The 72,089-nt window shown below is 35.4% G+C and overlaps 1 pseudogene; it reads right to left on the reverse strand.

Annotated features, from left to right (window-relative positions):
* Nucleotides 1–17,628: 17,628 nt before the first annotated feature.
* Nucleotides 17,629–51,530, reverse strand: LOC115865926 (small nuclear ribonucleoprotein Sm D3 pseudogene; annotated as a pseudogene).
* Nucleotides 51,531–72,089: the final 20,559 nt, after the last annotated feature.

Consider the following 72,089-nt stretch of genomic DNA (forward strand, 5'->3'; position numbering starts at 1 on the left):
TTATGAAAAAAAAAAGTATACTATGTCATTAATCATTTTTATTATACGCTGAAAAGATAATGGATATATATTATCCATTTTGGGTATATTGGATTAAATAAAATACATTCTTAAAATTAATGTATTTGTCTTTAATTTTGGTAAGTATGGCAACTAGACAATATAAAGTTACATACACGGCTTGCATTATATTTCTATTGAGCAATGGCTTTATAAAGATCACATAGAAATGAGCCCCTTTCATGTTACAACTTGAAATGATGTTAACAGCACCTCCAGTCATGTTTGTTCATTCTTCCTATCATTTTATCCTGATGGTGCGGTTTGAAAAACAGACAGCAGCTGCAGTAGAGATGCAGGTAGCAGCAGTTATATCCTGTCCTTCCCTGTCTGCCTATCTTTCTCCTCTCCTTTGGGTTAGTCCCCAGCCCTGCCCTTGCCCTTGAGAACTGACCTGTTCTTTGTCTCTCCCCTTGGAAATGATGCTTTTGTCCTAGCTTCTGTCCTTAAATGACTCTTCTTTCTGGATGTTCTGCAAAAACTGTTTCCACAAACTTCAAGGAAAAAAAAAAAGGCTAAATTCAGTTTTATTTTCACTCTGAGCAAGATTCTAATAAAAAGACAAGAAAAATACCAGCTATTCTTAATCATAATTGCAACAAATTGATATTTAGTTTGCACATTTTTATTTGTCTAATATATCAGTGTATCAGGCTTAACTGAATTGGCAGAATATCTAGAACTCCTAATTGCAGGGATAAAATGTATGAAAGACTGAGAAGAGATTTTTTTTTCCCTAGGAAGAAGTGGTTTGCTAAGCAAATTAATAATGTAAAAGTTTTTCAGAGCTAATTACAGTCCTTTCTTACTTGATCATTAAAGCAGTTTCCCTCTGCTAGGCAATATTTTGTTAACCTAGTTTAGTTACAGTGTGAAGTAATAAAACGGAATTTTTAAAAATATGGCCTATTATTCTGTCATTGTTTTTTTATTCATAATGAAACCTGCTAAAATTATAAAACATAAATTAGACTTTAAAAAAGTTACCTGACTTTTATCAAAATACTACTTCTTAAAAAAAAAAAAAAAAACCTCAGAATAAAATTGCAAGTTGTAAGTTTTGTTGAATGCTTAACCAGAATTTGAATATCTTGTCTTGCAGTATACCCTGAGGTTTGGGCAAAATGTGACTTCAAGATATATACCTGAATAATGAAGATTTAAATGTACTTTTACCTTCAAACATAATACAAAGAAACGTAACTCTGAAATAACATGCATTTTCCTGCATCTTCTTTTCAGCTGTAATTTAGACCAATATGCAAAACACATATATAAAATGCGAAATCATCATGTTTCAATGCATACAATAATTTCTTCTCTTTCGTTATAATTGCTAATCCTGCAATAATTTTGGCAGCTGGAAAGAATCTCACTAGTCTCCCTGAACTGCTCAGAATACTGTGATTTGATAATAGAGAGTTACAGAGAAGCATAAGAAACTGATCTTAGCATGAAATTCCCTGACATGACTCAAGTCAGGCTAGTAATTTAGCACTGAAGGCTGGCCTGGAGCTTAAGGAAGAAGCTGTCACGCCAGGTGGTATATAGTAGGCAGGCTGCCACTGGGGGTATCACAGTTTCCAGTGCACTGTGTTACAAGGGCATGCAAACTTGTCAAACCAATTATTGTAGAGCTCAGAAGCAAGATGATCAAAGTCCTGTGGGTGGTGGCACGATGGGCCTGAGGCATCCGTCCATTCTGAGTTGGACAGCTGCCTATTGCAAAGGTAGAGAATAGGACTCACTCCCCAAGGAAGACTGACTGGCCAATACTGGGCAGGCAGGTTGCTTGAGTCCTGTCCAAGTTCACAATTGTCTATTCCTTACTCACTGTCTTGGCTTGACCAAATTTGAGGCAGGCCTCTCTCCTCCCCATAGGCCTCTGAACTTTGGCTCACCCCCAAACACTGGCTTTTAAGCAAGCACTAAGGAGCAAAACATGCTCATTCCAAGAACTGCCTAAGCACAGAGAGAAACATTTCCTGTTGAACTGCCCCAATCAGGCTGTCTGCTGACCCCTATCCACTTGCTCAATTTACCCTCCAAATTCCTCCCATCCCTACTTACTCTTCCTTATAAAAGAAAAGCCTTTTTTTTTTTTGAGATGTTTGCAGATGCTGAGATCAGTGTGTTCTCCCTATTGCAATAGTCTTTTGGAATAAATCCTTACTTTATCTTAGTCTGGATTTATTTGTTCTTTGACCATCTCAGTGATGGGTCTGCCTCATCTTTCCTTGCTCCCACTATTCTCTTGTCTCACTTGCCTTCTTGTCATAATCAATAGCCACCCTGATGAGTAGCAAATCCAGGAATAAAATTATTTATTTTAGGTCTGAACTATTTCTGCATATTCTTTAATTCTGCCTGGGAAAGCCCTCAAAATCATTTCTCTTTGTTTTCCTGGAAAATCCCTCCTTCACTAGGTCTCAGCTTATAACCTTTAGAAAGTGTCCTCTGATGCATGTGATTGATTAAATACCTGTTTTTTTGTTGTTCTCAAAGCATTTTATGCTTAACCCGACTGTAGTCATTCCCTCACTGCATTACAAATGCCTGTTTCCTTACATCTGCCCTCCTAATCTCCCTAAGGGCCAGGCCAGTGTCTTATTCATCATCTCTCAGCACCTAGCATAGAGCCTACCACATAGTAGTTGCTCATTAATATTTGCTCTAAAAATTACCAAATAAATGAAATAATGAATGCCCAGAAACCCTCCCCCCAATTCACTAGAAAACTAGCATGCCCAATTAACCAAAGCAGAAGACAAATTGCATAAGAAAAATCTGTACATCAATGGCCAAGGGATCTGCAAAAGTAACACTTTTAGGTCCACAGCAGCAAGACTGTGTTGCAATCAACCCTATAATGTGATTTGACTGAGGCCATGTAAGCAGTCGCTGCCCAGGTTCATCCTGACTCAGAAACTAAGCAGAACCTTAATTCTGCAGCTCAGGGTGGTGGCAGGAGATGAGCAAATCAGGGGAAGGCACAGAGACGGGAAAATCCAGTCCTCCTTATTTTCATTCGTAACTTAACATCATGTTACATGCTATCTTCACCAGCCTGAATACCACTCTAAAGCTATTTCATACCTGCTTATTTTAATTTCCTGTTTTCATCTCTCCAGTATTCCATCTACCTTTGATCCATTCAAAGATATGTGGACAATTCTCAATCTTTATTATATTTATTTTTTCCTATCTAAGTGGAATCCCCAGCCTATGCCTTTTCCTTTTTAAATTAGTGTAACAGAGAACCAGTGTTGGGAAACATTTTGTAATTTTAAACTCCTGAATAAAAACTTATAAACTTTTAATGGATTCACCACCCAAGAGACTGCTTTTATTACAGTACCAAAATAATGCAGATTGCAAAGCTACACAATGATAAGATTGGCAAAAGGTTTTGGATGAGTTCTTTAAACTGATTAAACTGGCCCACCTGTTTTTGAAGTTCACTCAGTATGTGTTTCATCTATTTAGTCAGGTAACAATTGCCTCGTTTAATTGCATTAGTGCGTGATTCTCTGAGTAGGGCAAACAAGATGTGCCTTTAAAGAGAATAATGTCTCAAAATGTTTTTTTATTGCATTTGAAGATAATACATATAAAGTTTTAATGTAATGACTACCAAAAGTTTTTTCAAAAATTAACTCTAGGCATCTGATTATTATTAGATTTAATGATCTATAATATATTGTTGAAAGTAACATTAAAATATCATAAAAAATAAATACAAACTATAGAGCAATAATGAAATTCCAAAAGGGAACATGCTTATAAAATAGAATTTTGAATATTGAGTCATAAGTTGAATTGCTCACCATGAGCTTTATTTTGTTCCAACAGGCTACATTTTTGGTTATATTTTTGTTGTTGTTGTTAACGTTATCTTGGGACAAAACAATCTCACAAAGAAATGTGATTATTTGGGTTTAGTATGAAATCTTTTTATGATCTGAGTTTACTATAATGTATCATGCAATTAATACTAATTCTTGGTATTATTAGTATTTTTTCTCTTTCTTTTTCTCCTAGTTTATGTATTAGCCTATTGGTTTGCAAACTGGACCCCTTAGAGGCAAAACTGAAGAAGGAGGCAGACCACTCCAGATTGCAGGTGGCAGGTTTAATAAGCAAGGGAATTTATACATGAAGCTTGTCTTGGGCGGCTGCAAGACCAGTAGATTGCCACACCCGCCTGCCAGAATCTTAAAGTTTATATAGAGAACTTAACTGGGTTCTGTCACATTTACCATACAAATGGTCTCAATATCACATTGCTATCTCAAGGCTGTGTCCTTGGGCATCTTCTACTGTAGGGAAAGCAAATGGAACAAACATTCCAAAGACAGAATCTGATTGTCCAGATTCTACACTAAGATCAACCGGCAATCACATCCTCTCAATTACCTCCTCCAATTCAGCCATGTGCAGATTTTACTAAATAAAAAAAAAAAAAATTCCTCCGTGATATCCACTTTGCTCTTTTGAAGATATTTCCAGGGGTGGAATAGTATGTGGTGGAATGGGGAAAGGATAAAAAAAAATACATTTCTGTCTGATTTCTTCCTCAGCTTGTGCCTGGCAGTCAAAACTAATATTCAGGCATAATCCTGGGCAAGATGATGGCAGGTAGTGTGTCAAGAGCAGTCCTACAGGAGAGGGGGAGGAAGATACTGCTAAAAAGAGATAAGCACTATTGATCGTGCTTTCTACCCTGTTGCTTGTTATTCTAGCAAGAACAAAATAGAATGAGTTGTTGATGCAGACTATGTCTCATTTATTTAATCAATATGTATTGAGTGCCAACTATAGAGGAAGCATCAGTCTAAGCTCTAGGCGTATATCAAAGAAAAAAATAGAAAAATCACTCTGTCTCATGAAGATTAGATTTCTCCATCAGCACAACTAAAGCTCTTTTAAACAGTACTTCTCCTGATCCAGCCCCAAAGCTAAACAGTGACAGAACAATAAATAAATACATAGCTTCCGTTCATGAACGATTATAAATTTGCATTGTGGTACGACACCATGATGAGCAGTTCACCCACAGCCAGTTAGCATATTTTATATATCTATAGTATAATATGAGCATTTATGCTACATATTCTCTCTTCATAAATCCAAATTATAAATCATGGTAAAATGACCTGATTTCTAGTCAGACTTCTAGCAGTTGCTGTAAGCTGCTTGACATAATTGCCCTTTAGTTCCTGAATCTGTAAAATGTGAAATGTGAATGGTAATACAGTGAATTCAATTTTTTTACTGAGTGGGTCAAGATGAAGATCATTCCATAAAAATGGATCTTCCTCAAGGGTGGTGATACACATGTGCCATTTAACTTAATGATTGTACAGGGGAGTGGGTGGGGAAAGTCAGTCCTCTATTCTACTTTACCACTGAAGGGGACAATATGTACCTGCTTTTATCTTCTCTTGTATATTTTACCTTTTGTGAGTGAATTACGATGTAAAACAACTCAATTAAAATGACAAAGGTACATAGTACTCTTAAATTTTGCTGTCTGATCATACATATTATCAAGCTGTTATTCCCATTATGAGAGTTGACAGGCATGTAAGGACCAGTTCTCCTCTTTCTCCCTTCCCTGCCTCATTTGGCATCAGTATTCTACTTTCTATTAATACTGCAGGCTCTTGAGAGACCTCAGACTTAACTGAGCCAAATTTCATGAGACACGTGTTAAAAGGTTTCTCCCTCACATCTCTCAGAACGGAAGAAAGCCCCCCAGGCCATATTCTCTTGTAATTTAACTGTGTCTGACACATGGAAAGATTTTAAAATATCAATTTTTTAAGCAATTAAGAAGCAAGTTAATTAATATATAAAGAGGCTTTTCTATAGAAGAATATTCTTCTATTAGCAGTCAAGGCTAATGTGTCTTCAGTTTTAATTGATAACCTACATAAGAAGAGGCTGTTTTTTACTGGGGCCTCTAATCAAAATTGATTTCTTAAATTTGCTAAAAGCACCAGCATTTCTGAGGAAGGCTACTCTTTTTGGATTCCTGACCTAGCATTTAATGGGAAACTGAAAAACAGGAAGAGGAAAATAGACCAGATTGCCATAAAACAGTTGACATGTTAAGATATAAAGTAGAACACCACACACACACACACACACACACACACTCTCTCTCTCTCTCTCTCTCTCTCTCAGAAATCATTATATGGAGATCAGGAAGAGAAGGTCACATTCAAAACATGCTGGTGAATATCAATAGAAAAGAAAGATAATCTATTGACAGAACATACAATTCAGGTTAAAAAAAGTGAGTGTATTTGTGACTGTTTCTTGAACTACTATGCAAGTGTCATATAATAAAATTATCTACAAATTTAGGAAGGTAAATGAAATATTGATCCTCATACCTTTTGTTAAGTACGGGGAGAGTCCCGAAGCATGCTGGAAGGTTAGAAATTCAGTGATCTTATTGCTTCTTGTGATAGTGAAGCTTGCTGCACAAACATTTGTATATGGGTAAGTGACTTGGAAATAAGGGTATTTTCATCATCCATGGGCAATGTAAACACAATAGAATTTGATTTGAAGATTCTGTTGAAATGTTGGTCTTGAAAAGGTAAAAAGTTACAGCTTGCGATATTACAATTTATTCTATTGATCTTGGTAATTATCACAATGAATATATGTGAGCAGAGGTAGGGTTAATAAGAACTTCTGTTTATTACTGTTTGATAACATTATAGATGCCACCTATAAAGCTATACTGGGTGTTCTACAAAATAGTAATATTTATTCCCCAATCATAAAGTAAGAGATTGCCTAAAGAACATTTTTTTGTCTTAATTTTTGTTTTTGGTGGTTAAATATTTGTCTAGGGCACTACTTCAGGAAAGAAGAATTTGGCCCTGACTAAACCATAATGCAAAATATTTAAATATTACCACACAAAATTGTACTAGCAGAATTTAAATGTACTTTTATCTTAGTTGCTATTAAAAATGCCAACTTAAATGTAGTCAATATTTCTGAGTTTTTAAAAATCAATTTCTTCTTATTACTATCTCTACTGTGTTTAGACAACTAAAGATAAACTGCTACTTTTGTGTTGAAAAATTTGGTTTATCAGAAAAAAATCATCCTCTTACAGAAGCAGATTTGTTTAGAATTGTTTCTTCCTGCTTCATTCACACATATGTGCGTGTTTTAGGGTATTTTTATATAAGAATATATGCACTTTTCAAGAAATAAGATTGTCTTTCTCTCTTCATGGACTTAAAGAAGGACCTAGGCCTGATCTACTTCCATTGTAAGCATTTAACCAACATAGGCTCACTTGACTTCTCAAGAAATCCTGGGCTCTTTGTCCACAACTATGGACATTATGAGAAATTGTAGTACAGTTGTAAATAAATTTTATCAAAGCAAGTCAAGGATGAGCTCTTAGGATTATACTTTAGGGGGGTATGTGGCAATCTGGTCTATTTTCCTCTTCCTATTTTTCAATTTACCATTAAACGCTAGGTCAGGAATCCAAAGTGAGCAGCCTTCCTCAATTAAAAAAACCTACTTAATTCTGTGAATACATTCATTCTTCTACAACATTAAAAAATTGAAATGTAACTTCTTGTTGTATACAAATGCATATAAATGTACGTATGTGCATAGATGTATGCACACATGTATATACATACATTATATGTATACACATACATTCATTATACATATGTAATATATAATATATATGTCTATTACAATATTACTCTTTGGTTTTAGATGCTTTCCCTTTATTTTTCATGAAGGAACCATTGCAAGCAGTCTAAAATACTCATTTTTAAAACTTCATTGAAATTCTGTTTCTTATTACTCTCATTTCTCTATGCCAAAGAACATTTTTAATTAAGGCTATATGCATCCAGGGTCATTAATTATCTGCAGATTAATTGCCACCACATGATTGTAAGATGGCTACTCCAGAAAGGTTATAAATTATGTTTAAGTTCTAAATGCTAGGCCATTCAAACTGAATAGAAAAATAGTGAGGGCTGATTAGTGGAGAAAATGGAGGGAGAGTGAGGGCAAGAAAATAAATAGTTTAAAAAGCAATGTCTTTTAAAGATGCTAGGTTGAGTATTCCATTCACCTGTTTTGGTAAACTTCCAGTTATGAAAAATTTACTAAATATAAAAGTAATGTCAACTCAGTTGACTTTAGAAATGTCTACATATGCAGATAGAGGTACTATTGTGTTGTTTTATTCTAACTTTTTCATATAACCCTATAGCTTATAAACTATGTTACCATCTTAAATTTAACCATTAATTATATAAGAAATATATGTAATTTTAGGGACTTCCCTGGTGGCACAGTGGTTAAGAATGTGCCTGCCAATGCAGGGGACACAGGTTTGATCCCTGGCCTGGGAAGATCCCACATGTTGCAGAGCAACTAAGCCCGTGCGCCACAACTACTGAGCCTGCCCTCTAGAGCCTACGAGCCAAAACTGCTGAGCCCGCATGCCACAACTACTGAAACCTGCGCACATAGAGCCCGTGCTCAGCGACAAGAGAAGCCCCCACAATGAGAAGCCCGTGCACTGCAATGAAGGGTAGCCCCACTTGCTGTAACTAGAGAAAGCCCACGCACAGCAGCAAAGATCAATAAATAAATAAATAAATAAATAATAAATTTAAAAAAATGTGCAGACAGATGAGTAGTTTTTAGTATATTCACAGAGTTGTGCAACCATCACTACTATATAATTTTAGAATATTCCAACAACTTACAAAGAAATCTTGTACATACTATCAGTCATTCCCCATTCTCATTCTTCACTCCAACTCCTCTTTCCACACACCACCAGCTCTAGGCAAACACTTATCTACTTTCTGTCTCTATGCATTTGCCTAATATGGAAATTTCACACAAATAGCATAATACATTATTTATAATTTTTGATTCGCTCATTTCACTTAGCAGAATGTTTTCAAGGTTCATCCATGACATAGCATTTATCGATACTTTATTCTTATTTATTGCCAAATAATATCCCTTTGTATGTATATACTAAATTTTGTTTATCCATTCATCAGCAGATATTTAGGTTGTCTCTAGATTTCGTCTAATTTGAATAAGGCTGTTGTGAATATCTGTGTATTCGTTTTTTGTATAGACATATGTTTTCATTTCTCTTAGGTACATACCTAGTAACTGAATGCTGGGTCATATGGTAACTGCATGTTTACCATTTAGAGGAACTGTCAAACTGTTTTGCCAAATGGCTGAACCACTTTAAATTCCTACAAAGAATTATGCCTTTTTGTTTTGTTTAAAGAAGAACTTCTATGTTTTCTATTCCTGACTATTTTCAAATTTGAGAATGTCTGTCTTTTGATTTAAATGGTAACATTTAAGGTGTAACTGTCTTGGACTTCTTTGTCGACTCTTCTGTTATCTTTTGTAATTGGAAAGAAAGAAAGAAAGAAGGAAAGCAAGAAAGCAAGAAAGAAAGAAAGAGAAAGAAAGAAAGAGGGAGAGAAGGAGGGAGGGAGGAAGGAAGGAAGGAAGGGAAAGAAAGAAAATTTGGAGAAATTGTGCATCTACCTTCCTTCTTCTTTCTTTTTTACTTATTTTTCCCTCTGGATGTCAAATTGTTTTATGTTTGGCAAAATCTTAACAATCATTTATTTTGGTGTTCAGAATTTTGCTTTGAATTTCGGAATGCAGGACAAGCTCTCTATTGTCAGCTACAGCATACCCTTCATTATATTATCAATGATGTGCTTTTGATTTTTTTTTAAACATCTTTATTGGAGTATAATTGCTTTACACGTGCTTTTGATTTTGAGGATTTGTTAAATACTTTAGGCCAATGATATATTTGTTTAGTTAGGACTGTGTATATCCTGCTTCAATATGCATTTCATGGCTTTGGATTTATAACACAACTCAATGTATAGCACTGAGGCTTTGACTTACCAGAGAGTTGTCCCAGTTATTTACTTTCCATGTTTCACCAGTTTCTTCCACAAAGCTGTTTCTTCTATTACCTAGTTAAAGGAGAGACGATGTAATGAGGATATCCATGAAGACTGCTGATTTTCAGATTTGAAGCTATTCATCAGAATTTTGTTCTCTATACCAAAGTGACTTCTAGGTATAGGGATATGATCAGGAGCCTTTCCACAGTATTTATACTGCCTCATTCATTTCTCTCCTCTCTCTCTCTCCTACCACCACTGACTGAAGTTGATGTGACCCTTCTTTGTTTAAGTACCAGTGGTGACAAACTCTGTGTGTGTGTGTGTGTGTGCACGCATGCATAGGTGTTTTAGTTCATTAAGTCTCAAATGAGTACAATTTGCTTCTGTAGTTTCATCCTTTTAAGAATATTCACACGTTATGTTAATCATCATTGGTTGTACCTTAAAGTGTTTTTCAAGTATGCACGTGTATATAATTTTTAATATGCTCGTTTGTTGATGCCAATCACATACAACTATCTTAAGAGATGTATCTGTTACACTTTATATCTTTATGTAGTATTTAATTGAGTTCAGGATGTTTTATTTTTTCTCTCAGAATAAGCTATGTTATGTTTTGGTAGCAAGCAATACCAGAATCTCGGTGACATTAGAGCCAAAGTTTATTTCTTGCTCATGCTTTGCCGTGTCAAGTTTGAGTGACTCTCCAGGACAGCTGAATTCCATTTTATGGCACAGAATTCTGGACTGATTTAACCGTATGCCAACTCTCTATCAACTACTATGATTACTGCAAAAGTGGAAGAGGGAGGGCTGTAACTTGTAGGCAGACATCATTGCTCAAAGGAAAATATTTGGCAATACTCAAGAATATGGGTATAAGTAATATCCACTTGTGCCCAGGAGGAGAGGAGGATGAGAATTAATGGTGAACAGCATTAAATAACAGAAATATAATATTATTAAATTTTAAAATATATTCATATCATTTTCATCTTATAACTGGAACAACAAAGAAAATGCAGTAGGCCTATAGCACTTTCAAATGTACATCTCTTCTCCAAAGAGAAAGAATGAGACTAGTCCAACTTCTTTCTAATACATTTCCTTTGTAAACATGGAAGCTTAAAACACAATCTGAATTTTACTACCCCTGAAAAAGGTAATGCATTTTTCTCAAAAACTGACTAGCTGCTTTATTAAAAAACTGATATTGATTGCTTTATTATTTTCTGAAATTTGCCTTGTTTAGTACAATGAAGGTCAGTAGATGTTAAGGCAGTTTCAAAAAGTTAGTCTTCTCTTAGTTAATAAATCACAAAGTAAAACATGAGGCATGATTTAGAAAGTGCTTAAGTGCTGAGCAAAAATTTAGATTAAAGGTCTATAATTTGGCTGTCTATTAATTATAAATGGAAAAACCTGACAAAATATGTCAAAATTATAAGTAAATTGAAACTAAAAAATTAACAGTGATTTTTCAAGGAGAAACGGATGCTTTATTAAAAAATCTCAGATATGTATATATGTGTCTTCTTCAGGTTTCATGACATGGCACTGAAATGTAAACTGAAGGGTTAAGCACCACACTAAGAAAGAGAATAGAAATAGAAAGCTAAGGGGAAGAGGAGGAAAAGAAGAGAAGCAAAGGTAATCCCCGGGGATGCAGTGAATGTCAGATGTCATTTTCAGTGTTGTCTTAAAATGCTCTACCTTTTTTGGTTTTCTTTGTTTTAGAAAATATCGTGTACCAGGAGCTGCAGCTTTGCTCTAGTTTCACGGCCTGTCATAGTCACAGTTGACAAACCTGGTCTTTTTACCACCAGTCTGAGTTCAACTATACTGCTGACTTCCTCAGTGAGTATGGAAAATTTATTGCAAAGCTAGGTGCACTTTATGCTTACAGCTATTGCAGCAGTGCTGGTAATAATACACTGACAGAACCCCAAGCAACTGCTATATGTGACAGAGGAGAGTAAATTCCTAAACACAATGTATCCCATATTGTATGTGAGGATACGGTTTAGTAAACAGCCCTGTACTGCTACTGTGAAGTCCTCCATTAGCAGCCATCATTTCCAATGCTTGAATTATTTAGTATTTATTATTCATTCATTTTAACAATGAAGCAAACCAAGATTTTGTGCATGTACCATTTGGAATGTATATCTAGATGTTAAAAACATGATTAGAGTAAAAAATGTCTTCCAAGGTTTAGAGCCTACACAGTAAATGGAAATATCAGGCTTCGATTTTAGGAAGAAAAGAAAGAGTTTGCTTTTATACAAAGGAGTGAAACTTCTGTTTTTAATTTTAATATTTCAGGGTTTTCATTAACAAAGACAAAAGTAGTTTAAAGTTTCTTCCACTTGCAGCAAGGATCAGGATTCAAAAGTACAGTGTTTTCAGACTCTTCACTTACTACCTGTATGAACTTCAGCCAGTTGCTCATCAGCTGGTACTAAATCTTCTAATCAGTAAAATGGAAGAAATCAAAATACCTATTCCCTAGCACTGTGGCAAGTATGAAAGGAATTAATATGCATAAGATAAGTGAATGCATGTCATGTAGTAAATGCCAAGTAAGCTTAGCTATTGTTACCAGAAGAGTTTATCTTATCTCTTCCTTGAATGCCCTGTAAAGTCTGACCCTATATTTCCTATTCAAAGACATTTGAGTCAAAGTCCATCATTCTGGCACTTAATACCTTCTGTGACTTGACACTATTAATTCTTGAACATTAAAGGATTGAATCACTTTGGGGAAATCTGAGGTCAGTCCCAAACATATCTTCTACCTTGTATCCCACGTCATTAAGAAAAGGAAAGCACCATCTTCCCTTACTTCAGTTCAGTATCTTTATCTCACCACCTGACTGCCCAGATTTATTCAGCCCTGGTTCATTGACCATTAATGCTCACTCCTATCCCTTTTTGCTGTGCCCTCTGGAAACCTCAGCAGTTTTGTAGAAGGCTTTCTCCACTTTATGGATGTATCTGAAACCTAATCACCTTAGAACAGACTACTCAGATACCCCTCTTCTATATTGACTCCTCTTTCTCTAGCAGTTCCTAAACTAAATGTACTCTTTGGTTTGGCACACGGTATCAGTGGTATGCTTCCTTTCTTCCTCTCCAGCCTGATCCCTGCCAGAATCTGCCCAGCAAATTATATCTTCTCATCAGAACATGGCTTCAAGTTCTTTGCATATGCTGTCACCTCATTGATTTATTCACTCATCCATGCAGGACTTCGTTCATCACACAGTAATTGAGTATCCTCTGTGGAAGATGTCAGCTATTTAGCTCTGAACAGAGGCAGAATTTTACCCTGTACTCATGTTTTTCCTAAGGTATGCTGTCCCAAACTTTCATTCCTTTACTTATGCTTTCTTCTGTCACCTAAAAAAATAATAAGCATCTTTTAAAAATTAGGTAAGGAATTATCCAATCAGGGCACTTTTTCTTACACTTTTCTACCCCTAATCTGAGATAGATACCCCTACTCTTCATGTAAAGACCATGTTCCCCTATATGTCTACTGTTATGTTTATCAAATTATTTTGAATTATTTGTTCCCAGGTTAAAGGATTTCATCAGGAAGGGATTATATTCATATGTCCAGCTCCTAGAACCGTGGCTGATATAATATCTCCAGCTCCTAGCACCGTGGCTGATATATACTAGAAACTCGGTAATTGATTGGGTACAAATGATATATTAACTAAAGGGAGAGACCCAATGCTCCTTTTATCATAGGAACTCATTAGACTGAAGCATTTCATATTTGACTCCCTTCTACATCTATCACAACATATAATCCTGTAGTTCAATACTTAATATGTCTCGGATAAGTAAACATTAGCCATTTTTTGAGCACAGTTGAAAGCTTGTAGGAAAAGATCAGTATAAGGTAGAGATTTGTCATTATTTAATATCCCTTAATGTCCTGTATCAGTGCTGGGAACATAATAGGTACTCGGTGAATATTTGATATCTCTCTGTGAAAAAATATAAGATGCCAGGCCTTACACTGGTGCTTTGCAAATTTCAGATTAAAAATACTTCAAGGTAATTTTATTAAAGATGACTATTTACAGCCAAAGGTGAAACTGAGGCATTATGACTAATGTAAAATACAAAGTTAGGGCTCAGAGTGCCTCATGGTTTTGTGCAATATATATTTCTGACAACAAAACAATTGTCACTTGCCATCTGGTTCTGCAAGAATGAAGTCACTAGCCACTGAAGTCACTGACCTTCAACACACCCTGAAATGTGTTCAGGGCAGAGATCACAAATGAAGGACTCGGTGCTCTGGAAAAACTGGCAGAACAGGCCTTCAGTTAGATATTTTCAGGAGAAAATATTATGAACCTAGTTTCTTGCATCTTCTCATAACTAGAAAAGCACTAAAATCATTAACAGAGATATCTTCTCCTGACTAGAAGCAACCTTCTACTGAGATGTGTGCTTGATTGCAAATACCCGCTTCACCAAAAGCACACATATACCAACCTCCCCCCTTACCTCTTTGGAGCAGTTCCTCAGAGCTATCCAATAGGCTGTCTCCCAGGCCATAGTTCTAAGTAAGTCCTCAGATAAAACTGAAACTCACAGCTCTCACATTGTATGTGGGTTTTTTTGTATTTATTTATTTACTTATTTTCAGTTGACAGTTCTGATCTAACCTTGTCTGAAATCTGAAAGTTAAAATCATGGTCTAATTTAGAGTAAAATTTTCCCAGATATGGAACAACATGCTCATTTATCTTTGAGATTCCTTTGTGAATGATATCTATATTAGGGATTTTTTCTGTAGTGTAACCATTTCTTTTAATTATAAATGTTTATTTTCAAAATTTATGAAGGCTTTAGTTTGTGTCCTTTTAGTGAAATATGTGTCTGCTGTGTTTTCTTGACAAATGGTTTTATCATGAGAGGTTTACTGTAGTGTGTCTTTATTTTTCACATCTATTCATAAACAGCCACCCAAGTAATAAAAAATAGAGGATACTGCTAGAGTTGAGGACACAGGCAGGGTGAGCAAAAGATGATCTGGAAACTTATAAAGGGAAGCTATTTTAGGAGATGGCCTCAAAATGTGGAGAGAGTTAAAATAATATAAAAATATTAAATAGTGGGACTTCCCTGGTGGTCCAGTGGTTAAGACTCCAAGCTTCATCTGCAGGGGGCACAGGTTCTATTCCTGGTGGGGGAACTAAGATCCCACATGCCATGTAGCCAAAAAAAAATAAAAATTAAATAGTACTTTGAGTATGTGATTGCATGATTATATGCATTTGTTGATTCCTTTTACCCTTCTATTTGTCTGGTTCATTAGAGAAGGAAGGTAAGGCAATGTGAAACCATGAACACTTAGTGTAATATTTAAACACACTACCAGTAGGTCTGACCAAGATAATCTTACAGTCCCCTTGGCTTGACTAAACTTCAGGCAGGCTTCTTCTTGACCTTGCTTTTCTTAGAGTTTTAGAACACTTACAATTATAGATTCTTTTTCTACCTCTTTGAGATATAAATCTTCTGCAGTCCAGAAATGTCTTTCTCAAGGACCTGGGAGCCTTCTCTTTGAAATGTAATCAAGAAAGGTTCCCTGTCTCTAGGTTCTGTGGGAGGGTAGGAGCTTAACTTCAATAAGTGACAATTAGCAAACACAGATGGCCTAAGCACATTGACTAACCTCCCATTTAATATCCTCCAGTACTCTTCCATTATCTCACTCTACCTTTTAAAAATCACTCCGCCTTCTGCTTTAGTGGCTTTGAATGTAATCTCTCTCCCTGATTGCAATAATCTTGAAAAATGTCTTCCTTGTCTGTTTAACTGATCTGATGAAATTTTTCTTTTAGAGTTCTTAGGAGGTACAAGGCCAGTTGTCCAAAGATATGCAAAATTCTGTTACTATTTATATGCTTCTTTTCACTTTATCTTACTTCGTATTTTCCTAATTTGTGATAATTAGTATTCATATTGTCGGTTTCAAGTAAAATAAATGGAGCATCTCTTTCTCTCTCTCTCTCTCTTTCCTTTTTTTTTCTTCACCATTATTTTAAACCAAGTTCTTTTTTTTTAAATTTTTTTTATCTTTAAATAAGGCCATGGGAAGTATAAGTTTATCAGGAAATACATATGAGTGCATGCCTGAAGGCAGTTTAAATGAGGAAAGCAATTTGAGTTCCTCAGACCTGACCTAAAATGTGTTGCATAAAATACAAATTAGTTAACCCACTTAGAAAAGAACTCATTCAAACACTGAGTCTAAGATTCATGAATCTGGAAGTGTATTTAAGGTGAGGCCTGGCCTTAGAGTCAGATTGGTCAGAGAGTTGCTAACCAAATCCAGGATCTGTTCTAGGTTAAACTGTGAAGTGGTAGAGGTGGTCTTCAAACTCTCTTATCTCAAGATTATTCTTTTACCTTCCTCCCTCTTTTTTTGATCCCTGATTGAAGCCTTTATTTCAAGATCTCTCACATGAGCACCTTTACTGAACTTACCCCTTCATAAACTCACTGCTCTGTATTTTTACCAAGCATCTCTACACCAGATCAAGGCTTGCCTATTCTAAATTCTATTTCTTCTGGGTTCTGCTCACTGACAAGTCAATCTGATAAGTTACGTGAACAAATTAGGTTTCCCCTTACAGGTACCATATTTGTGTTTTAATATGGACCTCTGGAGAGAGATTTAATCCTAGTGTGACTATACCTTATGCATTGATTTTCCCAGTACAGTTATTCATAATATGCTCCTTTACTCACAAAAGTGCTCCAGTTTGGACGTAAAATTAAATAGTCATCCTGTGTGTTAAAATATTAGAATGGTCACCCACTCTAATGATGGAAGTTTCAGATACAAAGGCAAATTGTTTTTAGAGAGAAGACTGCCAGATTCTGGGGCCTTAAAAATCATAACATAAGGGGACATCTTCACATGATTTATAGTCCCAGGGAATCCAACATTCTGGTGGTTAATTGCCTTAAAGTTACCAGGCCCTAGGCAGCATTGCTTCTTACCTGGGATGACTGTTCAGGCAGGAGATTTGAGAGGACTTGTCACAAATACTCAGAAATTCCAAATATGTAGGGGAGGATAACAAAACCTGGACAAGCAAATGTGTGAAATAATGATTATAATTAAAATTTTTATAATGCTTATAATTACCAGGCATTGTTCTAAATATTTTACTAGTATTAACTCATTTAATCACAGCAAGAACCCTATGAGTATGAGATTATCATTCTACCCATTTTATGGATGAGAAAACTGAGGCAAAGAGAGGTTATGTATTTACCCAAGTCACTAAGAAGTAGTCAAACTGGCAACACAGTTTTATATTAAATTTTCATGATCTAATACATAATTCTGTACTTCCTCTCAGGAAAAGAAGAGAGGGAACAAGAAGGAGAGAGAGAGAAGAAGAAAGAGAGAGAGTGATATATTCTGCTTTCATCCACAGTAGATATTAGGCCTATGCATGATCCTTTGTATCTCGTGATATCTACTCTATTTATGTGCTACACTTCTTCTCCTACCCTTGAGATCCACCAGTCTGTTCTACTCTTGAATTGCCTATTCCCGTTCCCCACTCAACCCTACTTTCCATCTTATCTTGTTCTCAGCCTCCAGGGAAGGATGTTGGACTGTCAATTCCTTCATGTTCCACTGTTGCATGGCAGTCATTGATTCCAGATCCTAAGGAGGAAGAAAGAGAGATAAAAACATCATAAGGAGATAGTATCACAGTAGACTATTATGATGAAAGTGCATGTCAATTATCACTATTTCTTTGCCTTATTTTAACAAGAATTTTGTTATCTGCTCTGCCATAAGTTGCATTTTCAAAGCCCTTTTCTGTCTATCTTGAGAATCTGGAAGCTTCTTGGACAGAGTGGTGTGTGCATGGGTAGGGGGCTGCTATGCAAGGATCTATGTGATGAGAAGCAAAGACACTCAGAGTAAGCATATGACAAATGCAAACCCTTAGAAGTCACTTCATGAACTCTGTGTTGAGCCAAAATATAACAATCTATCCGCTTCTAGAATGAGTGAGCTTGTTTCATGTAGCTCTCCCTATTTGATACTTCTATTGTATTTTCAGTATGTATTAAGAGTCCATTCTATTAATACACTATCAGGATATATCTGGATCTATATAAGATATGCAAATGCTGTACTCTATGAACAAACTGAAGTCAAGGAAACCTCAAGGTAAAATATTCCTAAGAATATACTTCTGTAAATCACACATTAGTGGCCTATATTTCTCTAATTTGACATGATTATAAAAATAGATGTGTCACCTCATTCATTGGCATCTTTGCTCTTTAGTTAATCTACCAAAGTGCAAACTGTAAAAGTAGAGAATTTTTGCCCTCTTGTACCTAATTGCAAATGACACCAGAATTTCCAGCCAAATGAATCATGACTGGTCACTGCATGTAACTGCTTCTAAAGTTGTCAGGTTCTCCAAGACACCATGAGGATGCCAGAAAAGTTTGAGGGCAATGCCTGTTAGAAGGAGGGTCACCTATTGAAGGATGGCAGTGATTAGAAGTCTCTCTAATTTTAAAAGTAGAAAAATGATGAACTCTAGAGCAATGATACTGAAATCATAAACTAGTCCAAGAAGTCCAGAAGGAAACAACATTAAGACACAAGAAAAGGAATTATCAATATATAGACCAAAAGCAAACACAAAAATCCTATTGACTTGATGACATTTTTGACGACTTTCTATATTCTCAAAATGTATTTGTGCTCAAAAACGTAGACTGTAGAAATATAATCTGATTTGATAATACTAGAGTTTTACTGATCAGTGAATAACAAATAGAAATTAATTAGAATTTGAGTTTTTCACCTTTGAATTTTAAACTCATCATAAAAAATTTGAATGGAGTCTAATGCAGAGGCAGCAACATAGGAGTTAAGAATTCAAGCTCTGAAAATGTAAAAAATTGGAGGTTGAATTCTAGTTCCATCGTTACTAGCTTGTTAAACACTAATTTTGTATTTTTAGAATAGAGTTAATAATCCTCTTTCACAGCGTCTTTGCAGGCATTAAATAACATACTACCTTCTACTGAGAGTAATATAAGTAATAGTATTTGTATTACTATAATAATGTATTTAAGTATTTTAATGAATAATTTTAAGGTATTGATAAAATAATATTGCTTTTGCTATAAAAATATTTAGGTTTGTAGAACACTGTCATTGACTCAGCCTCAAGGGAGTAATTTGTTCTTTGTGTTTCTATCAATTCTTGCGGCCCCTCTTCAATATATAACATCTTTATCTACACTGTGGTAGTTTCATATTTATTTTATATTGTTTCTCATCAAAAATTTATAAGTGATTTTTAAACTTGTCTCCCTGACCAACCCCCATGCCCATCTTTCCTCACTAACAGCTTATCCTCATTTTCCTTAAATGATAATTGCATTGCTTTTGATTAGAAAACATGTTTGGTTTACAACTGTAAATTGTGCTAGCATTTTAGTGGCACATACCCAACTTTCTGGTAGAAATTAAATATTTTATCTCTATTTCATTCTCAGAATAATCTTATAAGTTTCATAATATTACCTCCAATATTGATGATAAAATTTGCAAGTAACACCATGGCAACGAGGACCATCGAAATCTGTTCCCACCTCTGACTATTCCAGATCTTCTTATCACTGCTTCCTTCCTTCTTTATTCCCCAAAGCAAGTACTTGCTATAGCTATATGGAATATCTTGCATCTCCTAGAATTTCTTATGGTCCTCTACATTTTTTGTCTTTGAACATCAAATTTCTTCTGTTCAGAATGACCATCTCTAATTTCTGTCTTTGGAAGATTTCACCTTGTATTAGAACCAGAAGAGTTCTCAGTGCTTTTCATAATGTATTTATCTTTACTATAGCATATATACAGTGCATGTGTGTGTGTGTGTTTCTGTGTATCTGCATCTGTGTGTAATTTGTTTGTTTTTTATTTTTCCAGCCTCCTAGAGTAAAATATCTTTGAATAAGTCATATAGTCAAAGGTCCTTATTTTAATTTATTTTTAATTTTTTGGTCAGAGTTTCTAACATAGTTTCAGGCACATTATAGGTGCTCAAAAATGCCTGCTTTAATGATTGAGCAAATGAATAACACTATGATGTTGATATTTGATATCATGAAATCCACATACTATGCAAATTATCGCCACTAGAGAAGATCATTGTGTTTGCATCTAGCAATTGTTATTTGTAACCATAGTTCTGATTTGATATTTTAAATGATCTGACCTGTGACAATTAAGAAAATAATTCAGAACTGTGTTTTCTAAATTTATATTTTAAACTTGACTTTAACCACAAAAAGGTAGGAAACATTAAAATTTATTTCTTAATAGATTCCAAGTCTCTTTTTCATAACATTACATTTTTGGCAGCTGATACTTATGGAATAAAAATGATGTGAATCTAATAATAAAATGTATGCTAGATAACTCTATTTCCTGCAGAACTCTATAAAATAAATTATAATAAACCAAACTCTTCTAGACAGTAATGATGGATAATTCCAATTTATCTTATTTCATGAATAAAAATATACCTATCATAAATCCTTTCTTTTAACATAAATGACTACTGTTAAATTTCTGATGATGCTACCTCCCACAAATTATCACCGGAGAATCCTTAAAAAGAAGCTGAAATATATTATAGATGATTTCATTCTTAGGATTCATACTGATCCATACGCTGCATCTGACTTATTGAAATCATTTGCCTTTCTAAAACATATTTTACTCAATGATTGTGATACTTCATATTAATTCATCATTGTGTTGCAAATACAAACTACATCTAAATATAAAAGAGCTGCATCATCCTTAAACAATACATATCTATTGGTCTTACTAGTATAGAAAATGTATGCACAAAATATAAAGAGCAAGCAAATTTTATTTTAGTTAATACAGAATTCAATAATTATATTTCTCCTCTTTTCCTTTATTTTCCCTGTTTTAACATTTTGTATTCTGTATCCTTAACTTTCTGGTCATTTATATCATTTTCTTTGCTGTCATGAGTAGAAGTGTATAAGATAGAAGAAAGGGTAAATACATTATTTTTTTTCAGTATTTAATATGTTAAAGGCACTGCAGGTATCAATTTACATACACTGTTCCATTGGTAAGATGAATGTTATTTCCCTTATTTTTTACAGATGAGGAAACAGAGATACAATAACAAATACATAATGCCTAGTGTGCTAACCGATAGATGGTATAGTATCTCAAAGGAAAAGCTATTTTAAAAGGCTGACTTAGAGAAGGCATCATGAAAGAAGCAAAGTGATGGAAAAGATATGACATGTTGAGTTTGCATTAGGTAATACCTAATACAGAATGTGTTTAAGGGAAAAGCTGGTGATACACTTGAATTATTTATATTATGGACCATGAAGAGTATCAAATGCCAGATGGGGGTATAAAATTTATTTTATTATAAATGAGATTTTTATTTCTTACATGATGGTTTAACATGTTTTAAACTGTGTTTTAAGAAAGTTATCCAGCCAACAGTGTTTCCAATAGAAAATCTATTGGAACAAGAAGAGATGGTCAGGAAATTAATCATTTGGAAAATTTTGCAATAGTCCACAAAAGAGAGTTAATGGAGGGATTAATAAATGGCTGTGACTTTGAGAATAAGAGGAAAATATAAATAAATCTGAGATGAGAAAAATTAAAAATTATAGATTATACACAAAAGTTATCTAGAATTGGAAAGAGAAAGAGGTGGACTCAGAGATGACTTCAGGTTTCAGAAATGGAGGACTGGAAGAATGGTACCTAGGAAATGGTACCTTGCTTTCCTAGGTATATTAGAAGCAAGGTTGGTGATCCCTGTGATATCTCCACTTAATTCACTAGGATGGATCCTACAGTAGAACCACAAACCCTGGATGATACTATGCTTGCACAAACTCAATTTAGTAGCACCAATTTTATTCAGTATGCCAGATGTGATAACTTTACTAGAGAAAATTTACATGATCTCCAGGACATGGTATGTAGACACTGATTTTGTGAATGCATTCTTTTCTATCCCTACCATTAAAAAAAAAAAAAGATAAGGCACAATTTACATTCACATGGAACTGACAAGAATATATATTATGTATAATAATATTGTTCAAAGGTATTGAGAGCATCTAGACATCCTGCAGAACATTAAATGGTGCATTATAATGATGACATGCTAACTGGGTTACAGGAGAAAGAAATGCCCAGCATGTTAGAGGCCTTGGTTAATACATCCACTCTAGGGGGTGGAGGATGAACCCTATGAAAATCACTACATCACATTACCACTCCATTTACCTCTTTAGGGGTTCTGTGGTTAGGGGCATCTTGACACATGACTTATAAAATATGAGACAAATTATTACATCTTTGCCTGTAATTGTAACAGAACTATAATGCAGTGTACGACTTTTTACATTATAAAGGCAGTGTATTTGACATCTAAGTAATACTGGTCAAGGCCATGTTTACAGTGACATTGAGGCTGCCAGTTTCTAATGAGACACAGAGCAAGAAAGTCCAAGCTGTGGTGTAAGCAACCCTGCCACTTGGGACTTGTGATCTGCCAAAATTGTATTAGTGGTGGAAAAAGATGTGTGGCATTTATGGCAAAACAACAATACAAGACACCAGAGATCTGGAGTAAGGCCATATCATCTTTTAAAAAACAACCCCTGGCATATTCTGAAAGTTAGCATAGATGAAGCACACAAACACAGGGCTTCAAGTGACCATGATTTGGGAATTCTAATCATGAACAGAATTCTTTCTGCTCATTAAGTCATTAAGGTTGGGCAGGGCAAGCAATAGTCCATTATAGGATGTAACCAGTACATCTGGGGTAGCACAAGCAAGACCGGAGAGTGAAAGCATGAGCACATTGCCCTGAAACCACTATATTCCACCATATTGCACCAGCTCCTCTCTTTTCATTCACACTCATGGCTCTGTGGAACGTCAGTTAAGATCAACTAACAGAGGAACAAAAAAGCCAAGTGTTCCTTAGACACAGGTTAGCTCAGTAAGTCTGTGCAAGCTGAAAAATGGAAAGTAGGTGCATTACATGCTCACTCAGGCACAACCTTGAAAGACATTGGTGAAAGTATATTTTCCAAAATATACTTTGGTGGTGCACTTGATCACCTACTTGGTGCACAAAGGAGCAGGACAAAGGTTTGAATATATTTGGAATTAAAAAGCATTCCATAAAGGACTATAAAATTCTCAAAGGAGGGATGCCTGTGTCTGAAAATGGAGCAAGAGTCTCATTGAACTATAAGCTCTGGTGGCCAGCTGGTCACTGTAGCTGCTTTATGTACAGAGACCAGCAGGCATGAAGAAGAGTTATTGTGGGAGGAGTAGTCGGCCTGATAACAGGAGGAAATAAGTGCTGCTGTTACATGATGAAGGGCAGGAAAGTGTATGCTAACACACAAGTAACCTGCTCTGGTTTCTCTTGATACTCCCTTACCTGATGATGATGGTAAATGTTTAAGTGAAGCAACCTTAAAAATATGGTGACAAGGGACTCAGACACCTTGAGGATGACTTCAGTGGCATCCCCACAGGTAAGCTAAGACTAACAGGTGTTAGCAGACGGAGAGAGGAATCTGGAATGGATAGTGGAGGAAGGAGGTGATAAGTATAAGTTGTAGCTCAGAGATCAACTGCAGAGTTGGGACTTGTAGCCCATCCCAGTACCCTTCCTTTTCCAAGTTTCTCCCAGAAAGAAAGACTTAACAGAATTATGAAGGAGTTGCTCCTTGAACAAAGAAGTGGATCTGAGTGGCACAAAAGATGGATGGGCTAGGATACCCCCATTAGATGATGAACTTGTTGCTTCAGTTGCTGTTTGTGCTGCAGCAGACAGCTTCAGCTCTTAGCCTCTTCAGGGATGCTCCAGCATAAAAATCTGCCTCTCTCACAGTGACATCCTTCTGGATTGACCAATAGGTGGAAACAGGGATATAAAGTATCTGAACATTTTAACTCAATGGGGGGCTACTTTGAAGTGCTGTTTAACACCAGTTGACTGAGTCTTTTAAGCCTGTATCGAAACACAACTTCTCTCTCTGCCCACTTTTGCTTCCTCCCTTCTCTTCCATTGTGTCCTCCAGTAAATTTCCTGCCCAGTGCACTTAGTATGTCTCCTTCCTCGAGAATCCAAATCGCTAGAATTGCTGTCATATAAGCCATGTAAGTTATGAGAAGTATGAGCATCCTACAAAATGACCACACTCTAGAAAGCATTATTTACCTTTTCTCACAAATGTCATTATTTTGTTTAATATTTCTAAACTACAGTTTTCTTGAAGTCATTATTTGTTTAGTACTTTAAAGTAACTATCCCTCTAGTAACTGCTTCCCAACATTGCTTATAAGATTAAACTAGCGTAGTAGGTTGCTACTTTTACTGCTATCTGCCATCAAGTAAGAGATATACGGTAGATGGGTTAACCAATCTCTCTGGATTCAGTTTCGTTATCCAAGAAGTAATGAACAAAAGTTATAAAGTTACATCCAGAGAACCTTTGTTCTATCAGTACATACTGAAATATTGTGCCAAAATCAATGGTAACAGAAGATCTATAAGACTAACAAAGTGATTTTTAATTCAAGTCTGTGATTTAGATAAAGCACTAGGATAGATAGGTTGGATATCTTGGTTTTGAAGTGAGATTTCTCAAGACCAGAAATTTTTATTCACTATCCTCTAATAATGAGGCAATTCAGTCACCTACAGTGCTAGATAAAACAAAGACACTGCTATTAGCCAAAATATACGTATTTGCAAAAACAAATGAAATCTTTGCTTTATTCTTTTTAGGATATTCTTTCTTTGTTCAACTTAGTTTGAAAACCTCCATTTTTTATTGCAGCCTGCAAAGAGTGACTATAGCTTCTAAAAATTAAATGAGGTTCAGATTATATGAAGATCTTTTATGTGAAGTTTAGAAGCTTAAGATACTGTGTGTGCCCTGAAGAAATCTCATCATCAGATGCGTTTGAAAACCGTTATTTGTGTTTCACTCTGTCTTGGTATATCTTTAGTTTTTTTAATCAATGAACACAACTGCTACACACAGCCCCAAAGGCAGGAGTTGCCATAAATAGTCAACTTTCAGCGTAAGAAAAAAGCAAACTGAAAGGGTGTTCCAGCGTATCATTGACAGAAGTTTTCAATCACCCTATGGCTACCACACATTGTGAAGGGAAAATGAATCTTTTCAATAGAATCAGTGCCCTTCATATTCTCTGGTAATTACATTTTGGTGTCAATTTAAAAAAGTAAATGGTTGAAGAATTTTTTAAAATATTTGATTGGTTAGGCAAGTATGACAACAAAACTTCTAGTGAAGGAGAGTTCTTTAAAAATGATGTCAATTTGTATAGATTTTCTCTATCCACTGCTTAAATAATAAAACAAATAGCTGAATAAATTTTGAGTTTTTTTAACCTATCCAACAAAACCTAGGAAGGACAGAGGAAGAGCTTAGCATAGAAGACATAATCATAGGCTGGAGAGTAATTCTGTATGTGGCAATGAATGGTTAGCATTATAGCATCTAAGTTAAGAGTATAGCCTGTTTAATTAGGCAGTTCTGGTAATGTCTGAGTTCTACCAGTTACTAATTATGTAACTTGGTTAATGACTGAATTTTGCTAACTTCAGTTATCTCTTTTATAAAATGGGGATATTAACAGTATTCACCTCCTAGGGTTGTTTAAAGTACAAAAGGAAAATGACATAAAGGAGTTGGCGCAGTTTATATGAAATACATTTTGCACTTCTCTTCCTCCTCTTCTTCTGACTCTTTCTCCTTGGCATTAGGAGTTTATGATGGTACTAGGAATCTGAAAATCTGGCAACATTTAAAAAATCTCCCTGGACCTTGCTTCTTATCCTGATGCATCACCCTCTGAAGAAGACTTCCCATAATACCAATCTAAATTTGTCCCCAAAAGTAATTCTATCTTATTACCATATTTTATTTGTTCTAGCATTTAAAATCACTATCCTGGGCTTCCCTGGTGGCGCAGTGGTTGAGAGTCCGCCTGCCGATGTAGGGGACACGGGTTCGTGCCCCGGTCCGGGAAGATCCCACATGCCATGGAGCAGCTGGGCCCATGAGCCATGGCCACTGAGCCTGCGCGTCTGGAGCCTGTGCTCCGCAACGGAAGAGGCCACAGCAGTGAGAGGCCCGCGTACCGCAAAAAAAAAAAAAAAAAAAATCACTATCCTGATTATTTAGCTATTTACTATTTTATAGTTAATTTTCAATCCCAGTGTCTGTCTGTGAGAGGAAAAACATTGTCTTGTCATGCTCTTTTCATCCTGACATGTACTAGGCACACTATAAACAGTCCTTAAATGAAGGAATGAATGCTCTTCCTCTTCTTGCTTCTTCACCAGAAGTGTGAACTATGTACTCCAAAAAAGACCACCAGAAAGACCTGTTGATGACGCATAACTTAGACTTATAGCAGAAAGGGAGAGCATTAGCTTGACAAAGGTCTTATTAATGTCTCAAAATGGAAAATTGGGGTATAGTATAGTCAGGATTTTAAGAGCTTCAGTTGAGTGATTTTGAGGTGAGTCTTACAGGGCTGGAAAGTAGCTGGATTTCTATTACGACATTATAGTTTTTGAACTGATGTGCACAGCAAGATGAAGGACATGAAAAGAATCGTGATAAGTAAGATGTTTAGTTGTTTTGGTGTCTGACTTTCTAGGAAATGGTATTTCTTGCAGTAAGCATGTGAGTTATTTTTGCTTATTCTCAGTATTGCTTAGCAAAGAACAGGAAATTATGCTTCATTCAAGAATTGTTTAACACAGACCAGAAAGTATTACTACACCAGTTATTATTTAACACAGGGACAGAGAATTATTTGGTTTCAGTTATTAAAGCTTTATTTTGCCTTTGACCCATGGATTCCTGTCTTATTTTTTCACTGTCTTTACTTTTGTATATTAGCTTGACTCAATTTTGATTTGTTTTCATTTGTGTTTTTGCATCACGTTATTCTAGAGCTCCTCTTGCAGTTTTTTCTATTTGCTTTACAGAATAAACTTACATGGTTCCCACATGTTCAATGCACATCCAGATTCAGGCCTAGGCTTCCTTGAAATTTTTAATTTGCCCTTATTTTTCAGCTGTACCATCCATGGTCACATCTTCAAACGTAATCTGTTTGCAGTTGACTTCTAAATATTAAAGTTTTATTATGAACTTTCTCCTAAATTTCAATCCACTCTTGCATATAAACTAGTCCACACTTATAAGGTATTGTTCCGTCTTTACAGCTTTGTCCGTATATCTAAATATCAATCAGTGGGAATTCTTTTGTAGTATTTTTTTAAAAAGTTCCATCAGAGATTCTATTATTCGGGTGGACTTGATGCTTTGGAAATAAATTTAACTTTGTTCAATCACTGACTCCTCACCCTCATCCTATTATAATTTTTAGTTTGTATTAGTAAAAATAATTGCCATCTCTCCCATAATAACCTTTCTGTTTCATTCCATGGCCAAGAATATAGTTTAGTCTCATCAACTGAAGTGTGATTTTTAAAAAGAAACTTTCCTACGGTCTCTTAAAAACTTTCTCTTCAACCCCATATTCACATAGTAGCCAGATTAAATTTCCTAAAAATCTGCTTGACCTATTATTTAAAAATCTTCAGTGACATGGAATTTCCAATCATTTAACATCTTTATAACACCACACTAGCTTAATATTTATTGTTGCTTATAATGAGACCTTGGTCAATCTTAGATTTTAGGTAAAAAAATTTCTATATCATTGAACTAGCCATGCTGGACCACTTGCTCTGCTTTGAATATGCTGTGCATTTTCTCCATTCCTGATCACATATTCTCCCTTAGAATACTCTTTCTCTCGGTCCTATTCATCTTTTATTTCTCACTTCAAATTCCTCTTCCATGAAACATTCCCAAAGTAGTCTAATCCACAGGGTTAGTTAAATCTTAGAAGTAAATGGACTCAATGACAATGTTCCTCTGTAATGTATAATATATGTTGTCTTGACATTGACTGTCAATTCCCTGTTTTTATTTGTTTGCTTTGTATCCTCATATTCAATACACAAAATCTCATGATTAGAGAGTTCTTCATATACCCTTTTAGACACTCTGAAGACTCTGCACCTTATAGTTTAAAATTAATATCTTCGTTGTTGAGTGTCATCATTTCAGAGATTTGACATTCAGAAAGGCATGGGCATGGTACACAGAAAGCTCTCTAAGGAGCTAGGGCCATGAGGTAGAAATGCAGAGTGATTTGGTTCACTGGGAGTTAACAGAGAGGTAAATGAATAAGCAAGCTAAAGCATCAGAGAATTTTTCTGAAATGAAAAATACCTTCAGGCCTTTCAGGCAGCACAGAAAATATCCTTATTTAATAGGCTATAGTATTGTTCAGCCTTTTCTTACATAACGTATTGTCTTTGTTTCTATCCTATTATACATGTGAAATATATTGAAGTCAATTTGTTTCTAGTCTCTTCATGAAAAAAAAATATATATATATACTTTATCATCTTCTAGGACTCTTCAAAGTTTTAAAAGAGAAAGAAACTGCATTTTCAAATATTTTGCACATAAGACTGTTTCCAAAGTAAAGCCCAGAATATTTTTCTTTAGCTATCCAGTTTCCTTTAGGAAAAATATATAAACATGTTTATTGCTTTATTGCTTCAACTGTTGCTCTTTGAATAAATGCAGCTTAAAAGTAGAAAATAGCACATAGTATGTCTTCAAGAAGCCCTTATTCATGGAACGTAAAGGTATAGGGTAGTCAAATTCAGTTTTTTCTCTTCTGTATTTTTACATATTACTGCTTAGTTAACTAAATAAAAAATTTTTATCCCCAAGTATGTAATTGATTCCCTCTCTAGAAAATGAAACAGGGGATTTCTAGAAGATTCTAACTTCATTTCTTTTTTTTTTGTGGTACGCGGGCCTCTCACTGTTGTGGCCTCTCCCATTGAGGAGCACAGGCTCCGGACGCACAGGCTGAGCGGCCATGGCTCACGGGCCCAGCCGCTCCGCGGCATGTGGGATCCTCCCAGGGGACACGAACCCGTGTCCCCTGCATCGGCAGGCGGACTCTCAACCACTGCGCCACCAGAGAAGCCCCCATGGTATAATACTTTTATAAAATATTATAAGTATGTGTCATTATAAACATTAAATAAAAAAATATAAGCTCCGATTTTTATTTTTAGCTTCAACAGAGATAATATAACACTTTCACATTTCTAGAAAATGCAAAATACTTACATTCAATTTCTCTTTTTAGACTGAGCCTGGTTCACAAATCATAGTTTGATTAGCATAGTTATAGTATACATTGTTTGCCAGGATTCTAGAAGTTTCTTTAGGTTAGTTATAGAAATAATTGATAATAATATAAAATTAATAACTTTAAATGTTTTCAGTAAACTCTGTTCACTTGGGATATATCATATTCATTATTTTCCATATTAAGAGGAAAACAACCCACGGTCTAGTTGGTTCCTTACCCTTTCTCCAGCCTACTTTTCTTTAGTTTGGCTTTTCCTATACATAAATGTATTTGTGTAAAGTAACATTTTGTTGTTGCTGTTCCTGCTACAACTTATAGATTGACCTTTTTGTGTATTGCAGTTTATTAATCTTCTTTTGGTCTAATTCATTATTGGAAGATCAATGGGGTTTGGGCATAAAGGTTTAAGGATCTGACAGGAGAGGTTGGAGGATCAAGGATCAGCTAAGGTGAAGGATAAAACAGTGACTATAATAATGTCTTGAGCATCTTCTTCAAGTACTTCTGATGTTCACTTAATGATTCATCACATATTGGCTCTGTTAAAACACAGTGATACTGAACTCACTTATGTCAGAATCCTCGCTGTCTTGACACTTTGATTTGGACGGAAGAATTATCTACTTCTAGCAGCCAGTCCTTAGCCTTGGCCAGTTCCTTTGTTGTGAACCAGAGGAGTTAGAAGTTCTGCCTCAGTGCTTCCTAAATTCTCGATTGCAGCATGTGACTTGGGCTGAATTTTGGGGGAAGATTTGAAATTATTTGTCTGTCTATCATCTATCTCTCTATTATACATTATCCCTCAGGTCTCACACTAAATCGTAGTAGCTCAGGAATCTGAGGTAGAGCCAAGTTTACATCACTACAAACCCCCAATGCCATTCTGATGTGCAGCCAGTTTGGGAAACGAATTTACATGGCATAAACCTCTGGGTAGAGTAGGATTATGTGACACAGGGTACCTTCTTTTTCAATCTAGCTCTCATACTCTCTAAGAGAGTTTTGGGGGTAGGAAATTTTGAGGAGGCCGATATCTATCAAAAGTAGTGGCATTTCAGCCATTACAAGATTAAATACCTCGGTCAGTATGTAGATGATTTTCAAGGTTTGGGCAACCACATGTATGCGTGTGGTCCGTGGAGTTCTCCCAAAGAACATAGCGGTTCTAGAAATAGCTGCTAGTATTTAAAAATAAAAATCATTGCAGGGATGTGTGCCAATTATTGAATCATCTGCTTATAACTTTCAGCTCTTCTAGTTCCACATTTGTCTATCTCTAATCTACTAGCTCTAAACTACTTTTAATTAATTAAATAATTTTGCTTTTAATCTTTACCTGCTTAGCCATGTCTGCCTCTGATTTATTGAGCTATTGATGCCTTTCTTAATCAAAACTGACTTCTGGAACCTGTCACTGTGCTGACCCTGGTCTAGTCTCTACCACACACTGCCTCGCCTGCTGACTCTCAGAGTTGCTATCAGTCTACTGTAGTTCTCTTAAAGGTGTAACTATTGATATAGCAATAATGGATTCTGGGGAAAAAATTAACACTTTGTTACTACCTGGACTCACCAAGAAGACCTTAAGATTCTTCTCAGCTTGACTAAACTTTTAGAGAACCTGCTTCCTGCATCTAGACCTCTGACCTCCCTTTTCTTACAGAATTTATTTTAGAAAACTTGTAACTGCAAAGTTCTTCTCTGCCCTTTTGATATTTAAAACTTTTTAAAAGCCTTTGGGCATAAAGGAGGCAGGAATGTACAGTGGAGAAAGGACAGCCTCTTCAATAAGTGGTGCTGGGAAAACTGGACAGGTACATGTAAAAGTATGAGATTAGATCACTCCCTAACACCATACACAAAAATAAGCTCAAAATTGATTAAAGACCTAAATGTAAGTCCAGAAACTATCAAACTCTTAGAGGAAAACATAGGCAGAACACTCTATGACATAAATCACAGCAAGATCCTTTTTGACCCACCTCCTAGAGAAATGGAAATAAAAACAAAAATAAACAAATGGGACCTAATGAAACTTAAAAGCTTTTGCACAGCAAAGGAAACCATAAACAAGACCAAAAGACAACCCTCAGAATGGGAGAAAATATTTGCAAATGAAGCAACTGACAAAGGATTAATCTCCAAAATTCATAAGCAGCTCATGCAGCTCAATAACAAAAAAACAAACAACCCAATCCAAAAATGGGCAGAAGACCTAAAGAGACATTTCTCCAAAGAAGACATACAGACTGCCAACAACACATGAAAGAATGCTCAACATCATTAATCATTAGAGAAATGCAAATCAAAACTACAATGAGATATCATCTCACACCAGTCAGAATGGCCATCATCAAAAAATCTAGAAACAATAAATGCTGGAGAGGGTGTGGAGAAAAGGGAACACTCTTGCACTGCTGGTGGGAATGTGAATTGGTTCAGCCACTATGGAGAACAGTATGGAGGTTCCTTAAAAAACTACAAATAGAACTACCATATGAGCCAGCAATCCCACTACTGGGCATATACCCTGAGAAAACCATAATTCAAAACGAGTCATGTACCAAAATGTTCATTGCAGCTCTATTTACAATAGCCCGGAGATGGAAACAACCTAAGTGTCCATCATCGGATGAATGGATAAAGAAGACGTGGCACCTATATACGATGGAATATTACTCAGCCATAAAAAGAAACGAAATTGAGCTATTTGTAATGAGGTGGATGGACCTAGAGTCTGTCATACAGAGTGAAGTAAGTCAGAAAGAGAAAGACAAATACCGTATGCTAACACATATATATGGAATTTAAGAAAAAAAAATGTCATGAAGAACCTAGGGGTAAGACAGGAATAAAGACACAGACCTACTAGAGAATGGACTTGAGGATATGGGGAGGGGGAAGGGTAAGCTGTGACAAAGCGAGAGAGTGGCATGGACATACATACACTACCAAAGGTAAAATAGATAGCTAGTGGGAAGCAGCCACATAGCACAGGGAGATGAGCTCGGTGCTTTGTGACCACCTAGAGGGGTAGGATAGGGAGGGTGGGAGGGTGGGAGGGAGGGAGACGCAAGAGGGAAGAGATATGGGAACATATGTATAGGTATAACTGATACACTTTGTTATAAAGCAGAAACTAACACACCATTGTAAAGCAATTATACTCCAATAAAGATGTAAAAAAAAAAAAAAAGCCTTTGGGCAGTTTTACTACCCAGGTCTTTCTCAAGGACCTGAGCCTTCCCTTTGAAATGTAATCAAGGAAGATGGCACCCTATCTCCCTGAGTCTGAGGGAGGGTAAAAGCCTAACTGCAGTGGCTGCCTTGGTCCAAGCTGTAAAAGGACCTCCAGTCATGAAGATAAAAGAAAGTTTACTTTTCCGTTGTATAAGGCCAATTAGCAGACTCAAATGGCTTATGATCTCCTGGCCCCTCCAATACAATAGCCTTGAATAAAGTCTTCCTTGCCTGTTTTAGCTTTGTCCTGCACACTTTTTGCTTATTTATTTTTCATATGTTAATCTAAACTTTGAGACTAATAAGATATTCTACTACTAATTTAAAAATTATTAAATGACTATGAAAACCTTTTCTTTGCAATCATTGTTTATTTTACACTGCCATTACATTATTTTGTATCTGATAACATCAGGCCACTTTGCATCACTGAAATATAAACATATTCCTCATAATTTATATCAAACTGTAGAATATTATTTTAATTGTAGACTATTCTTATTTATACACATGATGAAATAGAATAAAATTTGTATGCCTATTAAGTAATAATCCAGATATTTTTCTAAACACCTATTCTGCCTTTGAAATGCTCAAATGTCTAGCTAAATAGTGCATGTCTTGAGTTTTCCCCTTTCATATTTGCTGTATTATGTTGCATTAGTTTTTACCACATGATTCATCTGAAATGATGGTCATCATCATTCCCTTATATGATGTAATTTTATAAATATATCTGGTTATTTCAATTTTTAATAATTCTGGCTCTATTTTTAAAGACATCTCTCTGAGTATCCTTTTATTATTTTAACTTGCTTTTATAATATTTTCTAAAATGAGACTTGAAGGAAACAGTCAAATATTTTAGACAGTTCTTGTTGATATTTCTTTTCTTTGTAAAAGTTTATATTTTTTATTGGGTTTATTTTTCAAAAGAGTGTTCACTGTAAAATAAAATAGAATTATAGTTTCTGGACTTTTCAATAACCACTTGGTGAATGATAAAAGCCTTTTGTAATATTCAGATTATAACTGCTTATCAGTCATCTTGACATATTCTTACTGTTTTGCCACCAGAATGCATTTAAGGACTATTTCTTACTCTGAATTCCAAATAGTAATATTTAAATGTTATATTTAAAGCATTAAGGATATATTATTTAATGTAATTTCCTGGGCTTTTTTGGTTTTTTCTTCATATTCAAAGACTAGCTGTAGTTTGATCCATGGCTATTAACTCTTGTGGATGCACCTTCACCAAGCTCATGACAAATTAAAGCCTTGGTTTAGAAAGTAGACAGGTAAGATTGGAGATGAGGATTTTTAACTGTATTTTGTCATGTAAGACAATTCAGTTGAATTTGATTTTTTAGGTTAAAGAAATAGAAGCCCTGAGAGGTTAAGTAAGTTGCCCAAAGTTACATTGTCAGTAGGTGCATTAACAAGGACCTGACTCAGGGCCTCAGGAAGTGAGTGTGTATTTTCCGTCTCTGTTCCCTCAAGCATTATGTGGCACATCTTTATGATTCAAGGTCCCATTTTCTCTATCCTTTTGATCATCTTCCACTGCTAAAATTCATTGATCTTAGGAAAATCACCCTGTGTGGTAGACAATGCTAAACTAAATGTGAAATACAACAGTTCAGTGGTCTGTAATCACTGGTCTGTAGTATTTTGATGTGCTCAGAGGTAACTGTATGCCTGGATTTTGAAGTAATGGATTTCATGTATTTTGAAAACTGTTCTTCTCTAGTCCCAGTTTCCCCTTAATTTTACATTGCTTGATGTGCTTTCTGCAGCCTTCTCGCCCCATCCCAACACAGAGCAGAGGGTAAGCATCCACTGGAGTTACTCGTATTCCCTTTCTTTAAATTAGCTGATTATGGGCTGAGATAGATGTCATTCTCTATGAGATGTGGAACTTCTTTCTCTAAAATGACCAGTCTCTACAGACCAATTAAGCAAAAGAATGCTGAGCCTGCTTCCGACAGGTAAAGCTCTCAAAACACACAGCAACTGCCAGCCTATGTACCTCTAAGCAATTTCTGTGAGAGGATTTTCTGAAAGGTTGAGCTAATGGGTTTGAGTACAGCTGTGCACAAGGTTTTGCAGAGCCAGCAAAACTAAGAAAATGTCAGTTTTTGCCAGTTTCCTAGAAGAGCAGTCCTCTGCTTGCATAAACAAGGTTTGTAGAAGTACAAAGGATTCCTTCACTCCTAAAGACCACTTTTCACTTGGGGTAAGCAGCAGGTTTGAACTCAGACCACCCTGTGGCCTTCAGTTGCTTAAACATAAAAGGGCAAGTCAAGTTTTATTGAGTAGATTTGGCTAAGCTTATACTTTCATCCTTTTCCCTAAGCTTTTATCTTCTTTGCAAGGGAAATTTCTCAGCAGCCTTTTCTGCATAATGATATCTGAAATGCTGTCAGCCCTAATCGATCTCGGACTTTTTTGAAGGAGTATCGTATATTACTTAGGAATCAAACTGCATATATTTTCTTTATTTAACATTAAATTTATTTCAGTATAGTAAACGGAATGAACCTAGGCTTCAGAATCCAATAGGCTTGGATCAGAACCCTGAGTTCAATTACCTAATAGTTGAGTGTTCCTGGATAAGTTAGTGAACCCTTTCCTACTAGCCTTATTATTCTCAATCCCCAGCTCACAGATGTGGTAGCCACATCTGCTTGCATACCTGCAATGTATTTAAAGAGTGCCTGACACAATATGTACTGTCAATGAGTATGTCTGCCTTATCCATACTCTGTATACTTCTAAGAACAAAATCAGTCTGATTTTTTTTTAAAAATTATGTTTTTAGTAGAAGACCCTGCTGAGTTTTCCAACCATGCTCCTATGTTTAACTAACATTATGATTTTCCCACTCAGGAAAGAACAGTGTTTTGGACCAATCTGATGAACGAACAATTTTTCTATGGTCCACGAGCTCAGAGTTATTTTTACATTTTTAAAGGTCAGATAAAAAAACAAAAATAATAGTTTGTGACACAGGAAGATGATATGAAATTGAAATTTTGGTGTCCATAAATAAAATTTAATTGGAACTCAAATATGCTCTTATGTTTAGATATTGTGTATGGCTGCCTTAGTGCCACAAAGGCCTGGTGAGTAATTGCAACAGAAACCAGATAGCTTGCAAAGCCTAAAATATATATTACCTGGTCCTCTATAGATAAAGTTTACAGACCTATGATCTGGAATATTGGGTATGATCATGTCAGTATACTAAGAATGACTTCATTAAGTGGATCATTGCTCAAAAAATATCAACCCAGATAGTAAAATTTAATATGGAACCAAACAAAATATTCATATTGACTTTATCGTTGCTTAGTGTTTGTTTGTTTTCTGGGATGTGAATCACAGAGATGGGGGAATAAAGTCCAGCCACATACTTTATTCCAAAGAACTCAATCTGGAGTCAGGAATTTCTAAAGCCCAAATTTTTTTAGTAAACTTTTCTTGCCATTTGTGCAACCCATTGTCCTGCCTAGGAGTCAAGTTTCCTATTTGTAATCAAATCACCACTAGGCCCAGTCATATCTAAATTTCTAAAATTTAAATTAAGTTCTAACTACTCTTTGTCCCTTATCACTCTTAGTATTTTATTTAATAAAATAAAAATTATGTTAATATTTATATAATATTTTTTGAATAGCCTACTCTTGAACTCTTTAAGTTGGCCTTAATGACTTTTAAATTCAGTTGGCCAGAGTTTGCTTTAGGAAATAATAGAAAACGCAGTGCATTAATTTTTTGACACTGTGACTTCCTGGACTATAAAATAATTGAAAAGCACATTCTTTTGTTCTTTGCACTTCAGTTTTCTTTATTATTCTAAATATTTCTAAAGATACTGTACTTTGAGAGCTCTATAAATTTAGTGCCTTTATTTAAATAATAAAATTAGAGAAATGTTGGGGAAAAAAGTAGAGGAAAGGTACACATCATCTTGTATTTTCTTGTGTCCTTGTAACCATTTCATGTTCTTTTCAATTTTTTGATCCCAAAATAAATGTGTTCATGCACCTACACATTCAAATGAAAAGATGGATGAAGGACAAAAGGATTTAGCTCCAAAGAAACAGGACAGTAAAATAAGCTGTTAAAAATTAGGGCAGCATGATAGGCAGGAAACAATTAGGGCACAGCAATTCAGAGATAGGGAGAAGTAGAGGGCAAGGAATAACATAATATGACAAGTGAAGAATGAGCTGGGTCTTTACATTATAAAGGAGGAAGATGGAGCACCTAGATAGGGAAGGAAAATCAAATGAACATCTGCTGACTCCAAATAAGGTGTCAATACTCCAAAGGTGAGATATGAAACTAAACAGGAAAAGCAGTAAAGGGCTCCAGATTGTTTATTAGAAATTAGAGATTCCATGAAAATGAAAGAGATTTATCTGTTACTGTAACCAAGTTTTTAATTGCTTTTGTAAGTTTTTAATAGATTTTAAAAATCCTAATATATTGTCCATGGTGGATTTGATTTTAAAATACCACAATTGAAATGATTCTATTTTACTTAAGTATTATTCAAAAATTCAGATGGTGTCTTATATGACTGAATACTTTAAAACTTTATATAACCCACTGATATTCTGCATCATAATTAAAAATTAAAATATTTATAATGTAATAATAAATTTTTTCATATAAGAAAGTAAAATATAAGGTCCATTTTTGTATTCTTCCAATTTCACTGCTGATTTGTTTCCTAAAACTCATATTTCAAAAATGTCTTGACATAATTAAACAAACAAGCAACAATCACTTTTCTTCCCAAAATAACAAGAACAAGAATAGGAATAAGAATTAGAACAACAACAATAAAAAGAAGGGCCAGATGCGCTAGATAACGTAGGATGTTTTTTAACTGAAATTTTTATCTAAATGATATGAGCACTACACGAGGAACAGTAGTTTGAAGGAATATATATACTCTCAGTGTGAGACAAACATCATTTACCAAAATCTCACTGACTTCATAGCTCTTGAGAAGAAAACCAATAGAAACCAGTAAATGTCATCCCATGCCTAACCTGTATCAGTACTCTGTGCCCCGAATGCTGTTACTTACTTAAAAATAATTTCTGCCTGAATCTTTGTGAGCTCCCAGATGATAACAGTAAGGTAGTGATTTTGCCACTAATTCAGCAAGGATGAAATTTATTTGCTAATATCTAGAGGCATTTTGACAGAGTTTAAATGTGAAAAACTGACTCCAAATATTTAGACTCAATTACCCATGTGTGGAGAGGCACTTTTTAAAAAGAACTAATGACAATCACAAGGATATTACGCAGCTAAGATCAAAGAATAATTTACTGTGATGTGAAAAAAAAATAACAAGATTTTGCAGTATCTCTTGTGGAAATGGAAATTCACTTCTTTTTTGTTATTCAAGGATAAGCCCAGAGGGAAATTCATCAGTTTTATATCCTCAGGTGAATCTATGAAATATATTCTGTAAGTAGTAAAAGTAGGTTTGTCTTCAAAGTTTCTTAACTACCATTTGTATTTATTGTTTAATGAAAGCCCTCCTCCCAACCCTTGCCATGATTCATCCTTTTTAATTCTGTTACGACTTCTCTTTTTGTACTAATTTCTTTGATACAATTTATTCTTAAAATACAATCTTAATTGCTTGCCAGAGGACCAAAAGTCTCAAGACAGTACCAACATTCCATAACAGTTTATAACCATCGGAGAACTATGGTGTTTGCTCTGTACTTAAAATTCCCCATAGACTTAGATGTTCAACTTATTGGAAGCTAATATAGGCAATTTTGCCATGAATCAATAAACTCATACACATATTTACAGAGAAAACAAGGAGATTATGTTGCAAGAAAATTAATTCTATTATTCTCTAGAACTTGAAATAACTGTGCTTTAAATCAAATATTTTGTTTATTATTTACGATCATTCATATTTAGATTACAGGTACCAATGTATAATTTCCTTCAAAAAATAACATAACCTGTCAAAATGATAAATAAGCACTTACATTTTTTCTTAGCTAAATCTTATGCAATCCCTCCCAAGGGTATTTATGTCTTTGCATCCCAGGAGCCCAGCTGTATTCTAAATCAAGTAACAAAGACACCTACACAAACCACCTGTGTGCTACTAAATATCCAGTCTCAACTCTACCCTCTTTTCCTTGCCAAGAAGCTATAGTCCATCTCTTGCTTTGATCAAGATTTTATATTTCTTCTCATTATCATGACCACACATTCCTTTTTGGTCCTAAAATAGGTATCAAAGAACAGATTAAGTAAAATTATGATATACTGATTTCCAATTCAGAATCACCACTTTAGGGAACAAAGACGTTCCATGCAGCTCCCAGGAATAAGGACACAGTGACATGGACCTTCAAGAAACACTATCATTGTCTTTGGTGTCTGATCCTTTAATGATTCCTGGGTTGGGATTTCAGGTCTGATGTCATTCCTTCATTCCTTCATTCAATTGCTTGTTTAAGAAAACTATTTTTAGTGTCCATTATGTGCTAAACACTGCCATGGTAGGGGGCATAATAATAATAATGGCCAACTTTATTGGATGCTTACTATAGTACTGAGTTAAAAGCTTGACACTTATTTGTCATGATATATCTTGCTAAGTTGTCTGAGGTATGTGCTAATGTTATGCCCACTCTAGAGGAGAGCACAGTGAGGGTTAAATAAATTAAACAGCTTACTTCAGCAGGGTTACACAGCTAATCAGGAGCAGAGTACAATTTGAATCCAGGCACTAGAACACCAGAGACTACACTGTTTATAACTTAAAAAAAAAAAAGGATTTCTGGTGTAAGAATTCTCATAATCTAGTGGTAGAGGTGAAGAATTAATCAGATAATGGCACCATAGTTAGACTAGCATAGAGCTATGCATATGTTGTTTTGGTAAAATATAGAAGGTGCAATAGTACATTTAGAGGGAAAATATTTTTTGGATCAGCCACCTAAATTCATTACCATATTGCTTCCAGTGCCTTTAAATAAGTTGTTATGCAAGATAATACATGGAAAAGGTTCAGTGTATCCTATAATTTATATATGTGAAATTATGTTTATTTGTTTTTTTGTCTTTTCCATATCTATCTATATTCATGACTGGCATTTTCCACTAATTAATTAATCTATTCATTTATCATTGTCAGCAAACATTCATTTTTTGTTTGCTTGTTTAAAGAACTTTTGTAGATGCAGGAGATTTAATTTTGAACAATTCAGACAAGATCCCTATTCACACAGTGTTTTTTTTCTGGAATATTTTTGCGGAGATGAATCTTCTCTGATTCTTAGGACATTTTGACGGTAACATGAAACTTCTGGCATTAGAGCATTTTAGACTCTCTGAAGGGTACGTCTAATGCAATGTTGCTATATTCTTCTTTGAGGAAAATTGTTTAAATACTGCAAATTTTAAATTGATAATTTATTATTCTACTCAAAGATACTTCCTTCCAGATATATTTTTAATGATTATGTATTTAAAAATCTATACTGCTCATGCCATATATATAAAATATCTATTGCACTCCAAATACAGGAAGTTATTCGGTCGAAATAAGATTGATAAGTAACTGATGCTTGAATTTAATATATTTCAGACGCTGTAAAGTGATATGCATAGCAACAGAAATAGGCATGGTTTTATCCTCAATGAGCATATAACACAAAATCATATTATCAGCACTGGCAGATAAAAAAGAAAGGGTTAATACCAAGAGACATGTGAAACGCAAACATGAATGGAATACTGCATAGTAGGTACACACATAATATCTGCATATGTGATTGACTGAACATGAAAGTTATACATTGAAAAGGTGAGGGACAAAGACAAACGTGCTGCTGAAATGATATTCAGCCCCAGACACTATCTCATGTGTCATCTTTTGATAGTAAAATTCTGAACATAACCAGGTTAATTAACTTAATGAATACGAGGCCCAATAGTGACTAACACGTTTAATACTCCTATGCCTTTTAGATTCAATCACTCTTAAAAACATATTTGAGTGGCTGCTACAACATACAGCATATTAATATCTGTTCTATATTATGAAGCGTAGAACCTGCTGAATTTTCATCTTTCTAATAATTAGCTACAATACTTCATGATAAATCTTACCTTTATATTATCTCTCCTACATATCTGTTGATAATTGACACATTTATATTTACTCAAAGTGAAAATAAAGCATGTTTAATGGATAAAATGAATGCCGAGAGAAGGAGGATTTAGATTTCAGGTTTCTCTTCTGAGTTAATATACCAAGGATCTTAGTCTGCTTGAGACTCCAAACTTTAGAGCAAGTTTTCTCAACCCTGATAGTACATAGAGAAACTTTAAAAAGATATCTATATACAAGCCCTACCCTTGGCGATTCTGATTCATTTGGCCTGGAAGTAGGGTTCATCATTTTCTTAATGTAAATTTTAACATCTGTGTTATTTCAAAGCTTCCCAAATGTTCTGAATGGCAACCATGTTTAGGAATCACCCATCCAAGTAAGATGTATTGGTTAAGATACTGATGGGAAATAGATGCCACTTTTAAAGAACTAATAGCAAAGATCTTTTACAGGGAAGTGGGCAGAGTTCAAACAACCAGAAGGGATGGGATCAGCAACATCAGGAAGTTGTTAGTTCTCCAAGTTCGTAGGGGCAAGAGGAGGGAGTGATTTTAATAGAACCCAGCAAGCACTATGGCCAGCAGAGAAGGGGCTTCAGGAGAGGAACCTTGGCCATGATTAAATAAAACAGCCATACCAAAAAGTAAGATCATGTGGAGAGGGAAGACTTGGGTGTATATATGACAAGGGAGTGGGATAAACAGCCATTCCCTCACTACTGCTGTTTTGCAATCTCTGGCCAGCACCTCCCTTCAGTAGAATCTGAGCGTTCAAGGACAAGAGAGCTTAAGATTCAGGCCATAGTAGTCAGGTGGATACAGAGAAAGCTCTGAGTACACTAGATGGAAAATAACCAGCACACTGAAGGACTTTCCAATTCAGTATATACATAATTTTTTTAGTTCAATCTTTCTTTTTTTAGTCATGATTCCACATCTTTATTATATCACTTTATTCTTAAGTCCTGGATTTAAATTTGCACAAAATATGCTCTTTGGCTTTATGCAATGTTTTTTAAGTATATAAAATTGAAATTTGAAACATTTATTTTAAAAAATACTGCACTGATTAGTTTAACTCAAAACTGAAAAAATTACTATTATAAATTCTGGGATAATCTCATTAGTAATAGCAATGAAGTTGTAGACACCCCATACCTTAGTCCTGAAAGATATGGTGAGGTTAAAAAATACTTTAAAATATTTTTATATTAAAAGCTTACTGTAGTCACTTAAAAATAACTTGGTAATAAGTATATTACCAAAAGGTTATAAAAGCATTTATTGCACATTATTTAATTGACCCCCCAAACAGTTTTGTCAGTTAGCTTTTAAAATCATTTGAATTCCAATTAAAAATGAGAAATCTAAAGCTAAGAATTATTACAGACACTTGAGTTGTTTTTAGACTGTTTTGTTGGCTTTAGTTTATAATATAATATTTGTGAATGATTTTGCATCCCTTTCAGATGGGTTGGACTATATTTTTCTGCAGAGCATCATATAATTGATGAGGAATTCAACCCCTCAAAAATTCCTAACAAATGATAGTTTCAATAAAATAATTTGTACTGATTGCCTGTGGGCAAGACGCATTGTTAAGTATATAAAGTGATGATATACAAAAACAAAGAACTGATGTTCCCCAGGTCAACTTTTTGAGGTAGAATAGGTTAAAATACATACCAGATAAGAGGCTAATAAATAGTTATTTCTGTGGCTCTAGCTCTGCTCTCAAAATTCAAACCTTCCAGATCTATAAAAAATCCCTTTGTATTGCTAAAAACTTAGGAGACCTGGGGATTTCTTGCAAATGGCCATTTTCTCCATATTCCCTCTGGTTTCCTGGCTTTGAGATTCTGGTTAGGCGCCATGATAGTTTTTCATCTATTTTATCATATCATCTAGTGTGATCCCCTGCTAAAAAAAAACAAAACCAAGGGCTTCCCTGGTGGTGCAGTGGTTGAGAGTCCGCCTGCCGATGCAGGGGACACGGGTTCGTGCCCCAGTCCGGGAAGATCCCACATGCCGCAGAGCGGCTGGGCCCGTGAGCCATGGCTGCTGGGCCTGCGCATCCGGAGTCTGTGCTCCGCAACGGGAGAGGCCACAACAGTGAGAGGCCCGCGTACCAAAAAAAAAAAAAAAAAAAAAAAAAAAAAATCAAAACACCAACATTGTGGGACAATCATCCTTTTCTTTTTCCTAAGTCCCTTTTAATTACTTTCCATCTTGGTGATTATTTCAGTCACAGTGACCTCTTTGAAATATGCCTGGTATACTCAAGCCTCGGGCCTTTGCACTGTGTTTTTTCTTGATTCAAAAGACCTTCACTCATAGAAACAAATGGCTCACTCTGTCATCTTCACAGATTATATCACATCGTCAGCAAGGTCTACTCTGAGTAATTACAAACCTGTCTTCTTGACCAGCAGGCTCCACCCATTCACCTTATCTATTTGTTTGTCTCATTGAAAGTACTGACTTCTAACAATGATATATTTTATTTCTTCTAGTATTTTTATTTTGTATCTCTCTCTATTACAATAGTCCCATGAGGGCAGGAATCATTGTCTCCCAGTGTTTGTTCACTGTTGTAGCCCCAGAACCTAGCCCACTGTAAGCACTATAAATGTTTGTTGAATGAAACAGACATATCCACCATGACAGCACAATATTCTCACACTCAGTATAATTTACTTGATTTAGAAATAAATGAAAGCAATTTCTGTAACTGATTTATAAATGAATGTTAAAAGAATAGCTATCACAACTTGTGGGATACAGCTGAAGCATTATGTATAGGGAGCTTTTAACGCTAAATGATCAATTTTCAGAGAAGGCAGCATCAAGATAATTAGCGAAACATATGAGCTACAAAGTTCAAATACTTAAGGCAAAATATGCTGACAGAAAGCCAAAAGAAAAAATAATAAAAATTAAGTGAAAATTCATTTATTTCATAAAAGAAATGATATAGGCAATTTTGTCTAAGTGATTAAGGGAAAAAAGAGAGAAGACAAACATACAATTTTTATAAAAAGGGATATGACAATCAATGCTACCAAAATTAAATAGAAAAGTGCATATTGTGAATAATTATAGGCAATATATTAAAAAATGTAAATAAACTAGATGGAAAATTACGATAAATTTACAACTTAACAAACTGACATACCGAGAATTGTAGAATCTGAACAAGCTTATAGTAATTAAACAAATAGAATTAGTAGTTAAAAACTTTTTACCAAGAAAATATCAGGCTCCTAGAAGGATTTACAGGCATATTTCATCAAACATTTAAGGAAATGTTAACTCCACTTGTACACAAACTCTTACAAAGGAAAGTACCACACCTTCCTAAGATAGCCTCAATGAGACTAGTACACATGGTATCAAAACCATTAAAGGACATTATGGGAAAGAAATATTTAAAATTAAATTTACTGATAATCACAGATGTCAAAATCCTTAACAAGTTATTTAACCAAATCTCACAGTTTATACACAGAAGAGAATACATCTCAGCCATATAGATTTTCTCCAAGTATGTAGTAGAATTTCAGCACTAGAAAATCTGTTATTGAAATCACTACATTATCTTTAATTTTATTATATATGGGATTAAAATGTTTTGATAAAATTCAACAACCTATCTTAATAGCAACTATGAATAAAGACTAATCAAATAAAGTACATCTAAAAAATCTCTACCTAATTACATAATAATGGGAATGTCAAAAGCACTTTCTTAAGATTTTGAAAAAGATAATGACATTATTTATGTTTTTATGTTTTTTTAGGGCTATTTATGTTTTTTCTAGGGCTATGGTTAGTACATTGTAATGGAATAAAAAATGTTAATAATTGAAAAAATATGTAAATAAACATTCATTATTTGCATTTGATAAAATTGTCTACATAGAGTGTCCATAGACAGATGAATCGATAAAGATGTGGCACATATATACAATGGAATATTACTTAGCCATAAAAAGAAATGAAACTGAGTTATTTGTAGTGAGGTGAATGGACCTAGAGTCTGTCATACAGAGTGAAGTAAGTCAGAAAGAGAAAAACAAATACCATATGCTAACACATATATATGGAATCTAAAAAACAAAAAAGGTTCTGAAGAACCTAGGAGCAGGACAAGAATAAAGATGCAGATGTAGAAAACGGACTTGAGGACACGGGGAGGGGGAAGGGTAAGCTGGGATGAAGTGAGAGAGTGGCATGGACATATATACACTACCAAACGTAAAATACATAGCTAGTGAGAAGCAGCCACATAGCACAGGGAGATCAGCTCAGTGCTTTGTGTCCACCTAGAGGGGTGGGATAGGGAGGGTGGGAGGGAGACGCAAGAGGGAGGGGATATGGGGATATATGTATCTGTATAGCTGATTCACTTTGTTATAAAGCAGAAACTAACACACCATTGTAAAGCAATTATACTCCAATAAAGATGTTAAAAAGAAAAGAAAATTAAATGTTTAAAAACTTAAAAAAACTGGAACTAATTTAAAAAATTAAAAATAAATTTTAAAAATCTGGAAATAATAAATTTGTTTAGCAATACTGCTGAATACAAAATTTATAATTAAAATTGAGTTGATTTGCAATTCTATATGCCAGCAATAAGTAGTAAGTAAAGTTTAAAGAATACCATTTGAGAGCTTCCCTGGTGGCTCAGTAGTTGAGGGTCTGCTTGCCGATGCAGGGGACACGGGTTCTTGCCCCGGTCCCGGAGGATCCCACATGCCGCGGAGCAGCTAGGCCCGTGAGCCATGGCCGCTGAGCCTGTGCGTCCGGAGCCTGTGCTCCACAGCGGGAGAGGCCACAACAGTGAGAGGCCCACGTACCGCAAAAAAAAAAAAAAAAAAAAAATTGAAAAACATATTTAGATAGATACATACCTACATACATTGTGTGTGTGTGTGTGTGTGTGTGTGTGTGTGTGTGGAGGGGTATATTTTAGGATATATATCTAAATCTAAAAAAAAAATGTCATTAAATATGTATAAAAAATTGTAATTCAATACATGCAAGACTATTATGGAGAATACGGTGATTGAAATATAAGCAAATGCAGAAATATACCATGTCTGGATTAGAAGTCTCAGTATTACTAAATGTCTGTTTTGTGAAAACAATCTTTAAATTCATTCTAATTTTGGAACATTCATCGCATTTCGTTTGTCTATTTGTCTATCCTGAGAAAAGACTATTCTTCTATATAAAATTTAGATTTAGTTTTTCTGTTTCTTTAATAATTCCTTTCTGGAGTAAGGAAGAATTGCTTCAATAAGACACACAGAACAAATGATGAAAGGAATAATTGATTTATTAAAATAAGATCTTAAGTTGATCAAAAGTCAAGCCACATACTGGGAGAAGGGGAAATATATTTGTACCTGATTAGTATACCAAATATACTATACCAAATATATAGTATACCAAATATATGTGGAAATTATTTTAAAAAATAAAATATACAATAAGAAAAAAATGACAATAATTAATATAACATTTCTCAGGAGAGAAAAAAGTGGTCCATTAATATTTAAAAATTCACTCAAGCTTATTAATAATCAGAAAATGCAAACTAAATTTACAATGAGAAATCCATTTCACACCTGTAGTCAAGTAAACAGTATAATTTCCAACAATTTCTGAACCTGTATAGGTTGTAGAGTAATCCACATTTTGGCACTAACTAGTAACTTTGAATCTTATAATCTAATAATTACATTCTTTGGTTGTTTCTTCACTGTGTAACAGGGGATAGTAAACTTATTCAGGAAAATGTGAAACAAATCCAAATGTTTATGGACAGTAAAATGGATAAACATACTGTATGCACATGTATAATAAAATATAGTGGGTAAAATAAATAAATGGTATTTATATGCATTAATATTAATGAATCTCTTTTTTTAATGAATCTCTTAAATGTGAAAAAGAGTCACAGAATACATATATGTATAATATTATGTAATACATAATATATATAGTAGTTTCCATTTACAAAAAGAGTAAAATTAAACAGTTTATATAGAATGGATTCATAAGTGATAACATCCAAACACTGAAAGGGAAAAATTAATAACATTCAGTACATTTGTCTTCTTTGGAAGGAGAAAGCACATGTAATCAAGGAGGGTCACGCAGAAGGAAAGAAGTACTGGCATTGTTCAGTACAGAGGTGTTTATTTACTATTTTTCTTTAAACATATTCTCTTTTAATATATATTTCACCATAATTATAAAAGAGATATGCTTTCCAAAGAGTGGAAGCAAAGCTCTTTCAAAATGCATGGACTTTCCCTTCATTGAAGTTTCTGGGAATCCAGCGGTCTGGGGCTTACTGTGACATCCTTCCAAAATGAAAGTAATGAAAGTTTTCTAAACTTTGAATCCAGTGTACTGGGCAAAATGTAAAAACATGTTGGGCCTTCGGGATTTTAAAAGAAATAGTTTGGCACATTTAGAAATCACTTCCCCACCCTATTTATTGTAGAAAACTGTAAGGCTGCCTGGTTTAAGCGATCTCAGAGTTGAGAAAGAGTCTCCACTGTCCTGTCTGCATAAAAAACAGCTCTATTGCTTGACATTTGAATCAACAAGTGGAAAATTCAGATTCTCTCTGGAGGAAGTAGCAAGGTTTAATTGGAGAATTACACAGAAGACCACTGTAGTTTTGGAGCACAAACATGCCCTTTTTCTCAAATAACTATTTTCTCTTTGAGGATCACAGTCTCCCTCTTTGATTGATCTCCACAGGGCCTTAAAGTCTAAGCTGCTTTTCAAAAACTGCATTTCTTTGGACGTTTCAAACAATAAAGGTATTTGTGGCTAGCAATATATCATTACCAAGTAGAACTGGCATACTAGTTACATAGAGGGAAAGGCTCCCAGAACTCCTGAATACACGAATACTTGCCTGAGCTGACAACTGATCGTTCCAGTATCTTACTTCTGCTGTATTGCCACCTTCCTTTCAGCTGACATGCACAGCTTTAAAATTTCAAACTTAGTTGGCTCTGCAAGATATACTGTCACCCACCAAAACTGCTGCAGTAGACAGCTCCCTCAGATGTAGTCTGAAGGAGAGAGAGAAAAGGATATCTTTCCAATTGCTAAAACTTTAAGTATTGTATGCCTGTTCTCTTTGCCTGGAAGGAGAGACAAGAGGTGTGGATATATGTCAGTATGTGAAGAGTGACTAATCATTTGGCTGGATGATCAGGGATTTCCATATTTAAAAAATGGAAGCTAGGTGACAAGGAGTTCTACAGATCATACTTTGTAATAGAGTATTCTAAAAAGGTCTACTACTGTGAGAATATTTTTTAGTATTTTTGTTTCCAGTTGCACGCTCATTTAAAGATTGCAGGGAAGAAGTTGGAAAATAAAATAGAAGTCATTCAGCCTCTTTCTACAACAATATTCTTGGAAAAAAACAAAAGCAGCCATGAAATCACAGAGGGGTTTATTCTGGGGTATCTCACCAAGGCTGAATTGGCTAAGTGATGCATAAACCTTTAGAATTCACTTAAATGCTTTCAGGAAAGCAAGCAATGGAAAGAAGGCTGGAAGGAATGAAGGGAGGGAGGAAGAGAGAGAGAGAAAGAAGGAAGAAAAGAAGAAAGTAAGGAAAGAGGAAGGAAGGAAGGGAGGAAGGGAGGGAGGGAAAGAAGGAGGGAAGGGGGAAGGGAGGAAACATAAACAAACACGTGCAAAAATAAAACAACAAAACCCCAAAGCAAACTGCTGTTAGATACAAGATTGAAAGTAGATCTCTGGCAACAAACTAGGTTTCAGGACATGCCACTTTCACTCAAGTTACTAGAGCCTGGAGAAATTTTTAAAACTCAAAGCATAAAAAAAAATCTGGGAGAGAAAGATAACCTGGCTTACACATGTGGATTCTCAGGAAACTGCTCCACCCATTAAATCCTAAAATACCTGAGTACTTAGTTAATTGTCAGGTGCTTCAGTTCTCACAGAGTTACTAAGAACAACTTTTGAATTCCTTGGGCTAAGAGACAGAGGATGTCAGTTGAGTTGGCACACAAAATTAAACATCTTAACTACTATATTGTCAACTTAGCTTCTGATTATTTTCCAGAGTTCACTGACCCACTTCACTTCCAGATGGCTAGCGACATGTGATGTGCAGAAGGGAGAAGGCTAGGTTGAGGAAAGATTAATGCTGGGTTGGCTTAAATTGCTTAAATTCACAGATTTGATTTTTTTGATTTGTTTATACGTAATAACGTGTTAGCAAAATTGCTCAAATAACATAATTATTTATCTCATTTGAGTATGGTATGAAAATAATATATAAACAGTAGGTAGTATTATAGGCATTTATTTCATAGCATTGCATTTTAGTTATAAACGTTTACTTTATTTGTATTGCAATTATGATATTTATTTTGGGAGAAAACACTTTACTGTGGCGGGTGGATTAAAACAATGGCCACAATACTTCCTCGCATCCCTGTACGCACACCCCTTGGCAAAGTGAGTTTACAGTTCCTTCTATCAAGATCTGGATTCTATTTTCTCACCCCTTGAATGTAGCCTAGTCAGATGGCTTGCTTTATTGAATAGGACTTTGGCAAACATGATGCTGGCATAAGATTCAAATGTTCTTGAGCATTCGGGCTTGCCCTCTCTTGCTGTGGTAAACATAAGACCATCACTCTGTGAACAAATTACTAGCCATTTAAAATACACAGTTCAGTGACATTTAATACATTCACAGTGTTGTAAAACCACCACCTCTATGTAGGTTGTGTAGGAAATATTTCCATCACCTCCAAAGAAAAACCCATACCTTTTAAGTTCCTCATCGACCACCCCCGCCCGCCCCCTGCCCCAGCCCCTGGCAACACTAATCTGCTTTCTTTTTTAAATTTTTTTTTAAATTTTTTATTTTACTTATTTATTTATTTTGCGGTACGTGGGCCTCTCACTGCTGTGGCCTTTCCCGCTGCGGAGCACAGGCTCCGGACGCGCAGGCTCAGCGGCCATGGCTCACGGGCCCAGGCGCTCCACGGCATGTGGGATCTTCCCGGACCAGGGCACGAACCCGCGTCCCCTGCATCGGCAGGTGGACTGTCAACCACTGCGCCACCAGGGAAGCCCACTAATCTGCTTTCTGTCTCTATCTATGGCTTTACCTATTTTGGATATTTATATAAATGCAATAACACAATATGTGACCTTTTATGTGTGGCTTTTTTTGAGATTAGCAAAATATTTCTGAGGTTCATGTACATTGTTGCATGTATCAGCACTTCATTCTTTTTATGCTGAATAATATTACATTGGATGTATATACCACATGATCTTTATCCACTCATCTGTAGATGAAGATCTGGATTGTTTTCACCTTTTGGCTAAAGCAAATAGTGCCTCCATGAACATTCATGTACAAGTATTTGTTTGACTACCTGTCTTTAATTCTTTTGGTATATAAGCTAAGAGTGGAATTGCAGGGTTAGATGGTAATACTGCATTTAATTTTTTTGAGAAACTGCTAAAAACTGTTTCAACAGTGCCAGCAGTAATGTTTCATTTCTATTATTATTATTATTATAGCTACTCTTGTGGATGTGAAGTGGTATCTCCCTGTCATTTTGATTTGCATTTCACTAATGACAAATAATACTGAGAATCTTTTCATGTTCTTGTTGACTCTTTGTATATCTTTAAAAAAAAATGTCTATACAAGTCCTCTGCCTATTTTTTCCAGTTTTATAGAGAAACAATTGACATATATTACTGTGTAAGTTTAAGTCATATAGCATGATAGTTTGATTTACATATACTGTGAAAGGATTACCACAATAGGTTCAGCTAACATCCATCTTCTCATATAGATACAACAAAAAGAAAAGAAAGAAAAGAGAAAAAATGTTTCCCCTGGTGATGAGAAGTCTTAGAAATTACTCTCTTAACAGCTTTCCTATGCATCGTACGTCAGTGTTAGCTATAGTTGTCACATTATTCATTATATACCTAGTCCTTATGTATCTTATAACTGGAATTTTCACTTTTTGACCAACTTCATCTTTTTTTTCTCAGAAAAAAAAAAACACCCATATTTATTTAGTTAAACATTTCCCCTGACCTAAAGAGAAAGATGTCAAAAACAAACAAACAAACACCTAGGACATATACATAAGCATGTAGCCCCACCTCCACCCTGGAACCCAGATAACCTACAAGCAAAAATAAGGGCGAAGTTCCATTCCAGAGATAAAATTGTCTTTGCTTCTGGAAGATATTTCCATATCCCCTTCCTCTCTCTTCTTCCCATAGCCACTTGGGCCTTCAGAATAGCAGTTTTTCCCTGGCCAGCCCCAGAGCCTTGGTTTGTATTTTTCATGTTCTTTAACATGGGTGCATTTTTCAGCATGTCAGGCAAAATCGGAAGGCAGATTTTGCTGCCATGGATGTACACCTGCTCCAGCTGTGCCACTAGGCTGTCTTTGGACTGTGATGTTGGACAGCTACCTGTCCATGCTGTGCTTCACCTCAATGAGCTTACCTTTATACACCTTGCTGGTGTTTGTCTCACCTGTCCTGACGTGGCCCTCGGCCCCGTGTAGGGCTTTAAATGGCACAACGATAGACATCTTGGTGGGAAGAGAGTTGACCTACAGTTTTTTGATTGGCTTATTTGTCTTCTTTCGTTGAGATCTAAGAACTCTTTATATATTTTGGACACTAAGCCCTGTTAAAATATTTGATTTGCAAGTATTTTCTGCCAACCTGTATATTGTCTCTTCCCTCTCTTGGGACAGCTAGAATTCTCATACATTGCTGTTTGGAAGGCAAAGCTGTATAGCCATTTTGAAAGTAGATTGGCAGAGTCTTTTCCTGTTAAACAATTATTTATTATATAACTCTGCATTTTCACTCTTAGGACATTTTCCAAGAGAAAAGAAAACTTATTTCAACACAAAGACTTTTATGTGAATGCTCATAGAAGCACTATTTATAATTGTTAAGAACTAGATTTAATGCAATATTCATCAAATAGTGACTGGATAAACAAAACAAGTTGTGCTCTATGCATATTAAATATCAAGGACACATAAATATAATTATCTATATACTATTGACTCACTGTGTTTGACCCACTTAATTTCAAGAAGTATTTATGTGGACTGAGACTACTCTTGCAATGTAAGTAGGACTTAATTTCAAAATCATATTTTTAAAATTTATATTTCATAAATCATTTTTATTAAATAATAAATGTTCCACTATTCATTATTTGATATTTTACTTATATTTTATACTTTTCTGGGAAGTTTAATGACATAGTAAAATAATTACAGAGAAATGAAGCAAATACAGTATAATTTATTTTATCTTAAGCTTATTCCCTGAAAAAACAAAGTGGTTTGATGCATTTTAAGCATGTCAAAAGCAGACAGACTAGTATCAAAAAATGCCTAAAATCTTAAAAAGAAAATTTTTTGCCATACTGTCATTTATGTAGTTGTAAATTTATTACTTTAACTTTTTGATTTCTGATAATATGTTTCAAAGAAAACATTTTAATGACAAATTATTAGCTACAAAATCAGCATTTTCAAACTGTCATTGACAGGAAAATGATAAAGACAATCATAATACTTTTATAAGGGGAAAATCCATTTGTGAGTCAATCAGAAAATTAAATAAGAAAATATTTATGGTAATGGCTCATTCACCTGCAGTAGTTATATTAGGTTACAGTTCCCTTTATGAAAAATATTTTCCGGGACAAAAATCACTTAAACATATTTTAAATGAAACTAATTTAATAATAATAGCAAATACTTCTATATTTTTTACTAAATTTCACACACTATTGTATTTGCTTTATATATATTAACTCAATCCATACAACCCTATGTCAAGAGTACTATTATTGTTCCTATTTTAGAAGTAAGAAAATTGAGGTGTAAAAACACAATTTGCAGATACTTATCCAAAGAATACATGATGCAGCTTAGACTCAAATTTAGGGGTCTAATTCAAAGACCTTTTTTTTTAAAAGAAAGAATTATGCTGTGCTGCCTCTCTTAAGATTAAAATGTTAACTTTAATGCAACAAACTTTAACTTTAATGCAACAAACAATATAGCTATGCTTCCAGAATTATGTCTGTGAGGAAATTCCACTTGCAGAAGAAATGCTTCTTGGGTCATCACTTGTTTTACAAATGAAGAGGAGGTTGCCAAGGTCATGCCCTCTCTTAAAATATGAGCTTGAACTACTGCAGTGGGAGCCAAGTTTAGTTCAGAAGAGCTCCCCTGAAGTGAGCTGCCAAGAGTAGTACTAGCCTAGGGGTAAAGCCTGGGGCCAGAAGCAAGGTGAAGAATTCTATCTGAGCACATCAACCTGAAGTTAGGGACCACAAGTCAAAGTGACTCAAGAAAAATGAAAAACCTGAAAGATTCTATAACTATTAAAAAATTCCATTACTCTAGGAGATGGCTCATAAAGGATATTGCTGCGATTTATGTCAAAGAGTGTTCTACCTATGTTTTCCTCTGAGAGTTTTATAGTGTCTGGTCTTACATTTAGGTCTTTAACCCATTTGGAGTTTATTTTTGTGTATGGTGTTAGAGAATGTTTTAATTTCACTCTTTTATTTGTAGCTGTCCAGTTTTCCCAGCACCATTTATTTAAGAGACTGTCTTTCCTCCATTGTATAGTCTTGTTTCCTTTGTCATAGATTGACCATAGGTGCGTGGGCTTATTCCTGGGCTTTCTATCCTGTTCCATTGATCTATATTTCTGTTTTTGTGCCAGTACCATACATTTCATGACTGTAGCTTTGTAGCATCAGCCACTATGGAGAACAGTATGCAGGTTCCTTAAAAAACTAAAAATAGAACTACCATATGATCCAGCAATCCCACTCTTGGGCATATATCTGGAGATAAACATGGTTCAAAAGGATACATGTACCCCAGTGTTCATTGTAGTGCTGCTTACCATAGCCAAGACATGGAAGCAACCTAAATGTCCATCAATGGATGAATGGATAAAGAAGATGTGGTACATATATACAATGGAATATTAGTCATTAAAAAGAATGAACTAATGCCATTTGCAGCAACATGGATGGACCTGGAGATTATCATACTAAGTGAAGTAAGTCAGACAAAGACAAGTATCATATGATATTGCTTACATGCAGAATCTTTAAAAAAATGATACAAATGAACTTATTGACAAAACAGAAACAGACTCACAGACTTAGAGAATGATCTTATGGTTACCAGGGGGAAGAGTCGGGGGGAGGGATAAATTGGGAGTTTGGGAGTGACATGTACACACTACTATATAAAAAATAGGTAGCCAACAAGGACCTACTGTATAGCACACAGAACTCTGCTCAATATTCTGTAATAACATAAATAGGAAAATAATTTGAAAAAGAATAAATACATGTATATGTAAAAAAAAATTTTTTTAAACGGTTATAAGAGAAAAAAGTTCCAGTACAAATATAATCTGTGTTTCTAAAACAGTAGCCCACAATTCAAATATTGGAATTTTAAATTACATTAGTAACAATGGCAGTGAAATTAAAATTATTGAGAATAAATCTGAAAACATACATGTAAGACATCTGTGCAGAAATCTGTAAAACTGTTGAAAACTTTGAACAAGGACTAAATTAATGGAGAAATATCCCATGTTCATTCATAGGAAATATCAGTATCATACAGGTATCTGTTATTTTCAAATTGATCTATAGATTTATTATAATTTCAAACAAAATTTCAATAGGGTTGTATGATAAATGTGACAAGCTGAAACTAATAATGAATGAGGAGAGCCAACTTTTCCAGTATGCAATGTAAGCACAAGGATAGAAAACAAATGACCACGAGAAAACTGTAGAGAACCCAGGGACTTACCCCTAGATATTTGAAAATGCTATATATATGACAATGATGAAATCAAAAACTTGTGGAGGAAAACAGAGTATTAAATAAATGAAACAGAAAATTATGTTCATAAGTAAGATAAAAAAAAGTGATGCTTATACCTTACAAAACAATGGATCTCAGATAGATTAAATAGGAAAATATATTTTTTTAAATTTTTAACTAAAAGGGCATTAATATTTCAGCACTGAAGGAGGAAAATGTTTCTTAAGCAAACTCTCAAAATGACTATTTGTAAAGAAAAAATTGATACATTTCACAATATAAAAATTTAAAACGTGTCAATTAAAAAAAAACCCACTGTAACAGAACTAAAAAGACAAGTCTCTTGGTTGAAGGCAATAGGACTATAAAGAGCTGAGGATGGATTAGTATACAGATTCATTTTTTTAAATTAAAATTTAAAGTAACAAAAATAATGTAATGAGATGTGCAGAAATTTCCCATAAGTCTAAGTACATATGGACAACTAATACAGAGAAGTATACTCTGTTTCATAAAAATCAGGAAAAGACAAATTAAGGACAAAATAAGAAAGTATAAATTAAGGACAAAATGAGAAACTACATTTTACTAAACAGTTGGCAGAAATATGGGCTGGGATGTGGGTCATATGGAACTACCTGCTGATGGCAGCGTACGTTGATAAAACAAAGTTGGAAAGCCTTTGGTTTTGTCTTGTAGGATTGAACATAAAATCCTCTATCTTCTAGCCATTCCTATTAGTATAATCTCTGGAGAAACTTTTGAACTTGGGTGCAGGAATGTACAAGAACATTCATAGAAATTTTATTTTTAAATATTTTTTAAAATAGGCACAAATTGTCTACCTGCATGACAATGGATAATAAGTTGTGATAAGGTCACCATAGTCTGTAGTAGTGTAAATGAATGAATTACAACTATACACAGCAACATGGATAAATTTTAAAAATCACAATGTTGGAAGTCTCAGGATACTACCTGTAGGGTGATGTTTTTATGAAATTCAAAAATAAGCAAAACTAAATTGTATGTTTTATAACTTGTATATTTTACATCTATTGTTCACTCTATTAAATATTACTGTGAAAGGATAAAACAATGTATTTTTACTTACATTTTATTTATTTATTTATTTATTTATTCTTTTCTACTGTCTTTTTAAAAAATTTTATTGGAGTATAGTTGATTTACAATGTTGTGTTAGTTTCAGGTGCACAGCAAAGTGATTCAGTTTTACATAAACATATATTCATTCTTTTTTAGATTACTTTCTCATACTGGTTATCAGAGAATATTGAGTAGAGTTCCCTGTGCTATACAGTAAGTCCTTGTTGATTATCTATCTTATATGTAGTAGTGTGTGTATGTTCATACACATACTTACATCTTACTTAAAAAGTGAATCCAGAAAGTGTTCGCTCATTTCAAATCTGACCACTCTCCACTACAACTCTTTTCACCACTGACTCTCCACTTTAGTTGAGCATTTCTACATTATATCCTCTAAAGCTAATCTGATTATTTTTCTTTTATGATAGTAATTAATGTTTATCCTTTTAGACTGAATTAAGACTTTTTTTTAGTTATAACATGCTTCAGTTAAAAAACATATCTAAATTTTTGTGGCTAAAATATAATGATAATATACTTTATCTGATTTTAATTTCTAAAACAAATATTTAAGGTAGTTATGTGGATTATTCTAAACTAATTTATGCACATGTAAATAAAAATAAAACTCAACTAGCTTAAAGGGAATAAAAGGAATCTATTGTTTCAGCTCTGAATACCTCTGGGTTATCATTTTTAGGTAAGTTTATCCATATGGTGTGTGGGATCTCCATAAACAGATCCAAAACTACATGGTCATTACATCTGTTATTGTGGAAATAAAGACAAAAAAAGACTGCCATGTTCTTTGCAATCTGCATGCTCATGGTTAAAACAGTTTTCCTTGCATTTAGCGGTCTCAGAACCGCCTTTGATTTTTTTTTCTTTTTCTGTGGATAGGGCTTGGTTGGTGGGAGCTGAGCATATGTCTAGCCAAGGAGGAGTGAGTGGTGTCCTCATAGGTAATTTCAAGAAATAGATGTCTTTGCTCTATCCTCACGGATACATCAAACGTCATGAGAGTCTCTGGCCCGAGCAGGACATAGTTGAAACATAAAAAGCAATTTCTTTAGAGGTATGGGAACGGAGCAAGATTCTTTGTAGATATGAGTGCATAAGATGAAGTAAGAACATAAAAAGAGCAGTAGAATGTACCCTTTCAAGGAAAGTGAAATAGAAGAGAAATAACGAGTTAAGTTTAGAGTGGAATGTGGGGTTAAAAACATTGAAAAACAGAGGGGGCACTCCAGAGTTCATTTTGGAAACAATCTGTTTCTTGAGCTATCAAACTGCCAAGTTTTGTGGCTGTATCCAGTGTTTCTTAGTCAGAAGGTAGGAGAGAGAACTGGATACAGAATTCATTTAGGTTTGGGTCAGCAAGGTGTGTTTCAAACAACAACAACAACAAACCCCCAACAAATCAACAAAGCAATGGATTTGAGCATTTTGTCCAGAGAGGTCAAATTTATGGATTTCAGGTTCTTGGGGTTTAGGTACTCCACAAAGAAAGAAAGTAAAAATTGAGATACTGAAAGACAATATGAAATTTAAGAGATGTTATAGTGATTATACAAGATGAGTATTCTAGGATAGACATTTCTTTTCTCATTTAATTACTAGGTCAAGGTAAAAGGGTCATAGGTGAATGGCATGATGCTCAAAGGAGGACGATGTGATGAGTAATTAATTGCAAAATGGTGGAAAGATAATCAGTTAGTATATGAGGGAGATTCCTCATCTTTGCAGATACCATCCCACCAATGGCAATATTTGTCATCTATATATTGTAACTCTCAACTAATTTTCTTAGCCCAGATTTTTCTCCTGCAGTCCAGGCCTGTGTTTTCCAATATCTTCTTGGTATTTGGACAGATTACATAGGCACCTAAAATTCAACATTTGCAACACTGCATAGTATTATATTTTCCCTAAAAATCCCCCTCCATCTTTTTTCACAAGCATGGTGATTGGTACCATAGTCCCTCTCCTTGAACAAATCATATATGTGTGTGTCTTCCCTGACTTCATTTTTCTAACTCCTGCCTCCCGTTTCCAAAACCTCACAATTTCATATGATGAAAATATTGTAAATCATGTATTGTCTTTTCATCTCCATTGGCATTGCAAATATTTATTTATCATTATAATTCTGATCTCTATATCATACTATTTCTCACTCTAATTTTTCACTTATCTTTTGTGTGTGTGCATACATGTAGAATACCTATTACTACTGAATTATAAACTCTTTTTAAAAAGTAAGGTGTATTCCTAATGTCTAGGTTGTTGATGATCTTCTGGCATTTATTTACAGTGGACCGAGATTTCCAAAAACAGAGTGGAAATGTTTAGGATGGAAGGAAAACCAGTAAAGAAGCACAAAGATGTGTCAGAATGAGATTACAGATGAGGGGAGAAGATAGGAGACTTGCCAGTTTTTAATTAAGCCATTGTTTAATATGTATACCTGTTTTTGTTTCTTGTTTTGTTTCCTAATAAAGAGTCCATAAGATAATTCTGATGAAGATAGGACTTTCTTAATCCTTACTTAATATTCAAAAAATAAATTTTGTAAATATCAGGGTTTTTCCTTTAAAATCACGTGTCCGGAGTGTTGGAGAGATAGGGTTAAGCTAGTTCTGAAGATACTGACTTTTTTTGTTTTTGTTTTGCGGTACACGGGCCTCTCACTCTTGTGGCCTCTCCCGTTGCGGAGCTCTGGATGCGCAGGCTCAGCAGCCATGGCTCATGGGCCCAGCCGCTCCGCGGCATGTAGGATCTTCCCGGACCGGGGCACGAACCCGCGTCCCCTGCATCGGCAGGCGGACTCTCAACCACTGCGGCAACAGGGAAGCCCTGATGCTGACCTTTTAAAGGAAACATACGGCTCAAGTGATAAATACCAAGATTTCTAACTTAGGAGGTAAATTCAAATAAAATGATAAGATTTCCATTTTGAATAACTGGATAGATGGTGGTGCTCGGGCATCGAGGGAGAGGAAATGGAGAAGGGGCAGGAAGTGGAGGACAAAAATGAGGAGAAGGAGGAAGAGAAGGAGAAGGAAAAAAAGGAGGAGGAGGAGGAACAATTTCCAAATGAAAACAGGGTTGGGTATAATAAAGGTTGACTTTGAAGCAGAATGTGTAAAGAGTGTACAGTAGAATGATGAAAACACAGGGATTTGTTGGAACAAGTCATTACTAAGGATCTATTTTTGAGAATTACTTGCTTAAAATGATTGTTGACATTAAGAGACTATGAAAACATACGGAGGAATTTTTATAGGTTTCATCTTTAATTTCCATTTTCAAAAAAAAGTACATGATGGCAGCTTTTCAAACACTCTCTGGAAGTAGGTAATTCCAGTATACACTCGTTCCTGTAATAATTCTAAACACTGTTAGATATAAATGAAGTAAACAATATGCACAACATTTCATCATGGTAATAGTAAATTATATTTCTTCCTTTTTTATAGATCTTTATTGGAGTATAATTGCTTCACAAAACTGTGTTAGTTTCTGTTGTACAACAAAGTGAATCAGCCATATGCATACACATGTATCCCCATATCCCCTCCCTCATGAGCCTCCCTCCCACCCTCCCTATCCCACCCCTCTAGGTCATCGCAAAGCATGGAGCTGATCTCCCTGTGCTATGCAGCAGCTTCCCACTAGCTACTTTACATTTGGTAGTGTATATATGTCGCTGCTACTCTCACTTCGTCCAGCTTTCCCCCTCCCCTCACCATGTCCTCAAGTCCATAATCTATGTCTACATCTTTATTCCTGCCCTGCCACTAGGTTCATCTGTACCATTTTTTTTTTTTAGATTCCATATATATGCGTTAGCATACAGTATTTGTTTTTCTTTTTCTGACTTACTTCACTCTGTATGACAGACTCTAGGTCCATCCACCTCACTACACATAATGCAATTTGGTTTCTTTTTATGGCTGAGTAATATTCCATTGTATATATGTGCCACATCTTCTTTATCCATTCATCCAATGATGGAACTTAGGTTGTTTCCATCTCCGGGCTATTGTAAATAGAGCTGCAATGAACATTTTGGTACATGACTCTTTTTGAATTTTGGTTTTCTCAGGGTATATGCCCAGTAATGGGATTGCTGGGTCATATAGTAGTTCTATTTGTAGTTTTTTAAGGAACCTCCATACTGTTCTCCATAGTGGCTGAACCAATTCACATTCCCACCAGCAGTGCAAGAGTGTTCCCTTTTCTCCACACCCTCTCCAGCATTTATTGTTTCTAGATTTTTGGATAATGGTCATTCTGACTGGTGTGAGGTGACACCTCATTGTAGTTTTGATTTGCATTTCTCTAATAATTAGTGATGTTGAGAAGCTTTTCAGGTGCCTCTTGACCATCTGTATGTCTTTTTTGGTGAAATGTCTATTTAGGCCTTCTGCCCATTTTTTAATTGGGTTGTTTGTTTTTTTTTGATATTGAGCAACATGAGCTGTTTGTATATTTTGGAGATTAATCCTTTGTCCGTTGTTTCATTTGTAAATATTTTCTCCCATTCTGAGGATTGTCTTTTTGTCTTGTTTTGTCCTTTGCTGTGCAAAAGCTTTTAAGTTTAATTAGGTTCCATTGTTTATTTTTGTGTTTTTTTTTTGTCTCTAGGAGGTGGGTCATAAAAGATCTTGCTGTGGTTTATATCAGAGTGTTTTTCCTATATTTTCTTCTAAGAGTTTTATAGTGTCTGGTCTTACATTTGGGTCTTTAATCCATTTGGAGTTTATTTTTGTGAATGGTGTTATGTAGTGCTCTAATTTCATTCTTTTACATGTAGCTGTCCAGTTTTCCCAGCACCACTTATTGAAGTGACTGTCTTTCCTCCATTATATAGTCTTGCTTCCTTTGTCATAGATTGACCATAGGTGCATGGGTGTATTCCTGGCTTTCTATCCTGTTCCACTGATCTATATTTCTGTTTTTGTGCCAGTACCATACTATCTTGATTACTGAAGCTTTGTAGTATAGTTTGAAGTTGGAGAGCCTGATTCCTCCAGCTCCATTTTTCTTTCTCAAGATTGCTTTTGCTATCGGGATGTTTTGTGTTTCCATGTGAATTGAAAACTTTTTTGTTCTAATTATGTCAGTCTTTTTTCTTTATTCTGTTCCTCAGCAGTTATTTCCACCATTTTGTCTCCAGCTCACTTATTTGTTCTTCTGCCTCAGTTATTCTGTTATTGATTCCTTCTAGTGTATTTTTCATTTCAGTTATTGTGTTGTTCATCTCTGGTTGTCTGTTCTTTATTTCTTCTCGATCTTTGTTAAACATTTCTTGTATTTTCTCAATCAGTGCTTCCATTTTATTTCTGAGATTCTGGATCATCTTTACTATCATTACTCTGAATTCTTTTTCAGGTAGATTGCCTATTATTTCCTCTCCATTTATTTGGTCTTTTAGTATTTTACGTTGCTTCTTCATGTGTGACCCATTTTTGCCAGCTCATTTTTTTTTTTTTTTTTTTTGATGCATGGGATAGTGTTCCTGTCTTACTTATTGTGTTGTTTGGCCTGAGGCTTCCAACACTGGAGTTTGTAGGCTGTTGGGTACAGCTGGGTCTTGGTGCTGAGATGACGACCTCTGGGATACCTCACTCTGATGAATATTCTCTGGGGTCTGAGGTTTTCTGTTAGTCCAGTGGTTTGGACTCAGAGCTCCCACTGCAGGAGCTTTGGCCTGAACCCTGGCTCATGAACAAAGATCCCGCATGCCATGCAGGATGGCCAAAAGAAAAAAAAAAGAGAATAATAACAAAGTAAAATATAAAATTAGACTAGGAAACTAACACATATGTTAGAAAGAATGTAAAAATAAAATATAGATGAAAAACAAACAGAAAGTAAAACAGAACCCCAATAGTAAAGAAGAGGAGGAGAAAAGAAAGGTGGAAAAGACCTTGGCTGTGGAGGGCGTGGCCTAATGAGGGATGGGGTTTGGGTGGCAGGTGGGGCCTATGCTTAGGACCCACAGGGCTGGAAAAGGCCCTGGAAGTGTGGAGGGTGTGGCTAAGGCTCATCGGAACAGAAGGGGCCCTGGCATGCCTCCTGCCTCTGGTCTCAGAGGGCGGGGGACCCCATCTGGAGCTCAGCAGGCTCTCAGGTCCTGAGTGGGCGGGGCCAATAACCTCCGCTCCTCTCCTGCTCCTCTGGTCCTGGATGGTCCCTCCCACCTGCCTCTACTGGTCTCGCCCCAGCCTCCCTCCTATGCCCCCAGGACCAATACGGCCCAGATGGGACCTCTGAGGGCGTAGGACCTGGCCAAGGAGCCGGTCAGACTTTCCCAGCTGATTGGGCAGGGGAAATGCAGGGTGCTCTCCCCCCGATCCAAGACCCCCCAGGTTCCCTCCAGGTGTGGGAACCCCTGCCCCCTCTCAGCCACGCCTCAGGGGCACCAGTCCTGTCAGGCCTCCACTTCTCCCCCCTCAGTCCCCCACATGTTACTGGTTCGCTTGGGGGTTCCTCTTGTCTCCTTGGGCATTGAGGTCCCCCACCAGCGTCTGCCAAGCGCCATAGTTGTGGGGAGAAGCAAACTCCACGTTTTCCCACACCACCACCTTGACTCCGCCCCCTGTAATAGTAAATTATATTTCAAATGTGTGCTATGTGTTGGACATGTGCCACTTACTACTTTACATGTTTTACCCTATTTAATCCTCACAAGTCACAACAACCCTTCAATGTACATAGGCACAGAGAAATTATCTAAATAAATGTCCACTGACATAAAGCTAGGGTGTGGTGGAGTGACAATTTGCACCTGGATAAACTGTCTCTAGGGCTGCTAAAGTAACCACATGGACAGTGAATTGTCACTTTTTGACTCCAACTATTCTATATCCAGTTACGTTGTTTCCACTGGGCTGAATACCATGAATGTAATAGCAAAAGCAATGATATACCCTCTTAGGTACTAAGTATCTGGGAGAAGAATTACCTTGGAGATATAGAACATATTTAATTCAAAGAAATGACAGGAATTCTTGTAGAAGAATATAATTCAACAACTAGTAAAACAAATGATTTCAATTTTTAAGTGCTCTATTAAAATAGCATTGTGTTGTTGACTAAAATCTTCAGGAAGAATAGAATGAATCCTTAAAAACTCTATTAAAAACAATATTTACCAGATCTGGATTAATGTAAACCCAGGGAATGAGTTGTAAAATAATTTCACTAAAACATACACATTGAAATATAGATGCATCCTATTATTTTTTCTACTTAAAATAATCAATAACAGACTCAGGACACTCATATTACTTTCTTCTATTTATATATTTATTGGCTGCCCTGCGTGGCTTGTGGAATCTTAGTTCCCTGGCCGGGGGTTGAACCGGCCCCTCAGTAGTGAAAGTACAGAGTCCTAACTGCTGGACTGCCAGGGAATTCCTATGCTCATTTTTCTTAAAAGAATGATTGATTAAGTAAGAATATCTCTATAATAGCATCTATCACACTATCTCAAATTTTCTATTTTTAGTTGTAGGGCTATCCAAACAGTTATAACACAACTGATAGACCATGATAAGTCTGTAAATAAGTCTAAATTGGAGAAAAGAGAAAGACGCTTTTACTTGAATATAATTTGTTAGCTAATTCAGGCTGGTGAGAGACAACCTCTCCATTGTTTGTAACTGCACATTCTTTATTTGTAATTCTTAGAAGTTACTAGTTTCACAAAAATGTTGATGAGTTGAATATTTTATAAACATTATTTTTCTCACTAGACTTTCTAGCCTATCATTTATAATAAAGATTATTAAGCTCTGCTAATTTTTCCTTCATTGGTGATAGGCAAAAACAAATACAAGTTCCACTCTTTCCTTAAATTCCATAAAGCATAGTAACACTTCCCTACACACAAAAATAGAAAATGTAATAAAAATCAGTCCTTTTCAAATTTAGAAAATATAATTAAAAGTTAATTTTATTCATAATTTTAACAACAATAATACATCGTAAAATCTCTTAGAATAAACCTCAGAAAGAATCAAACCAACAGTAAAATTTTACTGAAAGTTGTTTAAAAAAAAGGTCCCCCACATAGGTGAAATTCACCACTTTCCTGTATGGAGTGCCTAACAAATATTTGCTAAATAAATACTCTTTAATAAATGTATAAATTAAAATGTGTTTCTCTAGAGAAAGAAATTACTGACTTATTCTGATCCACTGCAGCCTCCTATGGCAAAATCTGAACTCCCTTGTGAACAGGTACGTATCAATATATCAAAAAGCAGAACTAGGAACTGGGTAGTCCATGTACTCCAATATATTTAAAAGGAAAGGTTTGCCACAGGGATAGTCCATGATATATTATGGATTAACCATTTCAAATTGTTCTATTTCTTATTGGGTGTTTAACCTGGGACAAATTTGTAAGCTTTGACAAATTCTAGATACAGATATAGAGCTAGAGATAAACATATAAATGTAGTTATAGATGACAAGTGTAGATACAGAAAGCCAATGTCAATATCTCATTTACACCTCTCTCTAAATATATTAGACAACTCGTCACATAAATTATTCATGGGGATTAAATTATGCCATGCATAAACTACTCTTTACATTCCCTAGCACATAGTAAAGTCATGATAAATATTATTGTTATTATTGTTATAATCATTTTAAACTATGTCTATGTTTGGCATGTTGCAACATCTGATCTGAAAGCCGTTAATTTTGCCAACATCTGAAGTCCTTGGTTTGAGTCTAGGACCCTCCACAAACTGATGTTATGGCACTGGGAAAGGACTTATTTTCCCTAAGTCTCAGTTTACTGATTCTAAATGGGGAAAAAATATTTTTACCTCTTAGTAATTGGAAATGTGTTTTATTCTAGAAAGAAGTATAAAAGAGTTAAAGCAGCATCATTAGTTTGTCATCATTACCATTTTTCAGGAGGTAGTCCCAGTGAAAGTCAATTGGAGAAAGACAAGAAACTGGGTTCTACTACAAAGAAGGTGGTGCTCTCTTTTAGTCATCTGACAATCCTAAATCACAACTGGATATTCTCAGTAAAGTGAAGACAGGTTTGGAGTAGTATTTATGGTGAGAATAAATGCATTTTCCCAAGGGTCTTAGAAATCACTTAATTCTTTTTAAAGTTCAAGAAGAAATGTGACCAAATTCTTCACACTTTCCCTGGATCATCTCTAACAATGCCATTCAGTAATGCTCAATCATTTGAGGTCCTATTACAAAAATTTGTATTATAAAATTTCTTTCAATATTCTACCATTACAAGAATATGTAAAGTTTATTTGTAGTTCTCTGTAGTTTTAGTTGTGCAGAAATGGCTGTGCTTAAGAATAGTTCATGCTAATACTGGTCCCTGATTTTTACTGCTTAAATTCTGTTCACATGTGTGAATGGTAATATTTGATGATACTCATAACATCACTATTGCTTAAATGCCTCTTTTTGCCACCAAAAAAAAAAAAAAAAGATAGGAGACGTTGCTTCATTCTCACTGGTAATCAAGGTAAGAAAAATTCAGTCTTAATATAGCAGAAAATATGTAATAATTTTCATAGGTTTTGGACACTTTGAATCAGAAATTCAATTATAGGCATGAATTTGGAGACCAAGAAGTAGATGAAGATGATGTGGCTCTTGTTTCTTTTACCCTTGTTCCTCAAAACTTAAGTGAAATATTGATATGAAAATCATGTTGTAAAGCACTACCAAGTTTTTCCTGTAATAAGGTGAGAATGAACTCAATCACATAAACATTCCTTTAAGAAACAATCTAAAACTTTATTATGATTGAGTGAACTTTTCATCATCTATAAAATTATTGGAAAATCTTTTATTATAATTTATAATTTTCCTCAACCTGTCAATCATCCTTACTTAAAAATTGTTTGTCAGAATATTTTTAAGACAAAAACACAAATTGGAACAAATTCAATGACATTTTCACTGAACAGAAAACTCCTATAATTACGATGATTACATTAACAGAATCTCCGCCTACGAAGAAATTTCAGATCCTAGGCTAAGTTTTTTTCTTGTTGATTTAAAAATAATATGTCTCAGTACATGGTAAAACCAATCTTTCATGTGGGTGCTACTGAATTCTAATCAATAATTAACTTTTTTGCTACAAGTAAGTATGTATCATTTTATGTGGCTGTGTCTTAGCAGGACTATTGAGATGAGTGGGTTATTCCCTGGGGCAAGCTCCAGTTAGGGTACAAATTGATATTTACTTATTTGGATAAGAGAATATTAAACTGGATAGAAAATAATATGGTGAATGCATTAGTCGGGGTCCTATCAGAGGACAGAAATCATATCACAAATTTGAACACAAGAATTTAACAAATAAGAACTATTATCTAATACCTATTCATTTAAAAGGGTTAAAAAGCATGCTAAAGAAAAAAATAATTATAAAAGCTATAAGGATCAGTCACTAATACTGAGGCAGAACCCAGAAAAAGAACAAACTTGCGAGAGCTTTGCTCCACCCCAAGTCTGAGATGCAGACTTCATTGGAAAGCATATGTCCTTAGTCCAATGTCTGATGGAGAAGTTTTCTGAGGTGCTATAGTCCAGGGTTGAAAATTGGGAAACTGCTCAATGGGACACTGGCAAGACTTAATGAAGAGCTCTCTGGGGTGCTGGGGAGACTCATGGGAAATATTCTCACTGATGCGTCAGCAAGACCTACTGGGAAGCTGCCCACTGGTGTAATACTTTCCTTGCAGGAAAGCTGTCTGCTGGAATGCTACTGCAATTCACTGGACGATGAGAACCAGTAGGAGTCCAGCCATATTCTGGCAGTCACGCACCACAGGAACAAGAAAGAAAAGCTTACTGGAACCAGGAGGACAAGTTCCTTTCTCCTGCAGTATCCTTCTAGCGCTGTCCACTGACAAATTTAACTATGCCAACTGGTAAAGGAGAGATGTTTCCAAGTTTACTCAGAAAAGTATTGGCCGGCACAGTGGTATTCCAACAATTTCAAAAACTTTATCCCATAAGGATAACAGAGAACTCATTTAGGGCAGAAAAACAGCAGGATGAGCATAGTTGAAGGGGAATAACAGTGCACTGTAACTTTATCAAAACTCATCTAAATTCAAAATGTAAGGCACAATTAAGCTTTAACTATTTCTTACAGTTACCAGTAAATGGCCATATACATGGTACCATCTGTCAGGAGTCCCAGTGGAAAGCTTGGAGTGTTTAGTGGACTCTTCTGTTATGGTAAGCCTTCAACTCCAGTGTTTCTCTTCCCATTGTGAGGAGCCTTTTAATGACTGATCAGCTTGTGCACCTTGTGACCTGGGCAGTTTATGGACTGGTGAAGTTTTTGAGAGAAAGCCAGCTCAGATTGTTGGCTTCATTTCTATGTACTTTGCTTCTCTCTGGTATCTTGACTTCTCAAGTGTTGATTCCTTGGTCATCCTAAATTTCAGCTTTTTTCTTCTAGCACCATGGAAAGATTTGTTAAGATTCTCTGCCTCTTGGAGATAATTCTTGCTCAGCATCTCCATGTTAATACTTTATTATGTGTGTTTTTTCTGTCTATCATTTTATCCCCTAAGTTCCATAGTCCCATATAATTTATAATCTTTGTCACTCTGTTAAAGAGAACATATCCTTGTTTTATGTTTGGGTTTGTTCCTGTTTTCTAGTTGTTCTCAGCAGGAGTATTGTTCTGCTACATGCTGATTCATCACAGCTGAGAGTAGAAGTCCAAGAAAATATTTTAAAAGAAAATGAATTACTTACAAGATAACAGGGAGTCTATGATTTAGAATAAAAATTATTTGTAGAAAGGGAAAAACGCAACCTCTAAAAAGTGTCTATTTCTTCCTCTTCTTTATTTCTGGTGACATTGAAGCAGGCTTTTCATCCATGTGGTTCATAATTTCTATGAGGAAACATGCTGTGCCACATTCAACCCAAAGTCCTAAATTCAAAGATAATACCATTTATCATTCTCTTAACATCTCTTGTGAAGATCCAACTTGTTCATATGCTGAGGCAAAATGTTAGACTTTACTGAAATATAACAGTAGAGACAAACTACTTTTTTACTGACTTGAGTATCAAGAGATTTTAGTAAATCAAGACTGCTTAAGTCAGGCTAGTCTGTCATAAGAGCATAAAGGCATAAACCACTGCATTTTTATTATTTTAGAGTTTCTGCTTTCCTGAGTGAGATACTGCTGAATTTCAAGGTTGCTTTTCAATTAAATGTGATGTGGAATATAATCATGCATCCATTTAATAATGAATGCCTTATGCCAATGAGTGTCTCTCCTTTTACTAGTTGCATTGTGGTTTCTAATAAAGGATGGAGAAGATTGTTGTACTCTTGTTGCTACACACTGAGCCAGGGAGGTGGATTCTATACAAATGAAACACATAGAGAACAACTAAAGGCAACACTTAGGTGAGGACCAGACAGTATAAGTGATACACTACTTGTGCTGAGAATATGGCCAGAGTGGGCTCCTGTAAAGACGGGTTCCTACTGCAAGCACATAAATATATATTTAATTTGTATTCAACTGGCATATGAGAGAGGCACGGCACATCGCATACATTATTATTAGTTTACTTTTTCCTCTCAAAAACCTGAACTTGGAATTTCTGGTTAAAGGGTTTTCAAGAGAGTTCAAGTAAAACAAATAGCAACATTTATTCATTCAGCAAATATTTTCATGGTAGAATGCAGGCTTCAGGGTCATGCAGGCTCATTATGGATGACCAGTTATGTGATCTTGGTCAACTTTCTCAACTCTCTGAGACTCCATTTTTTCTATAATGTGAGTGCAGCCCTTAGGCCCCTCCCACCCTGGAATGCAATTACTCCTATTGTATTTAGGTTTTCCAATTCAGTGACCACAGTTCTCATTGTAAGGCCTGCCCTGAAGTGGACTATTCAGCCTGTTTCATTCAGGTTCAAACGCAAGCAACGTTAGTGGACACAAACATGCTTCAGGAGCAAATAGTCCTGATTGTCATGTCACTCACAATGATTGTACAGTGTCTCTTCCTCACCACACCCCTATAGTCCTGTTGAAAACACTTCATGGCCTTTTGACAAAAGAGAAAAAAATCTGAGCTTAGTTCATGGATGGGTTATCTCAGTATATGGTGCAGCTGAAAATGGATGGTGGCTCCACTATAGTTCCACTCAGGGATAGCACTGAAAGACAGTGATGAGGGAAATCCTTTAAAGGACAGATATTTTGGTAGTACATCTGTACTTGCTTTGTGTGGAAGATGAAGTAGCCCAAGTTTAGAACATAGGCAGACACACAGACAGTTGCAAATGATTTGCCTATTGGTCAGAGACCTGGAAGAAGAAAGATTGGAAGATTGGAGATGAAGATATGGCATATTAGCTTATGAAAGGACGGAGCAGTAGTGGTCACATAGCATGAAGATTATTTTACTGTGTTCTTTTTTTTTTTTTTTTGCGGTACACGGGCCTCTCACTGTTGTGCCCTCTCCCGTCCGGACGCGCAGGCTCAGTGGCCATGGCTCACGGGCCCAGCTGCTCTGCGGCATGTTGGGATCTTCCCGGACCGGGGCACGAACCCGTGTGCCCTGCAACGACAGGCGGACTCTCAACCACTGAGCCACCAGGGAAGCCCTATTTTACTGTATTCTTAATGCCTACCAGAGCTCATCAATCCTGGAAGAGACACTAAATTACCAGACAGAATGACTCAGCCAGTTGATATCAATCAGTCTCTGTCACTGACCATTCCAGGACAGGCGTGATGGCTATGTGAATGGAGTAGCCAAAGGGACAGAGCTTTAGGCTATATACGGGCTTCCACTCTCCAAGTCTGGTCAAACTGCTGATGCCTTTAAATGTCCAATCTTCTAGAATGAGAAATGAACACTGAATGATTAGTATAGTACTTCCTTCAAGGATATTAACCAATCCTTAGTGGTACATTGATTAAATTGGAACTCTTCCATATTAGAATGGAGCAGCAATTTATTTTCTCTGCAATCACCATTTATTCTGCAGTTGAGTTTACCTTTCCTGCCCACACCTCTTCAACCAGAGAATGAGTCTTGGTCACCCCCCCAGGTGAATCGTCTTGATCTCAGAAGTGCTGATAGCTTAAGGCTGAGGGGGGAATTTAGTCATGTAGAGAAGGGAGAAAATGTGTTGCTTCTGGACCTGGGGCAGGAAGTGGTGCTGTAATTTGTTCCACTAATCTTTCTTTAACTATTTTTACCCAGGAAAAGAGGCCCACTGTACTGATGTAGCTGTTTGCGGGACTCAAACTAAGAAAGTGGATCTAAGTAGCATTACAAGAGGACCCTCGTGCCCTGCTTTGCCGTTCAAGACACAGAGCACACCCTCCTCCTACGCAGAGACTGACAGATTTGTTATTTTCTTGTTCAGAAGGTTATTATTTGAGAGCTCAGGAATTGTTTTTTGCTGAAGAGAGTCACCTCTCCTTTCTTCGTGCCTTCTTCCCCATAAGCCCATGTTCAGTGCCTGAACAACAAAAAGGTACAAGGACTCTGCCTTCTGCCTGAAACTTGGGACAGCTGTGAAGGGCACCCCCATTAGTGTCAAAGGTTCTCCCAGAGTTGGCAGGGGTCTTGTTTTAACTGCATTGCTGCCCAGTGTCTCCCTCTGCTTAATTTTGTTTCTTCTGTTTTCCTCCCAATGTCAATAACAAGAGCAATCACTAATAAAATTCTTGCACACGTGTCCATCTCAGGATCAAATATCACAAGGTGCATCAAAACAGACAATTATTATTCTGGAATGCTTGTTTAAAGCTGATCCATACAGCATGGCATGGAGATCAATGCCGGGATTAATATATCTGGACCGAAAATAATGAGGCAAAAGGTAAAAGTTTGTATGCTAGACAAGACCTACCTTGACAGCTATGAGAGACGCATAACAAATGATGCTTCTCTAAATACCTTAGTTATAACTATTTCAATATAGACATGTTATAACTTTCCTGGCTAATATTATATTATCTTCTTGCTTCAACTAACATTTGAGTCATTAGATATTGGAATCAGTAGGTATTCTACCAGAAGTTGTTGTGTTATTTCATTTCGACCAACTGTCATGCTTGTCTACTATTGTTATTTACCAATTTTTTTACTTTGGCAATTACATGTTAATTTAAAATTATTTTGAAAAACAAATCCTATTTTTTTATTACAGGTGTATATTTTTGTTTGAGTAATTTATGGAGAAAGGCAGTCATAAATTACTTTAATAAGCTTAAATTAAACTCCAGTGGGTAATTATTCTTTCATCAGGTTATAAAGTACTATTTCATTTTGAAATGGCTTGTGGTTCTATAATATTTATGATGAATACTTGCATTCATGCTAAATATTTTCTACCTGATTTCATATATTTGAAATATTTAACCTAACATTTAAAGTATTTAATATTTATTTTGATCAAAATTGTTGCTTCAGAATTTTATCAATTTGAACTGTTATTTTGTGTTAGTATTTAATATTACGTTGCTGCCTATTACAAAGAAAAATTTATAAGGAGTGCATGCATAGGAGCTATTTTCCTAGGTGTTGGAATTTGTACAGCATAGTTTGAATGTAAATAGTACTTGGAGAAATTATTCAGAATATATTGAATAAAGAAGTGTTTGATTTGTCCTTAATCTTTGAATTTATTTGAAAAACCATAAGCTTACTGTGTAGACAGTTTAATTATTAGTTTCAAAATAGTATTAAAATAATATTTGTACATATTTTCCCTTTCTTTCTGCCATAACTATATCTTTTATGCTAACCTCAGATGTTCACACGATAAAGACAAAGGAGAAAAATAAACCTCTTAAACTTCTGCATATTTCAAAAGCCCTCAGGAGGGTCTACACTGGGGATTTATACTACTTAGAACTTATTAAGAGTATATTTTGTTACTAAATAAACAATCCGCTTCCAGGGCAAGGATTTGTAGAGGAATATAAGCTTCAGGAAAGTGATACTGCTTAAGATCATAAAGTAGGAAGTGGTAGTAATTTGAAAATCTCATTTATCTGATTATGTGCAAGTGTTTCATATTCATTATTTTACATCTTTTCTCGTAGATAAATAAGTTACTTAAATTTC

Source organism: Globicephala melas, chromosome 5 (assembly GCF_963455315.2).
Source record: "Globicephala melas chromosome 5, mGloMel1.2, whole genome shotgun sequence".
Lineage (NCBI taxonomy): Eukaryota > Metazoa > Chordata > Mammalia > Artiodactyla > Delphinidae > Globicephala > Globicephala melas.